This window comes from Punica granatum, chromosome 6 (assembly GCF_007655135.1).
Source record: "Punica granatum isolate Tunisia-2019 chromosome 6, ASM765513v2, whole genome shotgun sequence".
Classification (NCBI taxonomy): domain Eukaryota; kingdom Viridiplantae; phylum Streptophyta; class Magnoliopsida; order Myrtales; family Lythraceae; genus Punica; species Punica granatum.
Window position 1 is genome coordinate 15,136,378 of NC_045132.1, and position 71,698 is coordinate 15,208,075.

The 71,698-nt window shown below is 38.0% G+C and overlaps 4 protein-coding genes and 1 pseudogene across 9 annotated transcripts; 3 read left to right on the plus strand and 2 right to left on the minus strand.

The window, feature by feature from the left end:
- Positions 1 to 13,874: 13,874 nt before the first annotated feature.
- LOC116210424 (aldehyde oxidase GLOX1-like) lies at positions 13,875 to 17,088 on the plus strand. Its single transcript, XM_031544289.1, has 5 exons — positions 13,875 to 14,115; positions 14,571 to 14,953; positions 15,097 to 15,257; positions 15,364 to 15,941; positions 16,123 to 17,088. The coding sequence occupies exons 1-5, from the start codon at positions 13,995 to 13,997 to the stop codon at positions 16,722 to 16,724; spliced, it is 1,845 nt and encodes a 614-aa protein (XP_031400149.1). The 5' UTR covers positions 13,875 to 13,994; the 3' UTR covers positions 16,725 to 17,088.
- A 4,915-nt stretch (positions 17,089 to 22,003) lies between these two features.
- LOC116211863 lies at positions 22,004 to 24,223 on the minus strand. 3 transcript variants are annotated; one of them, XR_004157768.1, is made up of 6 exons: positions 23,748 to 24,223; positions 23,567 to 23,664; positions 23,067 to 23,195; positions 22,799 to 22,942; positions 22,231 to 22,476; positions 22,102 to 22,156 (listed from the first exon to the last, which is right to left on the minus strand). XR_004157768.1 is itself a non-coding variant. In XM_031546387.1 (5 exons), the coding sequence occupies exons 1-4, from the start codon at positions 23,837 to 23,839 to the stop codon at positions 22,920 to 22,922; spliced, it is 342 nt and encodes a 113-aa protein (XP_031402247.1). In that variant the 5' UTR covers positions 23,840 to 24,223; the 3' UTR covers positions 22,004 to 22,476; positions 22,799 to 22,919. The 3 variants fall into 3 exon arrangements, 1 of the variants encoding a protein (XP_031402247.1); XR_004157769.1 differs by having other exon boundaries at positions 23,462 to 23,664; XM_031546387.1 differs by having other exon boundaries at positions 22,004 to 22,476.
- Positions 24,224 to 25,114: 891 nt separating this feature from the next.
- On the plus strand, positions 25,115 to 31,252 carry LOC116210900 (annotated as a pseudogene).
- LOC116210898 (mediator of RNA polymerase II transcription subunit 33B-like) lies at positions 30,547 to 51,539 on the plus strand. Of its 4 annotated transcripts, none has more exons than XM_031545027.1 (12): positions 30,547 to 30,682; positions 39,989 to 40,099; positions 40,631 to 40,978; positions 41,761 to 42,080; positions 42,229 to 42,320; positions 43,032 to 43,392; positions 45,321 to 45,531; positions 46,219 to 46,333; positions 46,965 to 47,126; positions 48,026 to 48,701; positions 49,128 to 49,334; positions 50,141 to 51,539. In XM_031545027.1, exons 2-12 carry the CDS (start codon positions 40,035 to 40,037, stop codon positions 51,259 to 51,261), a joined length of 3,678 nt encoding a protein of 1,225 aa, XP_031400887.1. In that variant the 5' UTR covers positions 30,547 to 30,682; positions 39,989 to 40,034; the 3' UTR covers positions 51,262 to 51,539. The 4 variants fall into 4 exon arrangements, with proteins under 4 accessions (XP_031400887.1, XP_031400886.1, XP_031400885.1 ...); XM_031545026.1 differs by lacking the exon at positions 30,547 to 30,682 and adding an exon at positions 38,551 to 39,754 and having other exon boundaries at positions 50,144 to 51,539; XM_031545025.1 differs by lacking the exon at positions 30,547 to 30,682 and adding an exon at positions 38,571 to 39,754.
- Positions 51,540 to 60,694: 9,155 nt separating this feature from the next.
- Positions 60,695 to 62,197, minus strand: LOC116211879 (EID1-like F-box protein 3). The gene has a single exon (XM_031546410.1). The coding sequence runs from the start codon at positions 61,941 to 61,943 to the stop codon at positions 61,014 to 61,016; it is 930 nt and encodes a 309-aa protein (XP_031402270.1). The 5' UTR covers positions 61,944 to 62,197; the 3' UTR covers positions 60,695 to 61,013.
- Positions 62,198 to 71,698: the final 9,501 nt, after the last annotated feature.

The window sequence follows — 71,698 nt, forward strand, 5'->3', positions numbered from 1 at the left end:
TTATCCCACCATGGCCTTTTCATTTTAATTTTTTTTTGGAAGTGACTGCAGGAAAGCAGCCAAATAGAGATGGAAATTTGAGATGAATGCATGTCCATATCAAATTGAGATAGAATTTAAGATGGAAAATTCTGTCTCGGTGATAAAAAGGGAAATTTTCATCTCATAATTCGTCTAAAATTGTGAGATGTACATGGGGACAACTGCTTTCGTGTCGGCCCAAGGAGAGACAAAAGTATTCGTCTCAATGTGTGTCTCATGCTATCTGAGGACGAAAAAGACCGTCACCATTCCCATCTCTTGTTTGAGACGCATGAAGAGATGGATTTGTCTGTCTCGTTAGTCGGTGACACGAGTCTTTTCGTCTCAATATTGGGGATATGCAAATTTCCATCTCTCCGTCTCCGTCTATCTAATATAAATGGAATAGAATCAGGCAGCATCCAATTCTTTTCACAGAAATATACTTTCTGACTAAAGAAGAATAACGAGTGGGAACCCGAAAAATTATCTAGGTTTCAATCTTCTCCGATCCAAAGCTCTAGGAGGCCCCAAACTTTTCTGATTGAAGGATTACCCCAAATCATCAGTCTTAAGCATCATCCATCCACTAATCTCTCGTTCCGATGTTCTATTCTTTCTCCATTCATCATCTTCATATACATGTGGACATATAAAGTAATAATTTGAAATCTATATAGATGAATGTTACATTAAATATATAGGTATGCATGATTTGTGGTTCTCACATCAAGTTTTGGATGATATTGACACGCGTGGACGTATCACAGTTATATATATATATATATATATATATATATGAATCATGATGTTTGATGAAATATTATTTGATGTATTCAGTACAAGAAATTCGCCTCATAGGAACGGTTAATAGCTTAGACGTCAGTACTTTAAAGCACGTACCATCTACATATAATATATAATGCCAGTACGATAGAGTGAGGATAAATGTGATTTCGCCAAGAGTTACTCTTGGCTTTACCAGAATGTGCCATGTGTCGCTTTTATCTTCTCTAAATCCCGTCACGTGGCATCTTCTCAATGCAAACAAATTAATCTTTGTGTGGCATCTTCTCTGACCCGTTTAATGCATTAAATGGATGGATTTCAAAAATTATGCAATACATGAATAAATATAATTTTGTAGATTCAATTTATTGAAATTATTTCCATTTTTCAATATTCGATTTAACGAGTAAATTAAGAATATTCTCTATCCTCTTTCATGCATCATATCAAATGCCCTTAAAACATAAAAAATAATACAAGTAAACTAATCTGATAATTTTCAATTCCACAAGCTTACATATATTCTTGAAATCAAATTCAATTTTTCAGTTAAAATAAATATTCAAATATTTTTCGAAAATTTTCACACAAGTAATTTTACTTACATTATTAAAATCGTAAGGATCTTAGAAGAAAATAATACAAGTGAGTTAATCTAAGAATTCAACTGAATATTTTTTTTTCATTTTCCAATTCTACAAATGCTTAATTAGATTCTTGAATCGTAATTGGAATATTAAGGAAATTGATTGAAGAATTCCTATAATTTAGGAATAAATATAATCTTTTCACATTCAATTAATTAAATTATATTCTTGAAATTGTAATTATAATATTTAAAAGCTATTACAAATATTATGTTCATATTAAATCCACTCATAAATTAAATGTGATGTGGAAGAATTTATTTACTTATTTAAAAGTTCATAAACTGAATGGAATAAATTTAGGTTTTATTCTATTAAGTTTACTTAAATTTGAAATATTTGAATTCTATAAGTGATTCATTTTTGTATAAAAGATATAAATCAAAATATCTCCTACAATTTTGATATTTAAAATTAAGAATCTTCTCTACCTTCTTTAATGCATCATATTAAAGGCACTTAAAATAGAAAAAAAATAATACAAGTGAATTAATCTAATAATTTTCAACTCCACAAGCTTAAATATATTCTTGAAATCAAGTTCGATTTTTCAGTTTAAAAAGATATTGAAATATTTCTTGAAAATTTCCATACAAGTAATTTTAATTACATTATTGAAATTGCAAGGACCTTAGAAAAAATCATACAAGTAAGTTAATCTAATAATGCATACAATTTAGAAAGAAATATCTTTTCAAATTCAATTAACTAAAATTATTTTATTTTTTCATTTTTCAATTCTACAAATGCTTAATTATATTCTTGAAATCATAGTTGGATTATTTAGTCCAAAAAGGATGTTGAAATATATTTTGAATTTTTTTCACACAAGTAATTACTTAAAAAAATTAATTTGTAAGGAGTTTTGGAATATCCAATAATTATTACAAGTTCTGTGTTAATATTAATTACATTTACAAATAAAAAATGGTGCTAAAAGAATTTATTTCTTTAGAAGTTCATAAAACAAATGAAACAAATTTAGTTTCTATTTTTACTAAATTTACTTAAAGTTGAAACATTAAATTTTATGAGTGATTTACATTTTGGTGTGCTACGAGAGACTTATTTTTGTGCGAAAGATATATATCCATCTTCTACTATATCGATTTTGAATTTGTTTGGTAAACTAAAAGGTTTAATTATTACCTTAATTTTATTCAAAATAACAAAATAATGTTATTCATGTGTTTACTAATCTTATTTACAATCATTGTTATTTTGACAATTATCAAAGAATTAGTTCTATAAATATAAACTAATTAATATTTTCAAAGACACTTTATAATAAAAATATATAAGTTCATATTACGAAAAACAAATCGCATGCAACGTGCGGGTGAAATGGCTAGTATTAATTTAAATGGATTTGCCCAATGAAGTAAATGAGTTTGATTTATCACTGTTTATTTATTGAAATTTGTGGTTGTTCATAGGAAAGACTTTTTAGATATCCAATTGGAAGTTTCACTTGTGTGAGCCATAGCCATGGGCCCTAAAGCCAAATCTATCTTTGTAAGTGCAATTTTCCTTACTCTATGTATCATACATATAATTGCAGGATCAACCGAAAGGTGCTCCAAAGACGACCGTCGGCTCAGGCAAGAGAAGACCGGGGTAGGGTACAAGGAAAGCCGGAGTTCAAAGTGTGTCAGGCCCAATTCATATGGCCCAATCCAAGAATGGCCCAACTCCAGCCCATTGGTTTTGTAATTCAAATAGTTACATTTTTATATTTCTTTTTACTTATATGGGGGATTCTCTTTATATAAAGAGGAGCATACTGTATTGAAAGGAAAACTAATGAGAAACAGAAATGATCTTGTAGCCCAATTTCTCCCTAGTTTCTCTCTGCCTCGTCTTCTTCCTCTCTATCCTTCTTCTTCCTTCTCCGAATCTCTTCTTCTTCACTGTTATCTCCTTCGGGATATAATAGTGTGCAAGGACAAATTAGGCTTAACTGTGATGGGTTCCGAACGGAACAGTTAAGAAAATTGACCCAGTGCAACTGAAGAAGATACCAGGAAAGGAATGCCTCGTCGTAAATGGGTCTATCATTGCGCCATTTACTACGCTTGTGCCATTTTCTTATGCATGGGATGATGAATTCCAATTTAAGCTCATCTCCTCCGAGATCACCCGTTGAATTTAATTAGCTGAATGCCTATATATGCAAGGTTCGGTTAATCAATTATTCTACGAAAATCGCATTACCTGGCTTTATTTTAGAGAACACTGCATTTCTATTTTATGAATTTTGCATTTCTCCAAATCGAAGTTTTGAAGCAAACAATCATAATTATCAAAAATGCAAGTTTTGGGAGTCCCGGAAAACATTCTTAGTCAGTTAGTCTTGAATTGACAGATGATGCTCGGAAAAGTGACCTGCTTCCCCTTATGCGTTTTGTTCAACAAGGGAAGATGGCAATTTAATTAAAAAATGCTACAAAAAAAAAAGAAAAACAGTTGAAAAGAAAAATTAAGCAAACAAACTGAGGAGTACGAATCACTAGTGCATCAGTGTGAAGGAAAAAAAATCATATATTGTTAGGAAAAAAGAATAAAGATAGCGGATATTTTTCTTTATACAAGAAGTTTCAGATAAATAAGCAACCTCAAATTTGTTACCCAAAATTTTTTAGGAAAAAATATATTGTTGGAGATGTCTCGCATTAAGCCCGAAAGACCCAAAGAATTGAAGTCCCAGTAGGTGGCAACGAGATCGGTCAAAAAGAGGAAGGGACGATATATATTTCCTATTTTCTAGGGATTTCGATGTATCTTTTGAATATTTGAATAGTGAAATATTTTTAAGAGATATTAGGAATATTTTGATGATGTACTTATATTATTTAAAAGGGGAAATATTGGTGTATTTGGTTTTAGAGTTAAGTAGAGTTGAGTTTTGATTTTAATTGGGTTGTAATGATTGTATTGTTGAATTATGAGAAAAAGTGTGAAAAAGTAATGAATACTTAAGAGAATTTAGTATTAAAAATTGAATTGAATGGTTACAAAAATTGAAGAAAAAGGAAAAAATAATAATTGTTTTGTTGATCTTTGTTGTGCAGTGAATAGAGTTAAAGTTAGAGTTAAAATTTTAAAAATCGACCTTAAAACCAAATGGATTGTATATTTCAAAGGGAAGATTATTCTAGATGAATTTTAGGATATCTTTGAGATACGGGGAGTCTTGTATCTATATATAGGGAGTGAGTCTTGTACTCAAGTGTCTAACATTACAAGGGATGGTGAGTGTTGGGTGATATCTTTGAGAATTCTCTCGGGAATATTTTCTTTGTAACTCTAGAATTTTTGAGTGAGAAAGGTGGGAGAATTAAGAGGTCTGGAAAGACTCTTCTTGGTGAGATTTGGGTCGATAAGGGGGTTTGGAAAACACGAGTGATATCTCGGTTGCAATCTCCAGTTTTTCTATCTAGTAGATACTCTTACTTTGTCCGTGGATGTTTTCCTCCGTTTAAGGGTTTTACCACATACATTTGGCGTCGTTATTTTTTTATTTCTCATGATTCTAATATCGTTTGGACGTCTTTGGAACAACAAGCGGTATCAAAGCACAGGTCTCGAAGCTGATAAAGATGTTGGGCGCGAGATTCAAGGTGGAGAAATTTGATGGGAAGAAGGACTTCGGATTATGGTAGATAAAGATAAAGGTTTTACTGGTTTAACACGGCTTGGAGGGAGCATTAGGAGGTGAGGACAAGCTGGATCTGACCCTGACTACAGACTAGAAGAAGTCGGTCATGGCTAAGGCTCTTAGCATAGTCCAACTGAGCCTGTCAAATAAAGTCTTGCAAGAGGTGTGCGATTTGGGCTCAGTACGAGGAATGTGGAAAAAGATGGAATTGCTATATCTGCAGAAGTCCCTGACAAACAAGTTATACTTGAAGTAGCGATTGTTCAAGCTGAGATTGAGTTCGGGAAAGTCCGTAGGTGATCGCGTGGATCTATTCAACCGGATCGTAATGGATCTCGCTAGTGTTGATGTTAAGATAGAAGGTGTGGATCAAGCCTTGTTGCTGTTATGTTCTTTGTCGGAGTCCTATGAGAGTGTCGTCGACACCATACTCTATGGGAGGATAAGCATCACCTTGGAAGACGTCAAGGGATCGTTGAACTCGAAGGAGTTGCGGAAGAAGTGGACTGGTAACCGGGGTAGCGATGGTGAAGGACTTATCGCAACAAACAAATCGACTAAGAAGAGGTCTCGCAGCAGGTGCAAGTCAAGCGTCGGAAAAGGACTTGCTACAGTTGCAACGAAGAAAGCCATCTCAAGCGGGACTATCAAAGGCAAAAAGTCAATGCATCGACGAATATACGGGTAACGGAGCGAAGTGGTAAAGAAGAAGACATTCTCTCTTGCAGTAGATAGGGGGCAAGGTCTCTCACTACATCGGTTCGGTTAGGTACACCGTGGGTTCTCGATTCGGGTAGCTCTTACCATATTTGTCATGATAATAGAGTTGTTTACTACTTATCGGTCAACAGAGGGTGGTAGAATTCTTAGGGTGGATGGTTAGACATGTAATATTGTCGGGGTGGTTAGAGTTAGAATTAAGATGTATGATGGTAATAAGATAATATTGTCAGATGTTAGGTATGTCCTCGGTATAGGAAAAAAATTTATCTTGTTAGGAAGTCTTGATGCTCTTGGTTACAAGTACATGGGCCAATGTGGAGTTTTGAAAGTATCGAAGGGCGCTCTCATGGTGATGAAGGCGGTGTTACAGGACGGGTTATATGTTCTGCAAGGTAAAGCCAGTATTACGACAGCGGTCGAGAGGTCAACTCTGGAAGAAAAGTACTTGGGTGATCTCGGCCTTGACAATGTGGATTGGTGCAAGTCATTACACTTGATCGGTAAGTCTTCAAAATTCCTTATCAATCGAGTTATTGCTTTTGATAAAGCTGCTTTGGTAGAGCAGGAGCCGATGACAGGTGGAAAAACCTGTGAAGAAGGTGGAGTTCATGGTGGAAGACCTAGAGACTCAACCTGTGGTGGTGGACGATGTTTAGATGGGAAGGTTTGAGGGGAGACAACGTTCTTTATGAAACAGTTCGTCAGCCAAGACATAGGCAGAGGGAGCATTTGAGACTACAGGATTGCTTCGGGCTTACGGAGTTGGTGGTCTTAGGCGATGCTGAAGTCGATGATACGACTTGTAAACAAGTCAGCTTTGGAGTGTGCACAAAAGGAAAATTAAGGAAGCTCGGCACGTCGAAGAAGTCCAAGAGTGGCTTGGACTGGAGTGGCGCGCGTGCAAGGTGAGGTGGAGCCTGGTAAGGGCTTTGATAGAGCCGTCAAGCGGGAGGTTGATCATGCTTGGCTGAATGCAATCAAGATGGAGATTTTTTGGAGATGTCTCGCATTAAGCCCAAAAAGACCCAAAGAATCGAAGACTCGATAGCTGTGACGAGATCGGTTGAAAAGAGGTATTTTTTATTTTCTAGGAATTTCGATGTATCTTTTGAATATTTGAAAAGTGAAATAAACCTAAGAGATATTATGAATATTTCTAGGATATCTTTAGATTATTTAAAAGGAAAAATATCTATATCTCAAAGGGAAGATTATTGTAGAGGGATTTTAAGATATATTTGAGATATAAGGGGTCTCGTATCTATATATAGGGAGTGAATCTTGTATTCAAGTGTATGACGTTGCAAGGGACGATGAGCATTGGGAATTCTCTTGGGAATATTTTCTCTATAACCCTAGGATTTTACAGTGCGAAATTTGAGAAATTGAGAGGTTGGGAAAGACTCTTCTCAGTGAGGTTTAGGTCGGTAAGTGGGCTTGGGAACACGAGTGATATCTCGATTATAATCTTCGATTTTTCGATCTAGTTGATACTCCTGCTCCATCCGTGAATGTTTTTCTCCGTTTGAGGGATTTATCACGTATATTTGATATCTTTATTTTTCAATTTCTTGTGATTCTAATCTCGTTTGAACGTCTTTTGAACAATAAATATAGATATTTGTTTTGGTTATAAGAGATGCCATAGATCTAATACAAAAATATATATTTTTTAATCCCCCACTCCCTCCCATTAGGAGAGAAATGAAGCATTCAGATACCAGTTTCAAAATTTGTCGAAATGAACCAGGAGAATGTTAGTATCTGTGCAAAATAGAAATTGGGAAAAGAAATCGTGTCTTCCAGGAGACACACAACCCTCTTTATATATTATACGGTTAATTACACAAAGCATATAAACTCTAGACTATTTACATTTAAATCCCTAAACTATTTACATCTATATATTTAACATACCCCCTCAAGTTGGAGCATATATATTGTGTATGCCCAGCTTGTTACAAATATAAGATACTCGATGACCCCTAAGAGCTTTAGTGAAAATATCTGCCAATTGATCATTTGAGCTAACAAAGGCGGTCACAATATCCTGAGACTGCAACTTTTCTCTAACAAAGTGACAATCGACCTCGATATGTTTCGTTCTCTCATGAAAAACAGGGTTCGACGCAATGTGTAGTGCAGCCTGATTATCACAAAACAACTTCATAGGACAAGGTTGTTCTACTCCCAACTCTCCAAGCAATTGCTTCACCCACAACAACTCACAAGTGGTTAGAGCCATCGCCCTATATTCAGCTTCGGCACTCGATCGAGCAACAACATTTTGCTTCTTACTTTTCCAGGAAATTACGTTTCCTCCAAACAACACACAGTAACCTGTTGTGGATCTTCTATCTGATTTTGAGCCGGCCCAATCTGCATCAGTATATCCAACTACTTCATTATGACCTCGATCTTGATATAGCAATCCTCTACCAGGAGCACCCTTAAGGTACTTCATAATCCGAATTACAGCGTTCCAATGAGTTTCAGTTAGTGAATCTAGGAATTGACCGACAACACTCACTGGGAAAGAAATGTCTGGTCTAGTAACTGTGAGGTAGTTCAGCTTACCGACCAGTTTGCGATATCGCCCAACATCGAGAAAGGGTTCTCCGTCTCTTGGTGCCAACTTGACATTAGGATCCATCGGTGTATCGACTGGCTTACACTCGAGTAACTCTGTTTCCTCTAAGATGTCTAACACATACTTCCTTTGCGATATGTAAATACCACGCTTAGACTGAGCAACCTTAATCCCAAGAAAATACTTCAAGGCTCCCAAGTCTTTGGTCTGAAACTATGAGTGCAAATAAGCCTTCAGTTGAAACATGCCAACTACATCATCCCCTATAATTACGATATCATCAACATATACAACCAGGAAAATATGTCTTCCTTCATAATGTATGAAGAACACCGAATGATCGAATTGACTTCTCACAAGACCAAACTTCAGAACAGCCGAACTGAAGCGACCAAACCATGCCCGAGGAGACTGTTTCAGTCCATACAAAGACTTGCGGAGTTTACATACCTTGCCAAAGTACTCCCCCTGAGCAACAAACCCAGGTGGTTGCTCCATATAAACTTCATCCTCTAAGTCTCCATGTAGAAAAGCATTCTTGATGTCCAACTGATGTAGCGACCAATGATTAATGGCCTTCAATGACAACAGTAGACGCACAGAAGCCACCTTCGCTACAGGAGAGAAGGTGTCACCATAGTCTAGTCCAGGAATCTGTGTATAGCCCTTGGCAACTAGACGAGCCTTTAATCGATCAATATGACCATTTAGGGACATCTTCACTGTATACACCCATCGGCACCCCACAACAGTTTTTCCAAGTGGCAAAGATACAAGTTCCCAAGTGCCATTGGCATGCAAAGCAGACATCTCATCTTCCATTGCTTCCCGCCAACCAGGATGTGACAATGCCTCTCTAATAGATTTAGGAATAGAAACAGAATCCAAAGAAGAAAGAAATGCAGTATAGGGAGGAGACAGACGACTATAACTGAGAAAGTTATATAGAGGATAATGATTGACAGTGGAATGGGTACCTTTTCTTTGGGCAATAGGCAAATCTGGTTCTGAGGAAGACATCAATGGTGGATCGGAGATTGGAGGTGCGACTGGAACGGGGGTAGAGTCCTCTGGTCTCTCATGAGAGGTCACCTGTACCCTTTCTACCGGCTGTGATTCAGTTGGTCGGGATGGCAGCTCAGGTGTCTCAGACGGAGGAGTGTATGGAACACTAGATGGAGCAATTACATACGGAGAGGGGAGAAGCAATGATTCAGAGAGTAATTCAGACTGATTGGGAGACACTGAGAAAAAAGGAGTGGACTCAAAGAAGGTGACATCGGCAATCACAAAGTATCGACGGTGTTCTAGAGAATAACATTTATATCCTTTATTCCCACGAGGGTATCCCAAGAAAACACACTTCAAAGAGCGAGGAGACAGTTTTGATAAACCTGGGAGCAATTGGTGGACAAAACAGAGACACCCAAAAATACGTGGGGGCAATGAATAAATTGCATCACGAAGAAACAAGACTGAGAAAGGGATTTGACCATGGAGAACACTAGATGGCATTCTATTGACCAGATAACATGCAGTGAGAAGTGCATCACCCCAGAACTTGACAGGTACGTTCATATGTATTAAGAGAGTGCGTAGAGTCTCAACAAGATGTCTATTCTTTCGCTCAGCAACTCCATTTTGTTGTGGAGTATAGGCACAAGAGGACTGATGTACCATGCCTCTAGAAGACATATATGATTGAAAGGATGATGAGAAATATTCTCGAGCATTATCACTGCGAAGAGTACGAATTGAAATACCAAATTGTGTTTGGATTTCAGCACAAAAGGACACAAATGTGGAATATAGGTCGAAGCGATTTTTCAATAAGTATACCCATGTCATCTTGGAATAATCGTCAATGAAAGTTACAAAATAACGATAACCTTGATTTGAAGGAACTGGACAATGACCCCAAATGTCTGAATGGACTAAAACAAAAGGAGCACTAAAACGTTTGTTGGCTCTATCTGGAAATTGGGCCCTAGTGTGCTTTCCAAGATGACATGATTGACATTCTAATTGACTGACTTTGGACAAACTTGGAACCATTTGCTTCAGACTAGCTAGAGAAGGATGACCAAGACGACTATGAATCTGCTCTGGAGATGCAGCAGCAGTGCAGGCAATAGGTACCTCAGATGTTGTTGGAGCAGTTAGTCGGTAGAGACCTTGAAACTCACGCCTCGTTCCAATCGTTCCTCCTGTCCTCGAATCCTGAATTACGCAATTGAGGTCTTTGGTTAGTTTGCTAATAGATATTAAATTATAGGGAAACTTAGGAAGATATAGAACGGAAGACAAAGGAATGGAAGCAGTAGGTTGAGCCGTGCCAAAGCCACTCACCGAGGCGACAGAGCCATTAGCTAAAGTGACAGAAGGTAAAGAACTAGAATTATGGAAATGGGATAACAAACTAGAGTTACCAGACATATGATCAGAGGCACCTGAGTCGAGAACCCAGGGGCCTAGAAGAGAGGATTTGGTGAGACATGCCACTGGCGGACCGGATTGTGCGAAAGAGACAATAGGTTGATATGCTTGCTGAACTGCCTGATGCTGGAGGAAACGAGCAAACTGAGCATATTCCTCAACCGAAATAACAACAGAAGAAGACTGTCCAGTTGTTGTCCCCTTGTATGGCGCAGGGTTACCATCAGTATCAATCGATGCTTGCGTCTGTGCAGCATTAGCAAACTTAGGAGGAAACCCGTGGAGAGAATAACACTTATCGCGACTGTGACCACGTCGTCCACAGTAAGTGCAATTTGGAGAATTCCCTCGGCCCTTTCCACCTTTAGGTCTACGATTTCCCTTTTGGGTGTGAGCAACACCGACTGAACTACAGGCTGCAGTAGATGACTTGGACTCGGTGACAAGTGCCGCATTCTCCTCAGGTGCACTTGAAGTTTGAGAGACATCAGTCACCCGAATTAGACGAGCAATCACATTAGGAATTGGAGGGATAAACTCTCCACTAAGAATTTGATGTCGAACAGACTCGTACTCCGTCCCAAGACTTTACAAGCAGAGAATTGCTTTCATCTTGTCGCATTGTTCCTGTTGCTCCTTTAAATCAGCAGTGTAGGGCATGATCTCATCAAATTCGGTAAATAATCCTTGAAGTTTGGCCAAGTGTGTGTGCATATCCGTATCTAAAAGCTTCAGTTGAAATAGATTAGAAAGTACATCATACACCCGGGTGATACCGCGGGTATACACCTCCTTCACACGTGTCCACACTAATTTACATGTCCTATAAGGTCGGAACATGGACATTAAAGATGGATCAATGGATTGCCATAGGAGAGTACACAAATATGCATCAGTCTGAACCCAGCTTGCCTTTTTTGACTCTTCAATTTCTGAAGCTTCTTTGGTGAGATGCTCCTTGTGTCCTTGACCCAAAAACCACAACTCCACGGACGCTTTCCAATCAGCAAAATTTTTCCCATTCAACTTGACAGTGGAAATTACAAGGCTCCCATAGATTGGGGAAACACCTATATTACCATGAGAGGTTGACATAACTTTCCACAGCTAACTCAGGAAATAGAGCAACAGAGCAGCAGCTGAGACAACAGGGCTCCAATAGAGCAACAGAGCAGCACAAATGCAGATACTCAGCTGTACAGCTGAGCACAATCACAGATGCAGTAGCAAAACAGCAGAGAAGCAGCAGCACAGCGGAGACACAGCAGTACAGCACAACAGAGATGCAAAGCAACACAGCAGAGACTCAGCAGCAGAGACGCAGCAGCACAACACAACATAGTACAATACAGCACATACACAGTAGCAGAGGAGCACAGATAACCCCGAAGACCAAATCTGACCAAGAAGCAGCAGAGGAGCCCCAAGGCAACAGACTGGATAGAGTGGGCAGCAGCAGTACCAGACGGAGACGACTGGGCGACGACCACCTGAGACGAATGGGACCTCACGAACTGGCGACCAGAACCAGACGGAGACGACTGAGTAGAACCAGACAGAGACGACTGGGCGACGACCACCTGAGACGAGACGAGACCTCCAGCTCTCCAATCGGAAGATTCAGCTGGGACAATCAATTTTCCCAAGCCCTAGCTCTGATACCATGTGCAAAATAGAAATTGGGAAAAGAAATCGTGTCTTCCAGGAGACACACAACCCTCTTTATATATTATACGGTTAATTACACAAAGCATATAAACTCTAGACTATTTACATTTAAATCCCTAAACTATTTACATCTATATATTTAACAGTATCCTTATAAAGCACTTTACAGGGAAACAAAACCATTTCCGTTTTATGGAAGATGAAAATTCATTTATAATGACACTATAAATTCTACATATCAAGGTATTAAAAAAAAGCCTTAATGATTATTTCTCACAATGATATGATAAAACGAATTAGCACCATTGCAAAAAAATTAATGATTATTTCTCAAAATTATATCTTTTTTACTTAGCAAAAAAAAAAGAGTATTTTTGTCTATATCTCTCAAAATTATATCTTTTTTACTTAGCAAAAAAAAAGCGTATTTTTTGTCTATATCTCTGCATTAATCAATGATCCTTATTTACCTTTACCTTTTTACTTCCACATAGAATTCCTGGGAATCTATAGCTTTGATAAAATGGCTTCTTCCAAGAGCAAATGAATAATGTAATAGAGAATGAGGAAACTTTTTAAGGAAACAGATAAAAGGGACTTATAAAGATGGATGAAGCCAATATGGGTTGATTCATGCTTGTTCATTAAGATCGTCTCAACTTTGTTCCTTGTAGATGTAGAAAATTCACGAATGGGAGAGGTTTACTCTTTAATGGATCAATTAGAGTCTATTTGGTATTCGGATATCAGAATTTAAAAAAAAAATTGAATGAGCTTGGGAAAGATTAAAAATGGAAATTGGACAAGAAGAATTGCCAAGGGAACAAGTGTCAGCTTGGGGGTTCCAAGGTGCAAGGACAGACTTTCAGGTCCCGTGGAAAGATTTTTAGAAGGCTATTTTGTTTATAGAGTAGAACCGTTTGCTTGTATAAATACTTAACACACTTGCACTATTATTCTTCTCCATAATTGTGCTTATTTGCAAATTTTTTCCTAAAAATTTTAAGGAAAATTTTTTTTCGCTAGATAATCACGTGTCATCAGTCTATTGAGTGAGAATAATTTTCACTTGGAATCAACTTGACTTGAACCACAAGTCTCGTGCAATTCTTTTACACATCACAAGAATCAAACTTCTAGGTGGCAACATGCCCTTATTTTGAGTCCAGAAAAGCATAGATAACAAGAAGCGAAGACCATCACTACAACCGTTCGTTTATTCAAACTTGCCTGATCAACAAATGGTTAACTTATAGTAAACTCCCCTAAATTGAGAAATTAAAGATCCTCGTTGTCTTAAAATAAACAATTAATCTCCTAATCGAAATCAATATGAAGGGCTCAAGCGGGAGAGGAAGCTTTTGTGAAGGTTAAACACCAAAACAAAACAAAAAGAAAAAAAACAACAAAAACCAAAAGAAGGAAAAAAAAAAAAAGGGCAGTTGAAGATTAACGATCTTCAATGGCTGCTCCTTTCCCTCGAGCACTTCTTTTCCTTATACTAGTCCTTGCCCCCGGCTATTCGCATGCCGGCTTCTTCAGCGTTGAAATCGAAGGGTTCAACCCTGAGAAGCTCATCTCCGGTAAGTTCACCACGTACATATATCATTTAACCAAATGCTGATGATCAGATCCTTCATCAAGATAAAAGTGTCCTTTTACATGAATTGTCGGGAAATTATCATGAATCTGCAATCACTACAGTCTATACCTAATGAAGAGGAATTCTGTATTGTGATGACACGTCTTTATCTCATTTTTTTTTCTATCACCGGTATATGTGTGTAATAACAAATACGTGGAGACAAAATTTTTATGTAGTATATACCTTTGACGTGACAAAATATTTCTACTAACTAGTGGTGTACGTCCAATGAAAGCATCGTTTTCGAACTTATGATTGTCGAAGAGTATTGATTCGAGCTCGTATCTCTGCAAAAATTATATATTATGGTGTTACCACATAAAACTAAACTCTCATTAATAAAACCGTAACTAATATGACACGTGTCTCTATGGATAATCTATGACTGTGCAGATGCGAAAAAGTTCTTTGATGCAAACGATGGAGGCTTGAAAGGTGAAGCCGGGAAATACGCGGATGATGTCGACTCGCTGTCTGGAGAAGAAGCTGGGTTTGTTGATGTCGATCCTGCAAATCTACCGAAGGACAAGGATGAGTTTGACACAAAGTATGCCGGCAAATGGGAGTTGGTTTCTCAAAATTCAGGTGTCTCGGCGATGCACATGCAGCTGATGCCCAATAACAAGGCCCTGATCTTCGACTCCACGGTGTTCGGGCCGTCGCTTATCAACTTCCCTAAGGGTGATGTCTGTCCTCTGGACCCTACAAAAAAACCAGATTGCACGGCACACGCTGTGATTTATGATACTGAAAATGCAGCTTTGAGGCCACTCCATGTGAGTATTTAATTGTTTCTCATCTCAAAGATCCCATTTAAGCAATATAGAGAACATTGTTTAAGCATATTTCTATTAAGTAGTTCGATATACTTCGAGTAAACCAATAATACAGGTGAGATAAATTGATGATTTCTTGGCAGATCGTCACGAACCCGTGGTGCTCTTCTGGTAACTTAGCAGCTGACGGCTCAGTGTTGAGCACTGGAGGTTTTGAGGATGGAGCCAAATCCATCAGAACATTAGGCCCATGCGACACTTGCGATTGGCAGGACACGCCTAATGTACTTGGCGATCCTAGATGGTATAGGAACTTGCTTCTTTTTGTTGTTGTTTCCCTTGTTTTGTGTTGTGCAACTTAGATGATTGAGGTATACTGATATGATTTTGGTATATGTTTCGTACTTTAGGTATGCAACTCAGGTAACGTTGGAGGATGGAAGCTTCATCGTGGTAGGCGGCAGGAAAGCCTACAGTTACGAGTTAGTTCCTCCCACCGGGAAACCGAACGGCCAGGCAATCTACTTCCCATTCATCGATGAGACCACGGACCTTGACGAGAACAACCTATATCCCTTTGTCCACCTCCTCCCTGATGGGAACCTCTTCGTCTTTGCCAACAGCCGTTCAATCCTCTTCGACCCTAAGGGCAACAAGGTGATCAAGGAATTCCCCAGGCTGTTGGGCGGGTCCCGCAACTACCCTGCCTCGGGCATGTCCGCCCTCCTTCCCCTTAGATTGGATGATAAGACGAACAGCAAAGATGTCCAGGCTCAGGTGATCATTTGCGGTGGCGCAAGGCCCAAGGCTTTCCGGCTGGCAGAGAAGAACAAAACCTATGTGCCGGCCTTACAGGATTGCGGGCGGCTTGTGGTCTCCGACCCCAACCCTGCCTGGATGAGAGAGAACATGCCATCCCGAAGAGTGATGGGGGACATGTTGATCCTGCCAACCGGAGATCTCCTCATGCTTAACGGGGCCAAGAAAGGTATGCACGGATTTGATAGGGTCATGTCCAAATAGAATTCTTAGAATGGTTGTCTCGCGGTATGCTATGCTACATAAAGTCATATCCATAGCACTCTTAGAGCAGTGAAACGAATTTCCGACTGGCATTCCTCTTGCCTCCTTCCACACCATTGTATTGATTGTTAATGGCATCATGGCAGGTGCTTCTGCATGGGGCAATGCTAAGGAACCAAACTACAAGCCTGTCTTATTCAGGCCCAACAAGGTCGGTAAGGACCGATTCAAGGAGCTAAAGGCGGCCACGATCCCGAGGATGTACCACTCCACCTCCATTGTCCTCCCTGACGGCAAGATCCTAGTTGGAGGCAGCAACACAAACTCAAGGTACTTCTTCAAGGGTGTTGAGTTCCCGACCGAGATGCGGATGGAGAAGTTCTCTCCACCCTACCTCGCTCCAGCGCTCCAGAAGTACCGCCCCCAAATCCTGGTTGATGTGTCTGACAACACGATGACCTACGGTAATGACTTCCACATCAGGTTCTTGGTTGGGTATATCCGCAAGGAGGTCAGGATGCAGGACATCAAGGTCACCATGTACGCACCGCCCTTCACCACCCATGGGTACTCCATGAACCAGAGGCTCATCCAGCTAGGCATCCCCGAGCTCAGTGTAGAGGGTGGAGTCCACCATGCCCTTACCAGGGCACCACCCTCCGGCAGGATCGCTCCCCCTGGGTACTACCTCGTGTTCGTGGTGTACCGCGGTGTCCCGAGCATCGGAACCTGGGTTCGCATCCAGTAATACAATTCATCTCCGAGAAGTTCTGGAGCTTACCCACATTGGGGGAGGGATGGAGACTTCTGATGTCTCATCCAACCGATTAGGGTAGTCAAAACAATTGATTCTTTGGTGGGAGGGGGGAGGATGTCATTCTCTCTATAATTTTATTGAGATCCAAATTCCTTGTATACTCGCACTTTTGCTTTTAATGAACACAACAAAAATTTTGCGTTTTTAATTTTCTTTTTTTATTCAATTAGGGCAGAAGTCAGAATGTATTAGGTTTGGTTCAATGTAATGGAATTAACCATGATGGAATGAGTAGGCAATGGAATTAGTATGTAATAGAATTATGTTTACATATAAGCTTAATTGTTTGGTTGAATGTAATGGTGGATTTGAGAATTATAATTCTGAAATTTGATATAAGTGAATAGAGAGATATGATTAAGATAAAAATATGGAATTACCCTTCCCATACAAAGATCAAAATTCCCATTTCCTACAAATGTAAAAATGTATTAAATATAAAAAAAAACTATTACAAGAGTATAAAATTTCGGCCAAAATATAATAATTTAAAAAAAATTATTAAAAAATATTTTATTAATAAAAAAAGAGGAAGAAGACGGACTATTGTTCTCCTTCCTCTATGGTTCAAGCTTCGGCGAATCAGTGGCCACCCCAAGCCACTCAAGGCTCGAGAAAACCATTGTTGGGCTCCTGCAAGGCTCGCGAACCCAACCATGGTGCTCACAAGCCCTGGACTAGGCGAACCCAGGGCTTGCAACCCACATAGCTAGGTTCGCGGCCCTCATGCAAGCCTAGTCATGGTGCTCCCAAGCCTTGGATGGCTTAGGGCTCGATGAAGGGCTCAACTCGAGATCTATCCTTGGCTGGGTCTGTGCCGGCAAGGTCGAATCTGGTCACTGAGTGGCAAAATCGGGCTTCTGCGGCTCGAGAGGAATTGGGAGAGGTAGGTTGGGTCGCCAAAAGAGGATGCTCGACTATGGTGACAGCGAAGGGTGGCGGCAACCACGACAGGGCAGAGGTGGCGATGGCGGCGAAGGTATGACAGAGGAGGAGGATGCTAAAGGGCTAATTTCATAAATACGATGAATAGATGAGGGTGTATTGGTAATTTGGGTTCTATTGCATATGTGTAATAGCAATTATATAGAGAAGAGAGAATGACATTTACATGTTTATTACACAGTGGACCCCCAATCCATACTTCGAATTTCAATTACGGACACAACCAAATAAAATAATTCGTATTACGTACATAATAGAACCAAAAATATCATTTGAGACGGAATGGAAATGACATAGCTAACTAGACAAAAATGATAGCACTAATATAGGATGCAATTATTTTACGTGAGTAAAAAGTTCCCACTCTAGGCTAATTGCTTCAATAGAAAAATAATGGGAAAAAGACACTCTTAACCTTGCACCTTTGGCATTTTCGCAACTTTAATTATAAATCATTTTTTACCATTTATACTTTGAATTTGCCATTATAATCCTACAGGGGAGTTGGACTGGTTCAAGTGCAACCCTGCAAGGAAGAGCCGCAAAGGGAGGGAGGTGGGGTCGAGGCCACTAGACGACGCCCCCAACCCTTAAATTAGCTTAAGTTGGGATTTCGGCCGATTTGAGGGCTGGGGGCGTTGAACAGAAACCCCGCCCCACCTCTGAGGTCGTCGATGTCCTTAGAGGGTGTCGGTGACCTCTAAGGTGGGGTTCGAGCTGCCATTTGAGCCCCCCAGCCCCTAAATCGTCCAAGATCTTAACTTTGAAATCTCGATTAATTCGGGGGCAGGGGATGTCTTTTGGAAGCCCCAACCCCACCTTCGAGGTTGCCAGCATCCTTGGCCATCCCTTCAGCAACACCTCACCCTAGTCCTTGGGTGCAGCTGTGCAAGGAAGGGCTGCAGAAGGAGGGAGGTGGGTTTGGGGCCTCAAGATGACGCCCCAACCCTCAAATTAGCCTAAGTTGAGATCTCGGTCGATTTGAGGGTTGAGGGCATTGAACAACAACCCCCACCCCACCTTTGAGGTCGTCAATGTCCTTAGAGGGTGCCGGTGACCTCTAAGGTGGGGTTCAGGCTTCCATTTGACGTCCCCAGCCCCCAAAATCGTCCAAGATCTTATCTTTGAAATCTTGATTAATTTGGGAGCTGGGGATGTCGTTTGGTAGCCCCGACCCCACCTTCGAGGTTGCCGATGTCCTTGGCCATCTCCCCAGCAACACCCCACCCCATTCCCGCTCCCCACACACACTCTTTCATTGCCAGCGGCAGTCCTTTCCTTTAAAAGCCTCAAAATTCCCTTTTTTAAAAAAAAAAAAAGAAAAAAAAACTTAATTTTTATTATTTTTCCATAAAAATGAATATTGGAAGTCTCAAAATGAAAAAAGGACACAAGTTTTTCTGTTTCGAAATAAAAATTAGTATAGCTATACCGAATCCCTTTCTCATCACCTCCATTTTTTTTTATTCTTTTTACATTTTCAGTGGATCGCGTCTAATTTAATTTACTAATAGGAACAATCGGTTGAAAACCATTCATTGCCCCGAGATTTGAAGTCATTGGACAAAAGCCGGACCCAACAAAGCCCAATTCAGATCAATGCAGTCTGAAGAGAGGTCCTGTGGCGCTTATACATCATACATTGATGATAATCCTCGATTACCATAGGCATTGTCATCATACCAAACAAATTGTGTAAGACTAATTGTAGTTTAGTATGATCATCCGATAAATTGGGCATGACGTACGAACTTATGCAATGAAACAAGTAAATCCAATTGAAGATACAATTAAATGAACAATAAATCATTTCATTGCTCAATAGAAGGGGGAGTGGACATAAACGTACACTCCCTAGTTACTGCTTGAGCACTCCAATAGAAGGGAGAACAATCCGTACATAGACGAAAGAGATCTGCGCGTCAATCCTACCAGGATGAACTTCCCAATTAATTATCTATAAAAGGGTACCACTCGTACCTCATTTTACAGTCATTTCGTACCACTTCGGCACCGATGCGCATAGGACATACGTTTAGCACTTGGTCCCTGGCGGACATGACGCAAGTGACACAGTCAGAGTAGAATAGACCCTGATAACAAGCAGCATGCCCGTACACCACCGAGCTTGGATAGGGCGAGCTGGTATAGTAGTTGTAGCCTTGGTGATTTGGAGTTACAGTGACCATATCGTTGAGAACATAGGCCAGGCTATATGCAAACGGGTCACCCGACGCGTACAACTTGGTGTTACACCTCATGGAGATCATGCTTGTGCTTGGCCCGGCTTTCGCAGTATCAATTCCGCAGGTAGAGATTAGTAGTACCACGGGCAAGGGCAAACACTTTTAGGTTAGCCATTAATCACTATGTAACTGTTCGCTGTTTTCGCTCTCACACTAATTTTTCTAATTTTGTGTTTTATTTATAGAGCTGGTAGCTTAGTCCTTATTGGTATCTCCGGAAGCAATATTGGATGAAAAATTACATTATAAAATTCTCAATTACCTGCCTGCTGCCTTTCACTTTGTTGATGGTCGAGGTTCTCCTGATTGTTTCTTTCTTAAGTTGTCTATATATATATGTGTGTGCTCGCGCGCATGAAATAATAAAATTAATTATATTTGCATTTGATTTGTTGTCATTGTCTGTATCGTTAAATTTTTTTGTACAAGACTAATTTCTCCTATGAATCGTCCAAACGCTTTTACAATCCATGCTAAAAATCAAAAGATTGCCGGGCAAGGTCAAACAATCTAAAACAATGGAAAATAGAAGATATTTAAACACAAGTTTTTTGTTTTTGTGGATAACCATATTCAAACGCTAGTTATGCGTGACTAAAAACAAATACATTTCATAATCGAATTTACATATAATAATATGAGAATAGGAAGAGAGATGATGGGGGATCAACAAAAATAAAAAAAGCAAGTAAAACTGTAAAATTGACAAAAAAAAAAAAGAAAAAGAAAAAGGAATGCAGTGTCGACTAGATAGATATGCATATATGATATTTCATCATATATAGCTCTTAAAGTAACTTATCAAAAAAAAATCACTAGGATTCACACCAGAAAAAAAAATCATAGATGTTAAAGTTAGATTCTTAAGGAAGATCATTCAGAGAAGAATGAGCAATGCCCAAACAAAGTCATATTGCAAGTTATCTGTAAAATTGAAAAAGGATATGCTATGCCAACTGCACACCTATAAGTGTGTTAAATTTAAACATAAATATTGTAAAATAAAACATAAAACATATAGTTATTTGCTTATCTTAAATATTATCAAAACAAAAGATTACCTTTATATATTGTAACATAAATGTCGCAAAATAAAATTTATTTCTTTTAATATAATAAAAAATAGTTATTTATTTACTGTAAAATAAAGTCATTAGACATTATGTCAAAGTTCAGAAAAATAAAATAGGATAATTTTTAGAAAAAAGATGCACATACTCGAAGAAGAAGATGGGGGAGGGGACAAACAAGGTCCCTGGTGCTAGCCACCACCACCACAGACGAGGTTTCTGGCGCAATCAAAGGCTTTTGAACTAACTTAACATGCAGTTCGGACCATATAATATTGTGAAAAAGACAAACAACATACGCGATATAACAACTTGTACATAATCATTAAAGATAGGTTCTTTTTGTTTGGGAACATATTTTGAGTTTTTGAGGGTTAAACCCTCCAAAAAAAAAGCCCAAAAACAAGAAAAGAATTGGTGGAGATCTCCCACTTCCCTTTCCCTCTCCTCCAAATCCAACTCGGGTCTAATATAGGCCTTTTTTTTTTCAAAAAGGAAAAGAAAGTTTAATATTTAAAATAGCATGATCTATGATATAGGAATTAATCTCATATTATTGAAAGTCCCACAAATTTAGTTACTTTGCAAGAGAAAACGAAATAAAACTATTGCAGTAATCTTATTAATGGAATTTGATAAAACACGTGTGTAGAGTGGGCATTATTATAGTTTTATTTATTACAAAATTGTTTTTAGAAGTATTGTAAAATTAGTATTTTATTATTGTAAAATAGATATTGTTTAATAAAAAGAAATAACTCTTCATTTATTGTGAAAATAAATAATTTAAAATAAATAAGAATTTTTATTATAATAAAGATTTTAAAATTATTATTTTTAAACAATACTTATCTTTTTGTAATTTTATAATTTGAAAATAAAATTGAAATATAAAGTTGAAAAACAATTTTAATTTTTTTTAAAAAAAAATGGAGCAGCAGACTGCTCGAAGAAGGAGGAGGAGAAGATCAGGGGTGGGGGGTGGCTGCCTCCGGCGCCGGCCAAGGAGGTAGTCAGAAAGGCAATGTTGGTCCCACACGATCGGTATGGAGATAGAATTTTCTCCCTAGTTGAACTCAAAAGTACATCATTATCCTCCTCTCTGACAAATTAAACAGAAAAAAACTAAGTTAATTCCTAAAATAATCAATTTCCAAAAGGAATATTCAGCTTTACCTGAGAGTACCGTGAGAAGAAAAGATATGCTGCCTTGTCACAGACTGTGAAGTGTAGACAGAGAAAATAACTGATTTTATGAGAGCAGCCCGCAATATATAGTAAACACAACTGGAGGGAAGGGAGTTTGCTGCACGACTGCAGAAAATGAAAATAGTACATCGATCCCGTGATTGTGAATGGCGCAAACGCATCTCCGCACTGCTATCTTCACGGAATCCCCAGAAGAATTGGTATCGTTGAGACCTGAATACCCATAATTGAAAAGAATATCAAAAGTTTACTCCGGGGACTCCGGTTTGGGTGTGTATGTCCAGAAGAGAACACGAATATGATCTTAATTGCGCAAAGGAGTTTAGTTTTATTACAAATTGATTGGTGTACACAGTATACCGATGCTACGCATTCCTACAAGCTTAAGCTTTTCCGAAAAATAGATCTAGTAACCTCTATAACATTTTATTCAATTTATTCCTAATTCTATTGAGATGATGCGAATTTGTACAGGCTATAGCATAAGGAAGGCACTCTCCTGAAAATGAGATGAGATTCGGTGTTCGGTGTTTACCTAGCAGTCGAAAATTTCTGCAGCAACTGAGTCCTCACAGTCCAAAAATTTGGAAATTAGGTGAAGACTAAGGATGCAGAAGTGCGAAATGTGACAGGCACAAGACAATCAAGGATCGGCATTACCCTCTTGCTGATTCTGTGGCTTAATAGGTACACCAAGAAGAATATCACTGTTATGGAAACCAAAATAGCAACAACAAGCAGAAAAGTACAACAGCTTTTGTTATGAAACATCAAAGTACTGGACAATCTCCTAATAAACTTACTGTAGGCTGCATGGAGGAACCCGGGTTTGGTTGCCAAGAGATATATTAAACAGAGGACTGTGGCACGATAAATTTTCCGGCATAGCCATGCTACTGTGTAGCAACAAGTATGACTTTCATCTCCTCGTTCTGAAATGAGGCCAACACCAAAAAGGAGACCCAAGTGAGCAAGTACATGGAAAGTAGAGGTTGATCGACATAAAAATTGACCATTTTACAAATTTGACCTTGACGAGGTGATTTATTTCAAAAGCTTTGTTTTCATTTCCAAAATCGAAAGCCATATACAGAAACGGAAGGGGCAAGTACAAGAGATCATTAACACTAATAATACTGTTCAATCTCTACATTGGGTCAAAACAGGTTTTCGTGTACCAGCAGAAAAAGCTCATTACTCGATTCCTTTCTTTTGGAGAGCAACAAGCAGAATCTGTTATTTCTTCACTCTGCCTTGGTCCAACAGACAAGCAATGGAAAACAAAGCTGTTCACTAGATTTACCCATGGCAACAAGACTTCCCAGACAGCATTGTGCTGGAAGATACAAGCCCGGGATACTATAATAGCACAGGCCCGATAGTTTCCCAAACTTCCATGTTCTGCAGACAATTATGAAGTCTCAGTAAAAGTTAAAGAAAATGTTATTAAGAGTAAGACCCCAAATAAGAAGCTTACGTCGTACCTTGCACAATCTTCTATTCTGAACAGAGAATGCCAAATTGAAGACATATGTGCCAGCTGCCCAGAAGAGGATGAATACGAGAGGCAGGCCATTTAACCGATGCCAGTGAAACATGGAAGGGAAAGCATAGATTATGTAGCCAACATATGCAAGGAGCCCAAACGAACATAAACTTGCAAAGTGTCGTTGCATTCGTAGATAAATGGGCTAACAAGTATTTTATCATTACTGGGTCATCAATGAAGTGCACATAATTTATGGGAACGTACTGGAAAGCCGTAAGTGAAAAAGTTGATGCTAAAAGACTGAAAAAACTCCCTCCATGATAGGATGCTACTCTGGCTCGAGTCAGATCTGCAATTCCACAGAGCAACGAGAAAGGGAAAGACAATGACCTTTGAGACAACAGCAATCAGCAGCTGCAATTTGCAGATCCGGATAAAGTAAAAGATGTAGTCAGACTGTGTTAGGGTAAAGCTTTTCATGGTCCCTTACAAATGCACATATCCTGGTTTTGAGAAATTATAAAAGGATAAGGAGGAATATACTTTGAGAAATTATGGATTTCAAAATTCTTGACACCTTGTTTGGAATTAGAGTTGAGCTTTAACTCAACTTTATTCTAACTTTATATGTATATTTAATTGGGTTGTAATGATTGTGTTGTTGAATTATGAGAAAAAGTGTGAAAAAATAATAAATAGTTAAGAGAAAGTAATGACCGTGTTATTGAATTGTGAAAAATGTAATGAATAGTTGAAAGAATTTAATATTAAAAATTAAATTGAATTGTTAAAAAATTAAAGAAAAAGGAAAAAATAATTAACAATTGTATTATTGAATTGAATATAAGTAAAGATAAGTGGAATATAATTAAAAATAAACTCTAAAGCTAAAAAAGCATTTTAGTTTTGGAGGATTTTAATTAGATTCATTTTGTTATTTTGAATTTATTTTGGGATCAAATTGATAATCTTATTTTTTAATAAGAAGGTGCACTAAAACCTCATAAAACTCTTAATTTGGAGAATTTAAAATTATGACATTTAGAAGGATTTAGAATATTTCTGATCTCTTCAATACCTTTGTAAATTTTTCTCAAACGAGGTCCTTGAAGGTATTTATAACACCTCAGACCCCTCAATCAAAACATCGCATATCACATCGTTTATGAAGTCATCTATTATACATGGGGCGACACGTCAACTCGTGGCCTCACCCCTACACCCAAATACCGAAAGGTTAACATAATTCGGCCAGTCTACTAAGATTTAAAACTTTTTCGATTATGAATTTTCTCAAACCTTCGATTATGAATTTTCTCAAACCTCGCGGCTCGAGAACAAGCGCCTAACAAGCCGTATTATTTTTACTTGTAGAAAGATCCCAGTAATTCACTTGGTTTAAAATTTGCCCCATTTCCCTCTCTGTGACTCTTTCTCCTCCCTTTGCAAATGCCCTCAAATCCTCAGCTTCCATGCCGGCTCGTGCCTCCTCTCACATCGGCCTTTTGTCCGACGACCTTGTAGCTGCAACTTCGTTAGTGGGCAGTGGGCAGCGTGTCTCCGATTTTCAGAGGGTTTTAGGTGATCCCAGCGAGAGATAGGGACAAATTCCAAATCTGTCGAGCCTTCTCATCGGAAACATCGAAAATTTTCTCCGGAAATCATGTGTTAGGAAATGTTGGGTGATGACCTTAGGATTCAGTTCGGCCTCTGGGTCTAGCATTTGAACGCTGATCGGAGAAGTTGCCCGGAGACTGATAGGTGAGCAGGCCGCTTGCAAATTTCTCAGATTGCAAACTATTTTCATGGCAATTTTCTGTTCCATGGATGTTACAAATCCGAAAATTTGAAGAATTTCCAACAGGTTCTGAGGTTGTTGATCGGTCTGATTTGGCGGAATTCAGGTCATGGTCTTATATGTGATTTGTCTCGTATTAGAAGGCTCAATATCTTGTCGATCATTTGAGTGTCGGAGCGATTGCTCACAACCTTTAATATCTGTTGTCGGGACGTTTTCTTCCCCGTCCTGATCTGAGCTTTCAGTAAGCTTTTGTTTTGTTTAGGAGGATTATGGGTTGGATAAATGTTGGATCTTTTCTCCTTTGAAAGCACAAACAGGCCGCGTGAGATGACCCAAGTATGGTTTTTTTCCTGTCGGTGAATCTCTGAGTCTGCTGAAATTGTTTGCATCAAGGGGACATTTTCGTGTAACCGGAGCGCGGGCTCGGCATAGCAGTGCAGAACCTTAAATTCATAAATCATGTATCGATGATCATATGTTCAACGGCGTCCTACACTTTTAATGGCTGGTATATGGTACATTTGATTTCCTCTTGAAAATGGTTGCGTTATGTTTCTACAGGTTGTGTCTTGGTTTCTGGAGTTCTGTGCTTCTGGATATATATATATTAAGATGGTTTGTGGATTGCTGGTTCCTTGTACAAGAATACGCCCTCTCTGGTTCGTCCTTTCCGCAGAAGAACAGAGTGAGAGTCAAACAATTATACGAGCACAGGAGAGATTATCGCCAGCGAACTAGTGAACTTGGACAGAGGATTGGAGTCGGAGAGAAGACAGTCCCACCCTGTCAGATTCCGAACTGAACCCCCCAAACTCTTGGCTGTCCTCAACGCTGCTTTTAAGGAAGGTGAACATTAATTGATCCCCGTCCATTGCTTTAAGGAGTTTCAGTTTGAATCTGAACTGGTTTTGGTCTGGGATTGCATTACTAGAGAGTTTGAGAGGTGCATGGACTATGACGGAGGAGCCGACAGCTGGAGAAGATAGCTGGAGCAGGTTATGGCAAGGCATTTTTCCTGTCACCGGCATCATGACTACTCTTGTCACCTACGGTATTCTGCAGGTCGCTACTCTACGCCTCCCTCAGCCTTTGATTCCATTTCTTGTTTTTGGTTGACCTCCACGGCTAGATTTTGGAATCATATCTACTAAATTAGTTCACGATTTGGTGGGTGATGCCAATGGGAAGGTTAGATGATTGTGCCATCGTAAGTGGAGATGGCCATTCATTGTATTGAGTGTTGTAGCATGAAACTTTTAGTTACTTCAGAAGACGATCTACTTCTTATGCTTTGTATTATTGCCTTCGCTATTGCCTTTTGCATTTCAAGGGGCTGATTGTGCTGCAGAAAAAGACCTGGTGAGGAAGCTTAAGCAAGTAAGCAAGCTTCACCAAAGCTACTGCTTGCCGAAGCTGCATGGCTGTGATTGGAATTATCGGATGTTACCAGACTTGATTAAGTTATTTGTTGGGTTCTGAATTTTGATGCCGAGAATCTATGCTGTTTGCGTGGATGATTAAACTGTCTGAGAAGATCCTCCTCCCTATTTCATGACTCCATCCATCAGAATACAAACCGTGCGGTGCCATATTAATGTTGAGATAATGACAGTCTATGGAGAACTATGACATTATTATCTTTTCACTTATGTAAAGGATAAGATGCAGAGCATTTGCAGCCTAGTTTTGTCGTCGGGCTGATTGAGGTCTATCGATTATGTTTACCCCAAGTCAACTCCGTTTGGTTTCGAAATCGAATTTTAAGATTTTAACTCTAACTTTAATTCTACTCACTACACAATAAAAATTAACTCTTTAAAGTTAAAAAGGTGGGCCACATACATAAACCCACAACAACTTTATTATACTCAATTCAATTTTTAATATTAAATTCTCTCAACTATTCATTATATTTTCACACTTTTTTTTATAATTCAACGACACAATCATTACAACTCAATTAAAATAAAAAATCAACTCTACTCAACTGTAAAACCAAACACACAGAATTCCAATATTATCTATGATACACTAAGCTTAAGGGTCTTTTTTGGCTTTAGAGTTGATTAAAATTCATTCGTGCAGGAAAAGATCGTGAGAGTACCTTATGGTCCAAACAAGGAACCTTTCCAATATTCACTGTTCCTTGTTTTCTGCAACCGCATCACGACATCTACAGTTTCTGCAGCTGTTTTACTGGTAAATTGCCACTATGACATCTCTTCTCGTGCATTTTCATGAGTAGAACGTAAATCTCCACAATATGCATAGTTTCATGCAAAACGTTAAATAAACTCCTGATTTGTCAATGCTGGTAACATGCAATACTTTTTTCTTTGCATCCGATAATTGTTACGTTGGTGAGTAATATTAATCTTTTCTCTAGGCAAGCAAGAAGGCCTTGGACCCCGTTGCTCCTTTATAAGTACTGCCTTGTATCAGTATCAAATATACTAACCACGACATGCCAATATGAGGTAATCCTTCTTATCTATCATTTGCCAAAGTTCTACATTGTTGAATACTCTGCCAAGTAAGCAGCCATTCTCTCTGTCGAAAGTTGTACAAAGACTGTGCTTGTGCCTTGTTTTATTGTGGGTTCTTTCTGACTGTCTGTGCTTACTGCAGGCCCTAAAATATGTCAGTTTCCCTGTTCAGACGCTAGCAAAGTGTGCGAAAATGATTCCTGTTATGGTAAGCTAAGTCATGCAACTCTTTCTCTTTTTTCTTTTATATGTGAAATTACTTTACTATCTTAGCTTCAAGATGAGGCTGTGTTTACTAGATTATGGACCTGCCCTACACTTGGTAAACATAATACAGAGTAAGGCAAATAAAATGTATAATTGCCGAATCCATGTATATCATCTTTTTCGTAATAGTTTGTAATTTGAAAATGAAAATGCGAGAAAAAAAATGGACGGATGGAAGTTATTGAAGGAGGAGGGAGAGAGAGGAGAGAGCAGGTGAGTGAAGTAGGAGAGGGAGAGAAAAAATGTGGCAAAAACCATTATTTGATAGTACTTATTATCAGAACCTTCATTACGTAGCTATTATCAATTATATTCATTTCACTATTGAGGTTTTTCGGAAACTGAAAGCTAGACGAAACCTTCCTTCTGGCTTTATAATAGTATAGGTGTATATATGTCTTCGATCTTTGCAATATTTGATTTTCATGGACTTCCTAGTATCAAACTTAGCACTTGCTCTCCCTCGTGGAGGCTGCTCTGATATATTTATTTAAGAGAAAAGGAACTCTAGTTAACATCCTTTTTCTATGATCTACCTTATTCCCTATATTTGTGTCTGGTATCTCTTAACTCTTGCATGTTCAATCCGTTCGTTAGCTTGACAATTCTGCTCTATAATAGTGATTTTTAACTGTACCTTCTAGGGTGTACTTCCTCTGACAGGTCTGGGGAACTGTTATCATGTGAAAGAAATACAAGGGACCTGACTATTTGTTAGCTTTTCTGGTGACAGTGGGTTGCTCAATATTCATTTTATATCCGGTAATGCCCAGGACCTTGTGTTTAATTTTCTTTTTCCTGGTTTTTGATCCCATGAATGATACTAAGCTCATATTAGTGGTCCTAGTCTAAACTTCACAACCACAACTCCAACACCACCACCCTCCCTCGGGGAATTAATGGTGCGTTTGGTTTCAGAGTTAAAGTAATTTTGATTTTGATCGTAGAAAATGACAAATGATTGTGTAGTGTGTTGAGTTAAAGTTAAAGTTAAAATTTTTGACTTGGAAAATGTGTATTTTTGTTGTGTAGTGTGTTGAGTTGAAGATAAAGTTAAAATTTTTGTGATTTTAACTGCAAAAACCAAACGGAGCATAAGTTTTCCTGGTCTAAATAGTTAATGACAGATGATCTAGTGCAAAAATCCTGGTTTTGGTGATGGATGAGAACCTGCACCTTTTCTAATGTAACAATTGCTGAAATGATTAATCATATATTTATTTCATTGTTAGGCTGGATCAGATTTTAGTCCATACAGTAGAGGAAGGGAGAACACCGTTTGGGGCGTCTCCTTGATGATTGGTTATCTCGGGTATCATTCGCAGACCTGTCCTCATCTTTATTAATTTCGTTGTGCTACTGTTAAGTTTTTGGTGGCCTTGAATGCCTTGATTGCTCTGAGATTATGCCCTTCTACTTCTTTGCTACTAAATTTTTGAGTCCCGGATTAACTAGTCATACACATATCCTTACAGGTTTGATGGCTTTACCAGGACGTTTCAAGATAAATTATTTAAGGGCTATGACATGGAGATTCACAATCAGATTTTCTGCACGACTTTATGTTCTTGTTTTTCTCAGTTTCACAGGTCTGTTCCTGCTACTATGCGAACACTTTCGAATATTCAATATTTGATTCCTAAGTTACTGCATTGGCTTTATTATGTTGGATATACAGGTCTTATATTACAAGGACATCAGGTTCTCGCCATTGATTTCGTATATCGCCATCATGATTGTTTATGGGACATTGTCATGCTCTCAACAGTAAGTGGAATAATAGTTAACCTATTATTCTTCAGCGTCCTTTTTCTCCTCTCTCCGTTTCACATGACTGGACAGAAAGAGTATTTGTACCAAAATCCTTATACTAGTGAACCTATTGGCCATCTCAGGTAGCAACTGCTAGTCAATTTTTCATCTCTTACACGATTCGCACATTCGGTTCTTTTACCTTTGCCACCATAATGACAACGAGACAGGTAAAAACTGAACTAGCCAAAAGAAAAGTATATCCTTTTAACAATTCCCCTTAATTTAAATCTGTTTTGTTTCAGCTGGTGAGCATCTTCTTGTCGTGTCTCTGGTTTGGTCATCCCCTAAGCTACGAACAGATGCTTGGAGCTGTAAGCCTCAAACGAAGATTCCTTGAACATAGATTTAGGAAAATTCTTTTTTAGTCCCGGATGACAATTTGATTACATTTGTTTATCAGGTAATTGTCTTTGGTGACCTGTATTCGAAAAGCTTCTTGAGAAAGCCACCTCAAAAAGTTCTGCCCTCAGTTCAAATAGACAATTTTCAAAGGGAAACTGGAGCTGCAGCGAAGTGAATATCTCCTCCAAAACCTCGCACCTTGTTATGCTCTCTAACCAGGTAAATTTTTGGAAGCTAATTCACTATTCAAGCTACCCATGTAGTCTGTGACAAGACTGGGACAAGACTATAATTTGAACTGGGTTCGATATGGTTATTTAGGTCTCAACAACTTAGGGTCAGGGACTATGAGATTAAGTTATAGATCGACTGAGGTACACAGGAATTGTGCTTTATTTTCTTTCTATGTCGGTGTTTTGCTCAAGGTTGGCATGAAAAGTATTTCTTCTTTATCATTAACATTGAGGTCTTGTACTCCAGTAGACTAGTCTTCCACAATTTCTGGCTGATAGGGCTTTTAGGGTGCAATTTCTGGGCTGCCCAAAACCTAAGTTGCTTCTTCTTGATCAAATGGACTTCAAATTTCTTGAGAGTGGGGTGGAAAGGAAGGGAATTGATGGGTCCAGATTAGGGTGGTTCTCTTTTCTGCTTTGGGCCCGGTCCATCGCCCCCTTGATGTATTATTATTAAGTCCCAGTCGGCCTCAGTTTTGACCTCTTCATACAATTATCAACAAGTGATGGTTTCATCTGTTCGAAAGAAGTCGACATCGTGGATATATTAATTCAAGATGTCTGCAGTACTTTATTTGTTGGTTGAGAACAACAAATAAGTAGGCTCGGCCCACAAATTAACCCTATTCCGTCCTCCCGTCACTGCCCAGGAGGTACGTTCTTCAACCGAACTAGGGCCCTGATTGATGATTGCTTGCTTGTTTTATTTTGACCTGGACACTTAGAATCGGGTGGATGCTTAAGAAACCCGCCACATACGAGCCGGATTGATCTTGAATCGGCCTAAAATTGGTTGTGTCAAGAACAAGTCTACATGAACTTGCATTGCGGGTAGGGCATTTTAGGACATATATTCTCGAAGGAATGGCACTTGCAAATTTTTTCAAAATCACGACATGTAAACTTGAAAGATAATACTTCACTAATTTTCAGTTTTACATTTGATTCTTGATGGAGATAGAGAAATAAATACAACAAAAGGCCTCATCCGATGTACACAAGAAATCAAATTTACAGCCAGGACAATAAAATTGAACTATTGTGAGTTGAAGGCATCGCACATGCAGGGTTTTTATAATAATTAGTTTTTAAGCTATTGTTAGAATAGATTTGTCACTTACATTAATTAAGTATAGTAATTATAATAAAAATTCATCGTCCTCTTTCTAAGATAGTGTTTTCTCATCTTAAATTTAAAGTTTTATTTTATTTTATTTATGATGTTAAGTGTTATAATTTTTTTTCATAGAACCACAATTGATTTAAAAATTCTATATACGATGAATTAAATTTTTTCGTGCTGTTTATATTAGTTGTTTTGTACATGTTTGTTCGTGCATATTTACATAACATTTTTATAATAATTATTCTAATTCATTCTTAATAAAATAAAGGGAAAAAGACAAACTCTCATTATGGTTTGGGGTAGGGACAAATCGCACCATGTTCTTTTATTTGGGATAATTAGCCCCTCGTGGTTTACTCCGTTAGATATTGGGTGTTACAGCGTTAATTTTTTTCATTTTCAGTCCTCAATCTTTAACTTTTTAATCATTTTGATCCTAAATCTTTTTTCTTTTATCATCCTATCCTCAACTTTTCATTTTGTTTCATTTTAGTCTTATAATGAAAAATCGAAGGGGGAGGGGGTCGGGGTCGCCGATTGGCGGCCTCGACCTCGAATCTACCGGGGACCCGACCCCAATCGGCGACCTCGACCACTACACCGAGGGCGCCGATGTCCTCTGTGGGTGCCAGCGCCCTCGGTGGAGGGTTCGAGGTCGCCGATTGGCGGCCCCGACCCCCTCCCCCTTCGATTATAAGCGTGTTTGATTTCCTATTGTTTGGAATTTGCTTGATTGAGTCTAATTAGTCTTAATTATCTCTAAATTGACTTCTTAAGCATGCTAATTTTTTTTTGCTGAATTGATCCTAGTCCTAATTGATTGAATTAGCGATTGATTAGGCCCAATTAGGTGGTAATTATGTTGAGTATTCATTCCTCTTGTGTAATAAGTCCTAATTGTGGCCAATCCTTTCAATTTATGTTTCGATTAATGTATGGAGATCATGATTGTATAAATGATGTGTAGGGCCAAGTGGATTAGGATCCAATTGAGTTCGATTTTGCTTAATTAAAGTCTAATGAGGAGTAATTAGATCAATTTAAGTGAAATCAACTTAATTAGTGTTTTGGCCTTAGGAATTGGAATCCAATAGAGTCTAATTGAATATCTCTAGACTTGATTAATGTGGATAGCCACCTTTATAAGTGTTGGCCGACCTTATATGTGTTTAATTGAGTTAAAATCAGTCAAATTGTGTAATTGACATGTTAATTTGTAATTATCATATATATTTGGCTTAATTACACGGGCCTAGGCTAATTAGATACAATTGGGGTGTCTTAGACCCTTAGGAAGGTCTTTGTGACCTTGAGGGCGGGCCATTTGGACCCGGGGTCCTCTAAACAAGATTAGTGAACCACTTGACTTAATTGGGGATTTAATTGGCTAATTCACATAAATATGACCATGAGTAATAAAATCAAAAAACCGTTAATAAAATGTATAAATATAGGGGATTCACTTAGAATTTTTCTAGGATAGGGACCCTAGGCTCATTTTACATTCTTCGAGGGTTAAGCCGGTTTGTAGGCCCACTCGGCCCACTTTGTAATGTATGTTGGCCTAAATATATCGCATGTGATGTATGTTGGCCTGAATGTATGGTTCATTTATCTTTCTTGGCCTGAATGTGTGGCCCATTATTCGATAGTCGGACTGTATAATTATATAAGCACGTGTATTGTGCGGAGTCCATAATTCGTTTTTTAATTTCTTTGTATATTCACGACTATAGACTCGACCCTAGAACTAAATAATTCGACTTTAATGAATAAAAGTGTTAGAACTATTAGGAGCCTAGGAGGGTACCGAAAGGGCGAGTTACTGGCTTGTGGGTCTCTAATCTCATAACGAAGCCCTCAAACTTATTTCTCTGGTTAAAAAGACCAATAAAACTTTAAATTCTTAGGTGCTTAGTCTTTGTTTGGTGAGTTCAACTCTATTAACTCCACTACATTTAACTCCACTTATATTCAATTTAACAACACAATTATTACTTCCAATTTTTCTTCATTTTTTTAATATTTTAACTACTATTCAATTCAATTTTTAAAAGTAAATTCTCTCAACTATTCATTACTTTTTTCACAATTCAACAATACAATTATTACTTTCTCTCAACTATTCATTACTTTTTCTCATAATTCAAAAACACAATCATTACTTTTTTTATTTTCTCTCTCCACCTTATTATTACAACCTAATTAAATATACATATATATACATAGTTCAAATGGAGTTGAGTTAAACTCAACTACATTTTCAAACAACACCTTTAGTATCCTGACCTCGTAGGTGATTTAGGTGGCTCACCGACCAAATAAATGGTGTAGTGGTGACTCCAATCCAATTGGGTCCCATGCCACGTGTTTGATAGAACATCCTGAAGTCGGCAGTGGATGCCTAAAAACCAAGCCACTCGACAATGATTCCAAGTAAGTTCTATTTATGAGCAATCCCAAATAAGATGACTTTAATGAAAGCGACAAATGATATTAATTATAGTCACGCTCTGGTTCATTGATAAAGTTTCGAGGACATGTTTGTGCACGGCAAGGTCCTTTTCGAGTTGCATTTTGACTAGTAATTTCAGCGATTGTATGAAAACAAGACGCTTGAGAGTCAAGACTTGCAAAATATTTGATTAGTCTAAGATAGATTTACAAGCATAACCCTCGATTATGAAAAAAAAAGGGAAAAAAATCAGGCGTCTGCATGAGGCTCTTCAGTTGCCTCAGCATTGATGCAGCCTCCTCCAGTAGTCGCGATGTGAGGAACAACCTCTGGAGTCCCTTCACTTGGGGGGGGGGGGGGGGGGGGGGGGGGGGGGGGGGGGGGATTCAATAGTTGGAGCAAATGAGGGCATGGCCAAACGCGTCTCGGGCCAAAGGGACTTCTTTGATGGGATTTTGAAACGCTTTTCTAGCTGAGGGATGGCCTTGAATAAACCCATGTCCCACAAGATATAGTCATGTCCATACTTCTCCAGCAATCTCTCAAAGCAGTAAGGCTCTAGTAAAGAGATTCGGCAGCTTACAGACGCAACTCGCGTCTATATTCACACTTAAGCGTGTTGATTTCCTCTGCCTTATGCTCTTCAGTCTTTTTCAGCGTGACAAGCCGGTCCCTTTCCTTGTCGCTCAAGGCTTTCTCCAGTCGATCCACTTCTTTTTGGAGATTGTCGCGCTGCATTTCAAGCAAGGCTAGGTCATTAATGCATTTCTTGAGTTTGTATTTCTCAATGATTAGAGCTTCGCCGAGTTCTTTTTTGTTAAGCGATTGTTCATAGCCCATTTCTCCCCTTCCTTATTCTTCACCTGCTTCTCGAGCAACTAGATATTACCCTGGATGACCAGGCCATCAATCCCATACTGCTGTACGATCTGGAAGATGGCAGAGCTTTGCTACAACAGAAGTTGGAATACCGTGTTATTCGAGTTACAAGTGAACATAATCTCAAAGGGAGATGAAGGAAGAAGAGTATATACTTAGGCGTTTACAATCAACGGTGAGAATGCGCACAACCTCCTCGCGATCTGTGTGCTCGATCCTATCGATAATGTCGTTAGGGAGGATGGTGAAGCGTAACAGCTGAGAAGCGACTTCAGGATCCCTAGAGTCGCTCTTGTTAGTGACGTTCCTGTTCGAGGAGAGCTCAAAGCGCTTCCCCGCCTCAACACTATCTATGGCGACATTTTTCTCCGTCGCGCGTCTTGAGCTGCTTGGAACAATAGCTTTGGTTGGTCGAGGACTTCCAGGGGTCTTATCACCCTCGAGGTCAACCCCCTCCTTAATCGTGCACGACTTAGGGGTAGTATGGGTAGTTGTTCTACTTGGGGCAGTTACAACGACTTCTCCTCCAGTTTAAAGGTTGGGCTCCTCAAATAAAAGAAAAAAATTGGTTTCCTCGGTGCCCACATCCTTATCGTCGACTTTGTCTTCAGCATCATCGAGTTATCGCTTCTTCTTGCGCGCCTCCTTCATCAAAACCCCTTGGTTAGGGGAAAATGTCACCTTGTTCTGATCATCATCTTCATTAGAATCAACCAATAAGTTACCGAATCCATAGTTATCGAGGTGCTCTAAAAGTAAAAAATTTGAAAGCATTAGCACATACCCAATAACATCGTCACGACTTGCAGGAATAAGTTTAGCTGCGTTTGAATTAGCCTCGTTAACCTAAGTCGTTGGATTCAGAGGGTGGAACCTTTTTGGGAACCGCTTCCCTTATTCCGCGACTTCGTGAGCTAGAAGACGCAGTGGTTTGTTAGGAAATGACCATCTTCTCCAAGGTCAATCCTTTTGCGAGATAAATAAGTAACTCTTTTTGTAGTCGGACTTTGATTTCTTATCTATCGCGATAATGGGGGAGCCTGACACATTTGTATGCGCCTTGAAGAAGTACATAGTGTCTTTGTGGACTTCTACGTTAGTTAATCTAAAGTAGCGTCTGAACGCGACTAGTGAGTACTTATAGCTGTGAGCGTAAGGGTGTCAACTGAGTAAGGGCATTCTTATAATGCCTTACGATTTCGAGAATAGAGTCGTGAATGGGCCATCGCAGCCCCGCGTTGATCTGATCGGGATATACAACGATCTGGTTGTCTCAAGCACTGGTGGAGGCTGTATATAGGCTGGGCAGTTCGAGCCTATCGTCATGATGGAGCATTCCCTTCGTCACAACATTGAAAAATGTCAGCCTTCGGAAGCGGTTCACAGGGTTTGAGTGGCAGACGAGGTGGCAGCCTTACCTTTAGCTGGGGAAGATGATCCTTTTGCCATGGCGACGATGGTGCTTGCAGTAAGAATAGCGGCAACGAGATCAGAGAATTCACACATAGGGAGGACGAAATCTTAGAGATTGAAAGAGAGCTTGGATTTACAGAGGAAAGTGGCGGAAGAGTAAGGAAGATGGCTTAAAAATGTTTGGAGCGGGAAAGTAAAACGACAGGACGTGATATGGGTGATGATAGTATCCTAGACCCTGTGGAGTGGTTTTAGAATCGAGGTAATGGCTGTTGATGTCATGCGTTAGAAGTTGAGATGACGCGACTATCTAATGGTCAAGGGGCATGTCTATTGTGCTTCATGTGGAGTCGATCCATGGGTCAAAAAGTGTCACGTCAATGTCCACGTTAGTGATCCATGTGTTCACACGTGAACCAATCGCATGTTAACGAGTGTCAATGTGTTTGCTCCCCGGACAAGCCATGAACCAAACAAGGGGCTAATGATGGACTTCAGGCCCAACAATTGAGTCTAGGCCCATCCGAAAAGTCTTCTACATTGCGCCATCAGGCCAAGAGCAAGTGACGAGGCCCAACAGGCCTAAGCCTGCGACTAAGTCGAGCCAAGTCGTGTGTCCACAGAACAAGTGATGTGATATTTCCTATTCCCCTAATTAGAGTAATTCATATCATCAAATATTCACAAAATATATCTCCATCCTAATATCTTGGGAACATCCCGATATATCCTTTCTCCTATATAAACATATCGGGCACGTTATTTTATGGTTAATATAAAATTGAAATAAACCCTAGACTGACTTAAGTATCGGAGAGGGAAATCGAGGAACACCCTCGACGTCCCTTCATGCAAGTTAGCTTGGAGTGATGTTCGTGTGGATTGGATTGTGAAGACCACCAAGACTTGAAGCTCGAATCCAGACTCCATTAGATGCCAATGTACGAAATTCAAGACACACCCATGCCCGATTCGCATAAAGATTGGGTACCTAAATTAAATGTAGAAGCGTAATAATTAAACCACTAACCTCACGGGATTAACGATCCCCAAGATGCCCATGTGAATGAATCACGTGCTATGGGCTCCGAGACTCGAGCCATGATCCAACCTCGATTTGCTTGGACCTAGCCATCATCATGCATACCTTGATTGACCACAATCACTTGCACGAAGGGAGAATCAATGAGGAAAAATGGTTTGGGCGTATATTAATAAAAGAAAATCGAGTAATTTTCTTTTAGCATTCTGAAGAACAATAAACGGATGATCGAAAAAGGTTCTCTGGAAATTTCTTCAGATTTTGAAAAGAAAGACTAAAATCCATCAGTTTTAACTCTTGAGTCATGATATGAAATGAGTCAACAAAGCATAGGATAAATACAATTTTTCAAATAAAATAAAAATAAGAGATAAATGGGAGGGAATCCCAATTTTCCCTTCGATGCTTAAATCAATTATCGAAAAAAGGAAGAGCGTAATTCACGAAAAGAAACTTGAATTACCTTAACCTGTTAGACAAAAGAAAAATAGGAAATGACCCTACAGTGGATCATTGCTATATGATCGAGCAAAGACCGACAATGTCCACAACACATGAACTTCACATATTCTCACACTCTAATGGAAGCCACTTACCATATGTCACGATCTTTTGATCCATCTATTAGTGGTATCTATATCTATACATAAAGTGATTACATACCTAGTTAATGGGTTTCACAAATATTTTTTGAGAACTATCTTTTATGGGAAGAAGACACTTTTAGTCCTTAACCTTTAACTATTTTTTCGTTTTCGTTCTCGTCCCTAATCTTGAATTATTTTTTACCAAAACTAACGAATTTTGGATTTTATTTAATAAAATTATATTTTGAAAATGAAAAAAAAAAAGGCTGATCGACACTGCTGGATAGGAGAGCGGGGAGGAGATGGTCACCGGGGGTGGTCACCCCTCATCCGAGGTGTGCCAGCAAAGTTGGTGGATGCTGGCCGCAGGCTACTCACCCACCCCCTGAATTGACGAAGAGTTGACAAGGGGGAATCAGGATCGCACGCCTGCAATGTGCAAAGCAAACACAACAGAAACCTGGAGAGAGAGAGAGAGAGAGAGAGAGTGAGTGAGGATTAAGGGGACGAGGGAAGCCACGATGCACGAGTTGACACGAAGCTGACTCGGACCTGCAACCGATAAAAACACATAAAGATAGCGAAACAAAGAGTGTACTATGTCGGAACCGAATGGAAGAAGAATTGGGGGAGTTGACTTGACATGCAAAACGCACACACATAAAGAGAGGTCAGAGGGAATTGACCGGCAAATTAAACGCATAAGGAGAGAGAGAGAGAGAGAGAGATTGAAGTTGCCGACGAGTCTAAGCCCTCTAGTGACCCGAGGTGGTGGTGATGAATGAACCAGCGGAGGAAGATAGAGAGATCTTCGTCCATTCGGCGGGGTGGTGGTTGTTTCGCCGGCAACCTCCACTGTCCCGGTGATATCAAATATCCCTTTTAAATATTTGAGTCGGGTCGGATACCACATGGGCGGATTTCCAACGGTTTCAAACATCCGCCCTCCAAGGCTGACTTTTTTGGTCAGCATTTTTCTCTTTCCTCTGCTCTTCATTGCTCTTCTTCTTCGTACATGACATTCACACCGTCCCAGCCAGTCAGACCCCTGCGACCGCTTTCACTTCACTCTCCCTCCTCCCTTGTCCTGAGAAAAAAGTTAACCCTCGGCATAATCAAAAAGCAAAAAGCCAAACAGAGACAGAGGGAGGAAGGAAGGAACGAAGAACCCAGTTCCGATTCCGTCCTCTCCTCCCCTCAGATCTCGCGGGTGACCCAGAAAGAGAGAGACTGAGTCGGGTCGTGCTGAATCGCCCCATGGCGGCGGCTGTCTCCGTGCAGGGCGGCGGAGGAGGAGGAGGGGGGCTGTGGGAGGCGGTAATAGAGCTGACTAGGGCCGCCCAGGACAAGAACGTTGACCCCATGGTCTGGGCGGTCCAGCTGAGCTCCAGCCTCAACTCGGCCAGGGTCGCCTTGCCTTCCCCCGATCTCGCCCACCTGCTCGTCTCCCACATCTGCTGGTCCAATCACGTGCCCATCACTTGGAAGTTCCTCGACAAGGCCCTCTCCCTCAATCTCGTGCCTCCTCTCCTCCTCCTCGCCCACCTCTCTTCAAGGTCCCTCCTTGATCTCACTTTGTCTCGTCCTTTTCGATTTTCCTATGTGATTAGAAAGTATTGGTTTTTATGCATATATATTTGTGTATATATACGTGTAAAGATGTGTATAGCCTTGTAATTTTGAGTTATGTGCAGTTGTAGTATTGATGCATCCTCGCATATGATAAACGCGAGATAATGTGCCGGCAAATATTACTCTGAAATTTACATTAATTTATGTTTCCATTTCAGGGTGATTCCATGTAGATTGGTCTATCCGACAGCCTATAGGCTATACATGGGGCTCCTCAAAAGACAGGCCTTTTCATTCACTGCTTTGATTAATACGCCGGATTATGCAAAGTAAGTATTTAACTGTTGTGCTGTTTCTGTTGTATTCAACTTTAATCAATTAAAGTATTGTGCAAGCAAGAAATGCTTGTTATGGAACGGAGAGGGAAGAATTTTCTACATCTTCTAGTTGTTTTTGGTTTGTCTTCTCTGGTGGCCTTATAAATAAAAATTCTTTATATCAAGCTATGAAAAAAGATTACTCTATTTAGGGAATTGTAAACAAAAAAAAAAAAAAAGAGGAAAGAAATTCCTTTGTTAGCACATAATGGATTAGGTTGGCAAATTATGGTGCCTCTATGTTGCTGCAAAATTTTTATCTTAACTTGAATTACCTAAAATGAATATCGAGACTTCTGAGGGATCAACATCGTAATATCCATTCAAGCAGAAAAAGTTGTTTCTCTCTATATTTTGTTTTCTGGATTGAAATGCACCTGGCAGTAATGCGAAATCTGACTTGCAGTATCACTTGCCGTAATTTATTTTGTCTCTCTATATCTATTACTTGACATCTCTTTTCCTTTCTATCTGTAATTTCAGGATCATGAAATCCATTGATGATGTTCTTAATCTTTCCCAGATATTTGGCCTCGAAGAATGTGAACCTGGAATTCTTTTGGTGGAATTTGTTTTTTCAATTGTTTGGCAATTACTTGATGCATCACTAGATGATGAAGGTCTGCTTAAACTTACTTCTGAGAAGAAATCTAGATGGCCCACCCAACCACAAGACATGGAAATAGATGGCCAAGATAGTTTCAGTATGAAGGAAACAGAGCAACAGGAGATTCTGCAAAAGGCAAACACCGCAATGGCTATTGAGATGATTGTGGAATTTCTACAAAATACAGTAACTGCAAGGATTCTTTACTTGGCACGTCGGAACATGTATGGTTATTTTCCTTTTTGTGAATGAAAATGCTAGGAGTAAATACCATGCACCTTGGTGTTTTAATATAGACTCAACGGACTAGCTCATTAATGGGAAGCTTTCATGACATATATTTCCCTTTTTTGATATATATTTCCCTTTTTTTCTTAAGCTTCTAATGTGCTTATTTGCATGCCATTATACTGCAGTACGTGCTTTGGAAACTGTTGATAATTGAACTGATAAATTTAAAAAATCTAATATGAAAGAAAAGGAAACAAAGGGATGCAGGCGTATCCTTACTAAATTGGAAGTAGTGTACACAGGATTTTCCCAGTGTAACTAAAAATTGTAATAGCCAAAGCATGCTCCCTCAAGCTTCTTGGAAAATTAGTCACTTCACATGTCATCCCGATGTGGTCTTTGCTTAAAAATCGTGATTGCCAAAGCATGCTCCCTCAAGCTTCTAGGAAAATTAGTCACTTCACATGCCATCCCAATTTGGTCTTTGCTTTTTAGTTTTGATTGATATGCTCCTATTTCGACGACTTTGTTTTGTTTGCTTCATTATCTTACCTTGCTTTTCTGTGCGTATGTCGTGTCTAGTTTATATGCAGAAGGAGTTTAAAGTGCTCAACCTGTAATGCTTGTTCATTTTATTTTCTTAGTGAGCTTTTAGGAAAATCAATACTTAACAGTTGTGGCTATGTTTAGATAGTTAATAATCTGAGTGGCTACCCGAGAATTTATATGAGGTTCTTATTGAAGCACTCCAGTCACAATTTTTTCCACTTTGTAGGCCAATACATTGGGGAGGTTTCCTTCAGCGATTGCGAATACTTGCTGCAAATTCAGCAGCGCTGAGGAACTTAAAACATATGTCTCCAGAAGCCTTTCTGCAACTTACTTCTGATAAACGCAATGTTCTCACTAGAGAAGGCAAGACAGTGTCACAGCAAGAATTTCATGCAGTCTTGGCTTCTGGTTCTTTGATATCTTCTGCTGGGCAGAGTTATGGGGCCAGTCAATCTGCTTTGTGGCTTCCGATTGATCTTTTTCTGGAAGATGCAATGGATGGATCTCAAGTTGCAGCGACTAGCTCTGTTGAAACACTTACTGGTACATGTCCATTGACTTGTCTTGACTTACTAATGCATTCTGAGTATCATTATAAAAAAAAAAAAAGAATGAAGAGAGTAGTGGATGAGATTGAATTTGTCTGCAGATTATTTTCGGTGGTTTATTGAGTCAATGTTACCACTTTCAGGTTTAGTAAAGGCTCTTCAGGCAGTCAATGGTACCACATGGCATGACACGTTTTTGGGCTTATGGATTTCTGCTCTACGCCTTGTCCAGAGGGTATGATGTTCATAGATATTCCTATTTTGAAAGTATGCGCCTTATTGTGGGACCTAGGGATGGTCTTCTATTCAATTTATGTGCTTTAACTTTGCAGGAGTATGTGATGTGGATTATTTTTGAGCTATTAAGCTAAATTTATAGAAATACTGCAGCAAATTTTGCGTTGTAATCCTTAAAAAGTTTTTACAGAAAATATTTGGATGAATAATGTACTCAAGAATAAATTATGTCTCTTGGTCAACAAGGGATCAAGATGGTAAGATTCCAACTTCTTTTGGGGACTTCTAACAGCAAACAGCCAAGATGAATAAAAAAAGTACGTAGTCTTCCAGGGCAGGTGGTAGGACATAGACCTGTCTTACATGGCTGAGCAATGCATTCGTAACTGACTATGAAATGCTTGTTTAAAAAAACTGAAAATGTTTAGGCTTTGCTTTTTCCAATTCATTGGCATGAGAGAGCTGAAATCGTCAGTTGCAGCCGTTGATCAATTACATCTCTACTATATCTAGACTCTCAAATTTGTCTCATAATTCGGCAAATTCAAGTTAAAGCTGATTCTTGATATTGTACAATTGCTCAGGCTCTTCAAGCATATATAATCTGAAAACAACTGCTAAAAAATTGTGGTAAAATTGCAGGCATACGTACTAAGCATTCAGTAAGTTTCTCTTTATGTATACTTATGGTGTGGAGTTTCTCTATCAGGAGAGAGATCCCAGTGAAGGTCCTGTACCTCTTCTTGACACCTGCTTGTGTATGTTATTGTCCATTACAACATTGGCAATTGCCAACATCATTGATGAGGAAGAAAGCTTACTAATTGAAGAAGCTGAACAGGCCGTAACCTACCAAAGGAAAGATAAACAGGGTCGGGGAAACCGCCGCAAGGATTTGATCTCAAGCTTACAGCAGTTAGGTGTCTACGAAGGTTTGCTGGCTCCACCTCAGTCTGTTAGCTGTGTGGCTAATCAGGCTGCTGCGAAGGCCATCTTGTACATTTCGGGCCTTACTGCTGGTAATGGGTATATCGAGTGCCTGAGCATGAACGACATGCCAATGAATTGCTGTAAGTTTTTGAAAATTGTTCTGTCCTTGTAGAGGTACAGTTCTGCTATTAATAATAAGAAAGTGGTGCATTTTTTTATGGAGAAGGGGAAGGTCTATATACTTCGAGAATAGGATTTTCAGAAGGTTTCTTAATAAAGTTATTTCTTCTAATGATTAGTGTTGATTTTATTAAACAATATATGAAGCAACTTCTTCACTGCATCAATCAGTTTTTTGGGCAAGAGTTAGTCCGACAGATATATATTGCATAAATTTAGAGAGTTGCAAGGTTTCCGTTTAATTATGCCATGATTTTGGACATTGTTTCTAGTTTTTTAAAATAACTTAGCATAAATGGAAAACTGTTTTTGCAATTGTTTATGAAAAAATGAATTTCAGTTTAATCTTTTTTAAGATGCATTCTCGCTGTTTTTAGAAACTGCCATGACTTCCTCTCCCATTGCCAATGGTCATTTCGAACACCTTCAGCCTCCAGGTTGATTACATAGACTCTTATGGCCATCATTGATTGCTTGCTTTTCTATTAGGTAGTCTAAAAAGTAAAAAATATTTCTAATTTCTTGTTGGCAAATGATACTTGAAACTATTTGTGGAATTGATGTGAGAATAACTTTTGAAAGTTCCAAATGACCTCTTTATTTTCTTATAAAGTTTGTTTCAACTACAGTCGTGATTCAGTTTCCTTGTTCTAGAAAAAAAGAAAATTAAAAATTGTATGAATAAATTGGCTTAAACCACTATTATTTAATTTCCTGTAGTTGGGAGCTTTTGTCAATGGACTTATTGATGTGACTAAATCTTGTGCATGTTGCATCATAGTTTGTGGAAAGATCCTATTGTTCATCATTATTCTCGATTACCAATATCTTGTCATTGGCAATTAGGTGGCACAAAAAAAAAAAAAACTAGTGTGAAATAGAATTTGGGGGGGTAAGGATTTGATAAGATTAGTGGTGATATAGAGTACTTGGATCGGAAGAGAAATGTTAGACTGCCCTCCACCTTTTAAAAAAGAAACATACTAAACTAACCTCCACATAATAGCTAAAATTTGTTACACATTATTTTGTTATTTTACTTCTAAAATTAAACTTAAAATCCTCCGGAGGTGTTGGAGACCTGAATTCACACTTTGATTCTATATGGAAGTTTGAAATAAACATTGCCTTCTGTTTTAAGAATTAAGGTGTTAGTTGTTTTTTCTTTTCCCTTTTTTTTTTGAAGTTAATGGGCACTAGGTGTTAGTTGAAGGTGTGATAAAAATAACTTGATGTTTATTACTTAACCAAAGTAGGAAGTCCCTTATTCATCTTCTCTAATGAAAAAAGTAGAGAAGATGAATAAGGGACTTCCTACTTTGGTTAAGTAATAAACATCAAGCTCGAGGATTGGCCAAAGTGAGGCTGTCTAGTGAGATCAGGTTTGACAACATGTTTGTACTGATGCTGACTCGGTTTTTGGGGGCATCAGGAGCTCCAGTAGACGTCGCTTGGCCTTGGCAGTCTGTGCGCGGCATCAAGGCCAACTGAAAGTAGTGGTCTTGCTAGCAATCAGCAGTTGCTGCCAGGTGGTTGTTTGGTGTATCCAAGGCTTCCAATGTGTATAGTGGCAGAAAGAAGATTGGGCATCAATCTTACAATTAGGACAAGTGTTGCAGGAAAATCTATCCTATCCCTGGGAAATTACCACAACCCTCAGCACATATAATTTGTGTTTGTTTCCAATAAAAAAAATCAGAGAAATTGTGGAGTGAAAATTAACCAGGATGAACACCGTACATGAGCTTTTGCTCCTCCCATTACTGTAGACTAATCACTGGCAGACCCTTTGTCCTTTTCTATTCATCTATCATTTTTATTCTATTTAAGATATTAATGTATGTAATTTCCAGAAGTTTTGGTCCTGATACTATGGGTTTCCTTGCAGCTGGGAACATGCGGCATCTGATCGTGGAGGCTTGCATAGCTAGAAATCTGCTAGACACATCATCTTATCTATGGCCAGGCTATGTTAATGCGCGTACCCATCAAATACCTCGTAACATCCCGAATCAAGTCCCTGGGTGGTCTTCATTGCTAAAGGGGTCTCCTCTGACTCCCTCATTGATAAACACACTGGTTGCAATCCCAGCTTCAAGGTATGCTGCTGCTGAATTGCATATAGCTTGTGAAATCTTTCCTTTGTCTTTGAATTGTTGAAGGGTTTGGTTCTATGAGAAAAAGCTCCAAAAGCATGCACAATCATGTAAAATACATAATAATTTATATGAAAAGAAATAAAAATCATTAAGAGTTGGACCAAATGCATTGCTAGTATACCAATACTAACATGAAAATAACTTAACTTCGGGCATCTTACAAAAGGAAACATTGAGATGAATATGTGTTTGCATCTTATCTAACTTTCTTGGCCTTTCCCTTTGCTTGTGAGATGAATATGTGTGACATATGCTATAGAGGATATACAGCTGTCTAGTTTGTCTAGTTTCCCTTTGCTTACTTATGTTCAGAAAATCTAGTTTGTCTAATATGATAAAAAATGCTTGAATATGCCAGTCCACCAATATCGCAAAGGATAACGACAAATGTGGGAGATGTGTCTGAATTTGCTTTTGCATTATTATTTTCTCTCATATTTATTCGGTGAAAGCTCTGTTGTGAAAACAACTGGAAATAGTATGAAAATATTTTTGCGAGACGACTGTGGAAATAAAAGGGTCACAGGCATCTGATTTGCCTATGACAACTATTTCCTGTAGTCAGATGCTCTATTTTGTATTATATGGGCAAGCCAAACTGAATTTAGCTTATGTATTTGATGGAAGCTTAGCAGAGATCGAGAAAATTTATGAGATTGCACTCAATGGTTCGGATGAAGAGAAGATATCAGCAGCGACCATACTATGCGGAGCGTCGCTTTTTCGTGGTTGGAATGTACAAGTAAGATCTTTTTTATGTTCTCCGGATGATGTTAATGCTTGTAACAGCATGAGCCCATCAACTAGAAGTGCTGGCTGAGATTATCTGTTAGATGCCTTACAAATATGCCTAAGATCTCTTCTTTAATGGTTCCAAATAATTCATTCAGTATTCTTGGATAATTGTGCATTAGGGTTAGTCTCTAAAACCATAACACCATGGACCCATTACCTAAAACTGGTAGTTGAAATGGCTTTTAAGTTTTTTAGACCATATAAAAGTTCCTGACATCTCCATTTTCCACAATTATCTGGAGTTAAAGTATCGCCGTGGTGCTTGTGTTGTATTTGGTTCTGCAAATCTGGAAAAACTTTTCCATTCCAGTTTTCCTTTAAAAAGTAGAATAAGAGACACAAATTGGGTTAACTAATACGAGTTGGATCAATTTTGAAGTGCTAGATTTATTTTATAATATCTGAAAGCATCTATTATGGTGCAAGATAAATGTATTGTTTTCCTTAATTCTCTGGGATATCCCAAAAATGAAAAACTAGAAACTACTTTCTTCCCCCAAAACCTGACGACGTCTTGTGCTTGTACTCTTGCTTTTGGCACTTATAAAATATTTTAACTCAACTTTTCATGCATGCAGGAACACACAGTTCTTTTTATTACCAGATTGCTGTCACCTCCAGTTCCAACAGATTATTCAGGAAGTGAGAGCCACTTGATCGGTTATGCCCCATTCCTTAATGTTCTTCTTGTTGGAGTATCATCCATAGATTGCGTTCAGATTTTCTCTCTACATGGCCTGGTAGGTTGAGCTACTTGTAACTCTCTCTCTCTCTCTTTTCTTTTTCTTTTGGGGTTGGTTTGGGTTGGTAGTGGTTCTCTTGAAGCTTGAAATTACTTGAACAGAGTGTGGACTTGTCCACATATTATCTTCCTTGCTAATTGCAGCCATCTTTTATCTCATGAAGACAGATGGAAAATCCACACCATTTGTGCTTGGATAATAAATTTCATATTAAAATTTGAAGGAGCATTAGCCTATTGTTGGAAAAGTTAAAAGTTTGCTACATAGAATCATAAAATTTACATCTATGCATTCATTTTAGATATTTTGATGAAGCATTAGCCTACTGAGCTGAAAGTTTAAAGCTTGACAGATAAAATCATAAAACTTTCACAGTATTGAACCCAAGGCTCGATTTCCCAACCCTGATCATGTTCCTTCCATTTACTTATTTCAATCATGGCCTTTAACTGCAAGCCTAAGATTTATATGTAGTCTTGAATAAGAAATATATTACCTGTTCTCAAACAATAGCTTTTATCAGTTGATAGCTATTCAAAATTTCATAAACCCAAATGGCACAATGATTTCGTTGAGCTTTACAAGCATACTTTCTTTCTCGTGAGATGAAAATTATGTCTACACTAAAAGGATCTCCAGAGAGTTAATATTTTATACATGGCCTGTGATGTATATAGATTCCCTTTGCTTTCTAGGAATTATATAGAGCTCTAAGAGCGCCACCAAGTTGGTGCTTTTTAGTGTATAGTGATTTGCACCATAATCACTGATGGCAGTTCATTATACTTGAATAGAGATGCATCAGTTCCATCAGAGAGTGTGATGCCACCTGATACTTCGAAGTATCCAATCCAATAACTTTTTGCTGCAGTTAAGATCTTGCAATTGTTATGCAGGTCCCCCAGCTTGCGGGCTCGTTGATGCCCATCTGTGAGTTATTTGGTTCAGCCGTTCCCAATGTTTCATGGACCCTCATAACTGGTGAGGAGCTCACATCACACATGGTTTTCTCCAATGCTTTTACTCTCCTGTTGAGACTCTGGAGATTCGATCACCCGCCACTTGAGCATGTTAAGGGAGATGTCCCACCAGTGGGAACCCAGTTAAGTCCAGAGTTTCTCTTACTTGTGCGAAACTCCCAGCTAGCAAGCTCTGGAAATTCTCATAATGACCGACTCAAAAGTTCTCGCCTTTTAAAACACCTTGCCCCATCCCTCGTGGAGCCTATGTTCATGGATTCTTTTCCAAAGCTTAAGCTTTGGTACAGGCAACACCAGAAGTGTATTGCGTCCACCCTCTCCGGATTGGTCAATGGGACTTCTGTGCATCAGATTGGGGATACCCTAATTAGTATGATGTTTAGGAAGATAAACCGGGGAGGAGGAGGCGGTGGTGCGCCTGTGACCCCGGCAACATCAGCAAGCAGCTGCTCATCGGGGGCCACTGCAGAGGATATTGCTATGAGGCTGAAAGTTCCAGCCTGGGATATTTTAGAGGCAACTCCATTTGCCCTAGACGCAGCGTTAACGGCATGTGCCCACGGGAAGCTCTCCCCTCGTGAGCTTGCCACAGGTATGCTTGTTATTTTTTACCTGCTCAGTCATGAAGATCCTTAATTTGATATCTTAGAGAAAAATTGTATGTTTTTACTGACAGTAGTCATTGATAGTTATGAGAATGAACGACCACTTGCTCATTCATTTTAGAGTCTTAACTTAAAAATGAGGTTAGGTGGATATATTTAATATTTAAAACTTTGTGCTTGGTAAATCTAGTAAAGCCTAGTGCATGAAATCAGTAAGATGGAAGGCATGAGTAGAAATGTGAATTCTAGCTAAGACTCTGATACCATGTCCATGTTAAGTGTTTTAGAAGTTTCAATAACTTCATAGATGATAATTTTTTTGGTTCTGGACTCTTGGCTACCAATACTTGTCACTGTTTTCATACAAATACTCGTCACTGTTTTCATGTTGGGCTCTTTCTTTTCTGCTTCAGGACTGAAGGATCTCGCCGATTTCTTACCAGCAACCTTGGCAACGATTGTCAGCTACTTATCTGCTGAGGTGACAAGGGGCATTTGGAAACCTGCTTTCATGAATGGAACCGATTGGCCTAGTCCTGCTGCAAATCTGTCCACAGTTGAGCAGCAGATTAAGAAAATTCTTGCTGCAATTGGTGTCGATGTCCCAAGTATTACTACAGGTATATACTATAATTTCGCATTCTCACACCCTAAGTGAAAGTTCTGTTGTATATGCGGTGCCTGTTGAATCCTATCCTGGTCTCCAAGTCTATGGGGAAAGCTGCCATTGCTGTCTTTTCATGAGGAATGAGGCTAAATAGTTTAATTCTTAAGATTCATTTTTTCTTTCAGATTTTTGAAAAAGTGTATCGATTTTTTCTTTTTAATTCTTAATTATTATTTTCAATCCATTTTTCATTAGGCCTGAGAAAAAAAAGAAAAATAAGAACCTTAGGACGCCATTTAGCTTTACTGCTTTCAAGAGCTTTTTATTTTTCCTTTTTTCTTTTTGACGAATTACTGTTTTCAAGAGTTATTCTGTAAAAATGATCTATTTTTTTGTAAAGGTGAAGATCTTCACTGTATTTTATGGTTCTGATGGCTGAAATATCCTGGGTCTTAATTGAATGATGTAAACTTCGGTTTTTATAGCAAAAGATTATTATTATTTTTTCCAGAAAACCTCACATTTTTTGTTGCATTTTTCTCATCATGAAAAATGAAGGAAATAATCTGCGAATGTTTTATAATCCAACAAGTCGTCTGGAATGCAGTTTTAACACATTTTCCCTCATTGGTTTAGTTTGGAAGAAAACAAATACAAATTAGATACTAGTATTTCCTTTTTGGAACCGAAATGCTGAAACTCTAGTTCAAAAAAATAGAGTATGTGTCCCAAAATATGATGATGTTGCTGATGAAGATAATTGATTGTGTGTTGAGCAAATTCACTTTGTTAATTTAAAATTCAACTAATCTATTGCAGCAGGGAGCTCTCCAGCTACTTTGCCTCTGCCCCTGGCTGCGCTGGTGAGCCTGACAATCACCTACAAACTCGACAAGGCCTCTGAACGTTTCCTCACGTTGATTGGGCCTGCCTTGAATTCTCTTGCGGCGGGTTGCCCATGGCCATGCATGCCCATCATTACCTCTCTGTGGGCCCAGAAGGTCAAGCGTTGGAGCGACTTCCTCTTTTTTCGAGCCTCCCAGACTGTCTTCCACCACAACAGCGATGCAGTGGTTCATCTCCTCCAGAATTGCTTCACATCAGCTCTAGGGCTGAATTCCTCCCAGATCTCAGCCAATGGTGGGGTTGGAGATCTGCTGGGTCACGGGATTGGCTCCCATTTCTCAGGTGGGTTAACTCCTGTGGCCCCTGGGATCCTCTACCTGAGGGTCCATCGGTATGTGAGAGACGTCATGTTTATGAGCGAGGTGATCGTGTCCCTTCTGATGCAGTCGGTGAGGCAGATTGCTAGCAGTGGTCTTCCGAAGGATAGAATTGAGCGGCTCAGGAAGACAAAATATGGGATGAGATATGGACAAGTATCTCTCGCTGCAGCGATGACGCGTGTCAAGCTTGCTGCCTCTCTGGGGGCCTCGTTTGTGTGGATCTCGGGTGGGTTTAATTTAGTCCAGTCCCTGATAAAGGAGACCTTGCCGTCTTGGTTCATATCAGCCCAAAAGTTGGAGCGAGAGGAGGGAGGTGAGGTCGGTGGGATGGTCGCAATGCTTGGAGGCTATTGCCTGGCCTACTTCACCCTGCTGTGTGGGATGTTTGCTTGGGGGATTGACTCCGCCTCCTCTGCATCGAAGCGGAGGCCCAAGGCCCTCGGGGCCCACCTGGAGTTCCTCGCAAGCGCGCTCGATGGGAAGATATCCCTAGGGTGCGATCGTGCCACATGGCGGGCCTATGTATCGGGGTTCGTGGGTCTAATGGTGGCATGCGCACCCACATGGGTGCTCGAGGTTGATGTGGACGTGCTCAAGAGGCTCAGCATCGGCTTGAGGCACTGGAACGAGGAGGAACTGGCCGTGGCTCTTTTGGGGAAAGGGGGTATCAATGCAATGAGTACAGCTGCTGAGCTTATTGTCGAGATCGGGTAGCTTCTGCTATCGAAGTGGGAGATAACATCAAATTATTTTAGTGATTAGAGGTAGCTTAATGGTCGTCTTTTTTTTTCTTTCTTTTCTTTTTTCTCCCACAGCACCGTTGAAAGTGTAGCCATTTTTGATTCTGTTTTGTTTGTAAAGTTGATGTAGATTACTCCATCCAAAAAAAAAAAAAGGCAGTTTTGTTGTATAGGTGTGTAGGGGTAGAAAGAACAATAAGCATTGTAAGTTCATGGTTTTTATGATATACAATATTAAGGGCATTCATCCTATTTTTACCCTTTTAATATATTTTTGTTTATAACTTTTGGCTGGAAAGAGTGGACGGAAAGGTTAAAATTGGGTTAAGTCATCGGAGCGCTAATAATCATGAATTTTGCATATTATTTAGAATTTAGTATGAAATTTTTTACACACAAAGATGAGCTATCATTTTTATTCCAGATCTTTTATTTGTTAATTTCTGTTATTATTGCCGATCTATAATACTGTCTGGTGATATAGCACTAGCGAAATTCAAAAACTAATATAAAACCTACAGAACAAATTCAAGAAAGAATTAGAAATATTCAGCATATTAAGACTCAGTAAAATATAAATAAAATACAATATTTAGAAAATTATAAAGAATGAATTGGAACAAACAAAACTAAAAGTATCAATGAGAAAAAGAATTTAAAAATAAAGTTCAAAAATAATAAAATCTCCAAAATAAATAAAAACTCACAAAAATATTAAAGGAAAAAAAGAGGAAAATTCACAGAAGTTCAAGAATAATAGAATAAAAATAAGAAAAAATAAAATTTGGAAACGTAAACAAAATAAAAGATAAATAAAAACTAAGAATCAATAGAAAAAATCAAAAATAAACTTAGAAGTTTATAACAATTTTCAAAAATATCAATAAATTTTAAAAACAAAATATTTTACGAAACTTTAAACTTTAAAGACAAAAAGAGGGAAAAAAAATATCTACGACGGTAAACTATTAAATTGGTTATTTCTATAGGGCAGCCGGGTCGCTCCAATTGGCCTTAGTGAAACTAAACAAATTTGTTTCACCCAAAAAAACTAAACAAATTTGAATTGCAAGTTAGAGAGGCAAGCTTGGCTCCATCATTGTGCAATTATTGAGAACTAGACCCGCGCGTTGCGCAGTTGTATGAATGATCAATCGTGTCATTTATCGAGAAAACTCTTTATTTTCAAGAAATTCTCTCTCGACTTGAAAAACTCTTCATTTCTTGATTGTAAGACAGGCTTGTAAACTTAAAATTGGAACCACATGCTAACGTTTAATTTGGTTGCATTTGAAGACATGAGGTGATCGAGAAAAACATTTGTAGACTCGAATAGAAATGAAGAAATTTCAAATGCAATTCCAACTAACAAAACTACATGGCATCCCCTTGGAGTCCTGCAACGTCTCGACCTCCGAGTCCTGCGCTGTGAGCAGAGAGCTGACTTGCCTGGACAATTTCGAGTGGGAGGGAGATGAGAAGAGGAAGAGGGAGAATGGCCTATCCTGGGAGTGAATAGGGAGAAGGCGATGCATGTAAGTATATATATAGGTGCATCCATGAAGATATTTTGCCGGTTATATGCTTCTCGAAAAATGTGTTGAAGTATTTTCGGTATTCTGAACATATAAAATATAAGATCGACTTAATATCATATATGGTGGGACTACAATGGCCGTAGAGGGGAAATTAATAGCCGTTGATGGTTTAATATGATGTTTCGAGCAAGAATTAATAGTCGAAGATAGTTTGATATGATGTTTCGAGCCGACTTTGAGCTGAACAATCACGAGCTAAGAGTTTTCAAATGAAAACGTCTCGGAAGCTTTTTGGTTTAATATATATATATATATATACTAGATTTGGGATTGAATCAGGAACCAGCCTTATAAGTTAAGGCTAACTTAGAAATGCACCATCTCAGCTTGATCTCGGAAGCCAGGGGTAGTTGATGTGAAGAGTATTGAGTAAGCGGCGTAGCAGAAAAACCCTTGATATTTCGAAAAATTAATTAAATCAATCATTGATTTGGACTACCTTTATAACAGAAAAAAAGTGACTACTAATCATCTCATCTTTGATTGCCGTAGTATTATCAGTCAAACTCGTCCAAGGTGCCGACAAATATTGTTAATAACTATTTATTCCTGTACCTTCATCTTCTCTGCATTATCTTGGTTTAGAAGGAGGAAATTAAAGGATGAAAAAGATAATGGTAGGTAATGAGGTGTTATTTACCTTCTCATTTCGAGTATAACCGAGCAATTATTAATTAAAGAATTTTAATGTTTTGAAATTATTTTTGGCATAGACCTTTGGTTAGCTTCTTTTTTATAAGTAAAACGGAAAATAGCCTAAAAGATTAATTATTGTCACAAAATTCATCGATCTACTAATTTTTTAAATTTTGGCCTAAAAAAATCACAACGTTTACTTCCATTTTTCTGATCTACCAATCCATTAGTTGGACCGTTAAAACTGCCGATATAGCCATTAACGGCGCTGATGTGGCAGACGGTTGCCTACATGGATGGCATGCCACAAACTTTTTTTTAACATAAAAACTCACATAGTTTACTTTTTTCCTTCATCTACCAAAATATTAATAATTTTGAAAAATCACATTGTTTGTTTATGTTTCATCATCTACCAAAATATGACTTCTTTCAAAAATCACATCTACCAAAATATGACTTATTTGAATGATTATAAGTCTAAATTAGGGATCTATATATATGTTGATTTGAATGTTAAAAGAGTTTTTAATAGAAAAGAAATGTTAGATTAGTTATAAGTTTGTCATTTACAAATAAAAAGAATATGCACGTATGTTATCACATTAAGTAGTATAGGAATTTAGACATATTATTGTGTAAAGACTAACCATGCCAAAATAACCATTCCAATAGAACTTGTATACACTAATTTATGTAAAATTTTAGCATGGTTAATCTTGTTGGAAATGGGGACCGATTATTTTACCATGGTTCAACTTATTTTGGCATGACTCATGTAGATATAGATTTATGTGACCGATTGTTATTAAATTTTGATAATACAGATATGATGAAAATGCTGAATATAGAAATTTATTATATCTGCATCATTAAAATTTATCATTTAAACTACAAACACAAAATTGTAAAATCCTAAAATTCTAAAAAAGTTTATGTGCGAGAAAAAAATAAATAGTTGAAGAACTCACATCCAAAAATCTACCTGTGGATGTACATAAAATTAAACTACCTATATCCGAGAAAATAACAATATATCCTAGATATCTATATCTATATGCTTTAAAAATAAAAGTAAAATTCATTTTTCTAAAAAATTAAAAAATTTGAGAAAATAATGACCGGTTCCACAAATCTATATTTATTTATTTTTAAAATTAAAAATTTAAAAATAAAGAAAAATAAAATAATCAATAAAATAATGAACAGTTCTACAAATCTATATCTATATATTTTTAAAAGTCATTTATTATTTAGGAAAAAAAAGCTCAAAAGGCCAAGAAAATTTCATTTGGAAATGAAGTTTTCTGGGATCATCTAGCCCGATCCACTTTTATCATGCTTTCGTATAGAACTTGGACATTATTCTATAAAGACAATAACCATACTAAAATAACTATTTTAATAGAACTTGTGTCTAACAATGAACTATTCTAAAAGTTCATAGATATTGGTCTGCACAAATTATGTTGGAATTGTTACTTGGCATGATTATTGTCTTTGTAGTATAATATGTCTAAGTTTTTATATTACTTAATGTGATAACATGTATGAATATTTTTTTTAATATGCAAATGACAAACTTGTAACTGTTCTAATATTTTTTTCTATTAAAAATTATTTTAACATCGTAATCAACATACATATATATATATATATGTCTTTAATTCAAACTTAAAATCATTCAACGAAGTCATATTTTGGGATATGTGATTTTTTAAAGAAACTATAGTTTGATAGATGAGGGAACATAAGCAGACTATATGATTTTTTAAATTTCTTGATATTTTTGTAGATGAGGGAAAATTTATTAATATTTTGGTAGATGAAGGAAAAAAAAGTAAACTATGTGATTTTTTAGGTTAAAAAGTTTGTAGAATGCTATTCACGTAGGCAATCGTCTGCCATATCAGTGTCGTTAACGGACACATCAGTAGTTTTGATAACTCAATTAACGGACTGGTAGATCAAAGAAACGAATGTAAACGTTGCGATTTTTCAGACTAAAATTTAAAAAATTGGTAGATCGAGGAATTTCATGAAAGTAATTGATTTTTCATGCTATTTTCCCCAAGTAAAAGAGAGTTTTATCGACTTCCCTTGGCTTCCCTCAAGTGTTCACGTCTATCAAAATAAACAGTAATAGAAGCCATATTTTAAACGGAGAAAACAAATGGGTTAATTATCTAGGAAAGTACGACTTTTGAACCTTTTTTTTAAATATAGCACGACTTTTAGAAAGACATTACATTTTCATTTTTTCTTAAATATAGCACGATATTTGCACAGTAGCACAAAAATGTACGACCTTTGCATTTTTTTCTAGATATAGCACAGCCTTTAAAAAATAATATAAAAAGCACGACCTTTAGGTTTAGTTGCGCAACGACGTTAATTCTTCCGTCATATTGTAACGATAAGGGCTAATGTTGAGCTAGCAATGCTACATGACACAACATGATTGGACGAGTAGATCTCATACATTTTAATTAAAAATAATTTAAAAAATAAAAGAAATGTAAGGGGTATTCAACTTAATAAGATGAAAGGAGGAGAGGTCGACGGTGGTGGCTACACCAGTGGCTACCATTTCCCAATTGGGGTCGCCGACCGCAACAAGACCCCAATTATGTGGGTGGTGGCCATAATCAGGGCACACACCACTAGAATCGAAGCCTAGAAATTGGGGGCATTTTCATTTCTATAGTGGGGGTCCCAATTGCGCCTCTACAATCTACAATCCGCTCATTTTTTTAAGAAAAGATCTTCTACTTTAATTTTTTTAATGTCTAGAATTATTTTTTTAATTAAATAAAAATATGTGGGATCCACTCGTCCAATCATGTTGTGCAACTATGCGCTATTAACGAATAATTGACATCGTGCCAAAATCAAAGCTAAATCTGAAGGTTGTGCTTTTTTTGTATTATTTTTTAAAGATCGAGCTATATTTAGAGAAAAAAAAAGACTAATATCCCTTTTTGTACTACTATCAAAAGGTCGTGCAATATTTAAAAAACATTATAAAAATAGTGCTATATTTTCAAAAATACAAATGCCATACTTTTTAGGTAATTAGCCCAAAAATAAATATAGCAGAATAAAAAACGATCCATTTTCATTCCAACACCCAGGAAGGAAAGGCACCGTAAAAAAAGAGAAGGGGAAGAGGCGTCGACCAAGAAGGGGTAGGGCCGTCGACTAGAGAAGAGGACGAGGCGATCGAAGTGATCCAGCAGCTCAATATGATAGATGCGGCGCAATTTTGAGCCTCGGTCCGAGCCTCAACGTTGCTTTTCACAACAGTTCGGCAACGGCTGGTGAGTACCGTTTCCGCGATTCTTTTTCTTCGACTTTTGAGGGAAGAGCTGATCCAATCGGTCAATTCCTAGGGACTGTTTTCGGAGGAAATCGAATGATGCAATTCAACGGGGGAGGAAGAAAAAGAGTTGATCGAATTGAGTGGATCGGTTAATGGTGAGGTTGATTCAACAAAGGAAGACGAGGGAGAGAGAACTGATTGTTTATTATTAAGGGATGTCAACAGAATTATTAGAGGTAATAATTATTAAGGCTGGTTCAGTCTCAATCAAGTCCAATAAGCTCACAGTGACTAACTCCCAATGTTTCTCATCAATTGTTTCCCCATAGGCAGTAACGATAGTGTCGCTAAGACAAAAACTTCTTTTCCCCCTCTTTTATCTTTAAATTCATTGAATTATTTAAATTTTGCATTTTATTGGTATTTTTTAAAATTATTATAAATTTCATTTATGTTCACACTTTATTTTGAATTTTTACTTATTTAAAATTTTATTTTCTTTTTTATTCTTCTTAGTTTTTTGAAACCTTTTTTAATTTAACTTACATTGTTATTGTTTCATAATTTCATTTTATTTTTTATTTTTCTTGAAGCTTTCGTGAAAATTTCTGAATTGTTTTTTTCTGTTTTTTTATGTATTCTATTCTGTTCCCCTTCTATTTTTGAATTTTCTAACTATTCTTAATTTTGTTTGGTTCTTCTTATTTTTTCTGAAACTTTGATATTTATTTTTATTTATTTATTTTATTCTTGAAAATTTTTGAATTTTCTTATTACTTGAATTTTTCTGAATTTTTGTTATTTTTTATTTTCTTGAATTTTATGCACTCCCTATTGTATTTCTAGCACGGTGTGGCCAAACCGTTTACCGTATCATTAAAAATAACAAACAAATTGACAAATTGGCAATTTGTGAGAAGAATTTGCTTCGTCACCATTTCGACAGTTTTAAAAGCTTCTGGTTTATTGAACTTTCGATTACTTCCTGTAATTTGTCATTAATTTCACAATTCTATTACATACAATATAAACGATACATATTGTCATGACAAAGTTTTTTTTGTTTAAATTATTTTACAAGAAATTACTATAGAAGAATACCTACACAATGCGTTATCTTCTGGACTTGTTTTTTTTTTCAAGTGCTTAATAAATAAAGGTTTATGAGATAAGTCGATCTTGTTTGGTGAGAAAAATGTGTAAGCACTTGTTACTTTTACTCGATGGCCCCAAATCTTTACCCTTTTCAACTTTAACCTGATGATTTTTATATTACACTTTTTTTATATAAAAATCATTCAACCGTATCATTTAACTCTTGAATCAACCTCATTATTGATACTCTCATTATCAGATTTTCCTTCAAAAAGTTGCGTCCACATATTGACCAAAAAAAATTCTTCTCCTTTACATTATTATCTTTTAAACGATTTGTCATTATTAGTAGACTAAGCCACCTAAAAGCTAGTGATCTTCATTATTGATAACATTAGTTTAGTATTTATTTTCAAATCAGGAAAATGCTATATATAATATATAAAATAAATAAATATTCATGCAGAAGAAATTTTCAAAAAAATTATTTGTTATATTCATTACTAAAATAATTTATTAAAAGATAACCCTAGAAGATTTACGTCAATGAAATAATGATGAAAAATATAGGTTTGCCTTGGCGAAGCAAGGCTTCTACCCTAGTGATTAATAATACGAAGTCTCTAATAAATATGAGTAGAAATTTCTTACAATTTATTACTCAACCACATAGGCAAATTACTTCTCACATGAATTCATATAATTCTCATATTGTGGTTACAAAATGTAAAATTTTGTGCTCCTGCTATTTTTCGTACATGATTCGACTTAATGAGATGCAAGGCTTAATGGCCTCCTAGGTCAATCTCATATCAGATGGCCTTTTTTGTTTTTAACTTATTTGTTTAGTTAAAAAATAAACTTATTTCTTTAGAGAATTCTTTTCAACTCCATTTTTTTCTCTTTTTTAAATTTATTTCTTCATAGAAAAATATAAAAATATGTTTACTAATCTAAAAGTTAGAAAAAAGTTTAGTTCATAGTAAATCAATTACTGATTTTGTATTGGTGCTCAAATCTTGTGGAAATAAATGATGATTTATAAATAAGAAAAGGAAAGTCATAAATTAAAAATTAGGAAAGAAAAGAATTGACTAATGAAATATTAGGAGAGCTGAAAAAAAAAGAGCTTTACTTCACCAAAAAAAAGGAGCTAATTTCATTTTCGGTGTAATTTTGAATAGTGGAAAAGAAAATTCTTCTAAAAATCTCATTTTATTTCTATACAAGAAAATATATCTTTGGCAGTTCTATGACTTTTAGAAATTTTTTCTGGAAAATTTAAAAACTTTTCAAAAGTAAACCGGCCCCGCCATCATACCAATCTATACACGCAATCGTTGTCTTAGAATAAAGATGGCATGCCCAGTATAGCTGTCAAGTTATATTAGCCAAATCAGGTCAATATACTCTATTATATATATATATTGCTTCACTGAGAAGGAAAGCAATCACCCAAATTGGGAAACTGAATTCTAGACCATGAACTAGATTAGCCATTATCTAGCCATCCATTTGGTTTCGTTCAAGATTCAATCACTTAGATACATCATTCTCGCACAATTATGATTCAAGAAACGCACCTAATTCAAAATATGGATTATAAAGGCCTAATATTAAATAGATCATATGGTAAAATCATTCATTCTACAAACATAAAGTTTTAACCAGTGTTGATCCATGCAAAAAATGGAAAAATCGCTAAGACGAAACTATATTGGACATGCTTATCAATGCTATTAGTATCAACGGATCTGGATCCATAAATAATAATCTTGACACCGTATGAACAGAAATATCATAATAAGATGGCACACTAGGAACACAAAAACTGTAGATACAGAACAAGACTATTGAATGCACCATTTTGAGTGGTCAGAATTGTTATGGAACTATGAAAAGAACCGGGAAAAATCATTATTAATGAATCGACTGTACTAGGAACTTCCTCAACTTGTACCTAGTGAGGCAGCCTTCATCGATAAGCATAGCAAGGGATCAACGCTGAGGGAGGGTCTTAGCTCACAATATCTTAAAAGTATTATTAACCACAATCATTGGTAGATTTAAATAGTTTGACATCTATTCTCCTTAGATAAGATCTCATATTTGAAGTCTTTATATATCGAAAAAAAAGACCTCATATTTGAAAATTATCTAAAAGACCTCATATTTTAAGTCTTATGAATGAAGAAAATTCATATTATAAGAGCTTTATCCTTAGCTGGGCAATTTGCCTTCAAATTTGAATTAGCGGGGAAAATTAGATTAAGGAAATCTTAGTGGTGCAAATAATAATAATGGTAGTAACTATAATAACAATAATAACAATCACACATTTGTGTCTATCTTAACCTTTTAATGAAGTAAACGTGTCTATCTTAACCTGCAAATGGAGGAGTATTATATTAAGGTTACTGTTTGCAAGTCTTAAAGTGGCATAAATTTGAACTTATCAAATGATGGTGTAATGCAATAATATAAGTCTCTGTTTGTTAATAAAAAAAAATCTAAATTCGATGGGCTATCCATGTTTCTTTTTTTGTTAGTACAGTTCTATTTTATTGTAAAATGCATTAACCTTTCGTAACCGAAAAAGAGAGTGAATTTGCCTTTGTATCGTAAGTACAACCCATGATCGCTGGCAACACATATGAATTGGAACTAAATCCGCTGGCCGACCTTTGAGACAGAGCGCATCCGTGGCCTTTTGCATTAGTCCACTGATTAGGAAATTGGAATTAATGGAAGGAAAATACAAGAAAGGGAAAAGGAGATCATCAATTATTAAATCAAATCTATGTACAGCATATCCCCTGCATTAGTCCCAAATCATTCAAATCCCTTTCCATTCCATTCAATATTCAATTAGCAACCAAAATTAGATCCAACAATCTTTACGACCCCTGGCCACACATGACATTCCATAATAATCCCATAGCAGCCATAACTTCGGGACGTCGAAAATTCCCGGACGAAGCTATCCATCACGTAATTACTGCCGAAGAATGACGATGCTCCATTAAAGGAAGAATCACCATGTTAGTACTATCCCCTCTGATCCCGTTGCTGATGCTAATGGCGGTCCGTCCCGGAAGCCGATTGGTAATTCTGCGGTGACCCATATCCAACAATCTCCTCCCCTGTCGAGCTAGTGCTCCCATCTGTTGCAGTCCGCTGAATACCATTGATATGGCTGCAGTTGCCACTTTCGTCGTCGTCGTCATCCTCTTCATCGTCCTCCTCCTCGTCGTGCCGATCGCCCTCATCCGAAGACAAGGGAATGAGCCAGCAAGTGCCATGGAGATGCCCGTTCACGCACACGAAGTACTCGAGCCGTCCATCCCCTGACCCGAGCCTCCTGGCCGCGCTCCTCGGGACGAGTCGTGCCGTGGTCATGCTCCACACGCGGGCTCCACAGTAGGGGCACGGCCTGTCCTCGAGCGCCACCTGTCGCCAAATCAGGCACGCGCGAGTTCTCGAGTTCATGAACCCCTTGAACACTCCCCTGTACACGCCCAAGTCCTCCTCCTCGCTGCCCATCTGGTGCTCGCACGGATCGCACACGTAGAGGAGGTCGCCGCGGCATCGCCTCGGGAGGAAGCTCTGCCCCGAGGTCTTGGAGAACCGGGAGGTCTCTACGAAATGTCCGGGCAGCCGCTGGTCTAGCCGCAAATGGCGGCTGGAATCAGATCCACAGCAGTAAAACATGAGCTTGGCCAAGGCGGGCCAACCGCCCGCGATCCTCCCACCGGAACCAGCCGCTGCGGTGCCGCCCATCAGCGAAGCCACCATACGCGGCGCGCGGTGCATGCAGAGCTGCCGCCAGAGCACCCGCTTCGCTATGGCCCGGATCTTCCGGTTCACCGCCGACGCCACGCACAGCAATTGAAGGTCCCAGCTGATCGACTCGAATACAAGAACTAGAACCCGCTCGTCGACCAGGCCCGGTTCGGCCGAATCAGCCACGTCGCCGCTCCGTCTGAGCCGTTGATTGGGGGTCATCTTCGGCGAGGACTGTCTGTCCTGGCTCGTGGGGGGAACTGGCAGTTGAGATGTAGGGAATTATATAGGGGACGCACTGTAGACACGACACGTGTTGCGAAATGAATGGGCAAGGAGCGACCTTAGATTCGGGGGACACGTGTCGTATCTTGATAGGGGGAGTCGACACGTGTTCTGCGGTCTGACGGTCTGCCGTGAGGGGGGATCAACCGAGGCGACACGTGTCCCATGTCAGGGGGCAGTGGTAAACATCTTTTTTCGTGGCTTTAAAATATCTTAGGAGAGTGTGGGCCCACACCTCCGACACGAAGGAGTTCCCCCCTCTAAATATCTCAGGTTTTTTTTACTTTCTTTATTAATAGGATGGGAAAAAAATTATTAAATCATGACAGAAATTGATGGACGCGTGGGAGTCCAGGAGGTCTCCACGTGTCCTGATGGCTGTCTTATTGGCAGTCACGTGGTACGGAGTCAATAGAGACAACGATGCTTCTGGATGTTATCATTTAAGCCTACTGCTACTGGTGCCAAGTGAATTTGACTTACGATTAGCGTCATGTTTGGTCGGAAGCTTAACCCGATCTTATCCACTTATTTCGACAATTCAAGTTCGACTCGTCGATTAATTAAGAGGTAAAATTCTTTTAATAATAAATTTTATTATTTATTAAGATTCGAATTTGATATTTTATTTTAAAAAAATAAGTGTTGTGCCGATTGAACCAACCGACATTAATTAGCTTACCTCAATCTCTTCAATGTCAAAGTACAACAAACTCTCGTATGAACTATTGATTCAAGAGTTGTGAGGTGGGGCTCCTGATGACAAAATTAAAAGGTTATAAGAGACCGGTCTCTGATGAGGAGGCCCATCAATTATGAATACGACTGATATGATCTGTTAAATTACAAGTCATGTTACAACGTAATTTTTCTAGAAAATCGTGGATCCAGAGTGACATCTTAAATTGTTCAATTCTCGTAACAATGTGATAAAAAAGTAATAAAATTTTATTTATGAAAATTCTATGGTAATTGGTCTAAAATAACAACTATGATAACTGATAGCGCTTCTGCCATTTGATTATAATACTTGACGATATTTATATAGAATGACAACATAATCTCATGTCCATATTTTTTTTAAAAAAATTATTCATAAATATTTCCGACGATATTTGGTCGTAGTTGAGTCCAAGTCGAGGAACTTTTTATCTAGTAATAAATATGGACTTGGAGGACGTGTTTTAATAGGATAATTGATGGGGGAGGAAGATTTGGACAGAGATTCCGACTTGCCCCTTTTAGGGTGTTTGTGACACATAAGGCCGAATTTCTTTGTTTCTATAAATTGGTGGGGACGGAAATTAACTCAACTGACAATAACATCATGCTATTATTGCTTTATTTTATTTTTATTTCGATACTTTTTTATTTTTATTTTTTGATAAAATTAGATTATATAGTTTGTGCCCACAGATTCTTAGCTTAACTAACTCCGCGAGTCTGCGTAAAGACAAAGTGAGCAGACCTATAACGCAGGTAAAATATTTGTATTTCAGCATCAAATCACTTGTCAATTCATATAAATATTTGTATTTCAGCTCCAAATCACTTGTCTCTGCCTTTTTTTTCCCCCCCTTTACAATCCGTCTGATTGGGTGGAAAATTAACTTGAAATGGCCTCAAGACCATGCTGTACGAAATGGAAAATAGGTGGAAATGGGTTGATTTGATGTGGTTTGAGGCCAAAATTGCGTTAAGTACGTAAACACGGCTTAAAAGATTGGGATAAATCGGAAATACAACTTGTCATGAGCTTGGATTTATCTCTATTTGGATCTAATGGCTAAAATCTGTCTTAACACACGATTATGACTCGAATTTGGCAAAGGGAGGTCTCAGCCTCCCCTAAATCCACTTGGCCGAATGTGAAAGTGAAGGGAAAATGGGTTGATTTGATAGATTTACGGTTTAATCGATGTTATTAAGGATGGAATGCTTCATATGAAACCGGAATTCACACGAAATTGATTAAGTCATGTAATCCAGCTTTAATCACCCTAAACTGAAATTGATTAAGTCATGTAGATTCAGCTTTAATTCAAACGAGATTTATGGTTTAAAAGATGTTATTAGGGATCAAAAATGTTTTAACCTCAATCAAAACTCCTTTTGATACGTTTTCGGTAATTGAAAATTTTATTTTCATGTCACGGTGAGTCGGAGCCGAATATTTGGTCCACACGTGCGAAATTCGATATTCAATTTACTTTCCGTATGTTTGACAATTTTTAAACACCGCAAGTGTACGGCCCGTAACAAGTAATATAAGGTGAGCAGAGTATAGTTCCCACGAGGACTTGACCTAAAATTCTACTAACGATCAAAATTCACAATCTAATTGAGGTCAAGCAAATTAAAATCGGTTTCATGAAAAACAAATAAAAACAACCGATTATGAATTGGTGAGACGACCTAGAATTACAATTTCCCCCACACTTGAATAATTCGATCTACTCCCTCTTTCCCTAATTCGATTACTAGCCAATTTACTAACCTCAATTTCAAAAGTATTTTCTAGGTATCTTCCGAATTACTTAGGAAAAATCTCTAACTCAATCAATCCCCTATATTCATATGAGAATTGCAATTAAGCTAAACTTATTAAGTTCTAACTTGAATCGGCTACCTAGAGCGTGTAAGTATATTCCTATCTTACCCACTAAACTTGATTCCTCGAGATTAAACTTAAGTTATTCTATCCCTCTTCTAAACCTAAAACCAGTCTTCCAAGTTTACTCAGATTAACGGATAATATTAATTGTTGATTAGGCAATTGCAGGCATTAAGCATGAGATAAAATAAATAGAATAAGATCAAAAACTAATTTTTTTCGGCTACAAGAGAAGCTCATAGGCTTAGTACATTGAAATAGAAATCTTAAATATCTAATAAAAGGGCACGGGTAGTCCCACTGGGTATTCAACCTGAGACCCCTTGGTCACTAGGCGAGAGGTGCACTACTGTGCTATTTCCTATCTTGATATATCAAAAACTAATTAGATCAAGAGAAAATAAATAAATTAATTACATGTGAGTTCAATTGTAATCCTAGTATATGAAATTAGCCCATAAGAATTAGAAAACACATAGACGAATTCAACATCGACATTAAATTCAAAGGATATCAACAAAGTACTAAGAAAACTCCCTAGAACCCAAATCAATTTTTTTCTTATGGTGTCTTCCTCTCCTCGGCCGTCTACACTTTGAATTCACACCCCCTATGTGCTTTAATAGGGAGAAAGCTCAAAACTACAAATGGAATCCTAAAATCCATTATAAATCTAATTTCCTAGTAATCAAGAATCAATTTCCTAATTTATGCCTCAAGGATTATCTTTCCTAAAATTCAAAAACAATATCCCAAATAGATCAAAATATATATCGCTTAATTTTCTTCTCCTATGCTTTGGACCCACGCACAGTATCAGAAAAATCAAACATTGGGCGAGTGGGCTGAGCAGACATGGCCTAGGCCTTTGAAGTCGTGGCTTGGGCCCTCTCGGGTCTGTAAAATAACACTGCGCACCTAATTTTAACTTGGCATATCTTCCTCATCCAAGCTCCAAATCACAAACCGTCTGAGCCGTTGCGCTCTTAACTTGATAAGCTTTATAACTATATACAACTTGCACCAATTACTTGATTTTAACCTGTCCAAAAATATCAAGAATTTCGAGACTGCAAAAGACCAATTAATGAACTAACTTTGAAAATCACCTAAAAACAAATAAAAAACTAATAGAAACTCCTAAACTCGTTAAGAGTGCAAATGAATGAAAAATAAATTAAAAACCTACTCAAACTAACCTATACTCGATAAACTAGCTACAAATATGCCCATAAAAAGTGTCGAATAACTCTATTTTCATAGAGTTATCACCGTACTTAGGATTTTATGGGAATGAAAAGAATCAGGTGTTTCGTTTTAATTTGGGATCGGGAAGCGAGAGAGAGGAAAAGGAATCAAAATCAATTGTAAGAATCTGGACTTGAACTCGTGTGAGATCCGAGAGCATTTATGGCCCATTGATTGGATCGGGTCGGCTAAATTGCACGAAGTGGATAGAGAGCATTATAGTCCATGTCATGTAAAATCAAAAGAGAAGCATATAGAATGGATAGGAACATGGATTAATTGGACTAAAAAAGAATAAATGTGTTGGCCCTATATAAGGTCCAATCCAAATCATTTAGGCCCATGCAGACACGTAGGCCCATTTAGGACCCAACCCAATTGCATTTTAGAATATCATAAGATCATTTGCATATAGGAGTCCAACTAGAGCACAATCCATTTGCATTTAGTATATAGACCCATTCATAGATTTCCGGCCCATGTCAGGTCCGTTCCATTGGCATTTAGTATCTAGTAGGCCCATTTGCATGTTTGGGCCCACTTCATATAAATTGGTAGGAAATCGAGTTTGCTTAGCGTTCGGGTCAAGACAAGATCCTAAATCAAGTGTTCATGCATCCATTGACTTAATTTCACTACATATCCTAGGCCCACTTCATGTGATCTAGCTTACTCAAACCGATCGATTTGTTTTTTCAAAAATGTTGAAATCGAGTGAGATTGTGCCGAGACCTAATAACTCGGTAAATGAACTAAAATATGGCAACCATAGAAAAGTGGAGTGCCAAACATCGGGCTCATGGTATGTAAATTTTAAATTGGGCTTATGGTATGTAAAAATGATACTAAAAGTTCATTATGTTTGCTTCCCTTTTCTCTGAAACATATAGGTTCTGGGAAAAAATCTATATAAAAGGGGATTCGCATGTTTTATTAATCCGATGTGGTTTTTTCAGGTACCCCTTTGTTCTGACTGCAATGTACAACGTTTGGGACCCGATATCAAGGTACATTCCCCAAGTGGACTGCCTGAAGCTCAAGTCCCAGAACGGCCTCATGATCGCGATCCTAGGGAGGTTCTTGCTCATTCCTGCGTTCTACTTCACAGCTAAATATGGTGATCAAGGGTGGATGATCCTGCTGGTCTCGTTTTTGGGACTAACAAACAGTTAACCGTATGTGCCATGACAGTCGCACCGAAGGGTTACAATGTCCATGAAGTCTGGGCGTCTAATTAATGGTTTTCGGGTCTACTTTTGTGGATTTGTTTATTGGTTATTAACGATGCTGTTGTATTGCTTGCTCGGTTTTTCTGCAGGGGCTTGGGCATATTGTGCTGGGGAACTTGTTCGTGTTGTTCCTCCTGGTAGGAATCTTCTCAGGAGTCGCTCTTTATTGGTTGTGGATCAATGGTAACGGAAGTTTCTAAGAAACGAATTTGATTTAATTCAGTAGATGGAAGTGTTTATATTGGCAAAATGATTAGAATTCAAATTTTTTTTTTCTCGCCTGCCTGCAGAGGTAGTTTTCTTCTTACATTTTTGGACAAAGGAAATACACGTTTGCTAAGCTGGCTTGTGTTCTCTATCTTGTGTTTTGGTTGAATATATATGTTCTTCCCTGACCTTCTTATATGAGCTAAGTTGGAAAAAAAAAGTTATTTGTTTATGACAAGGCGTCTCTATGTTATATGTCTGTCTAAGCAGTAATCGTTGTGCACGATTTATGAATAGCGTGACAGTCTCTATGTTATATGTCTGTCTAAGCAAAGACTCGCAGACCGCTATAGCTTCATCATGGAGCTCAAGAATGGAAAGGAGGAAGCAGTAACTGTTATAATGAAGCTTGCTTTTACAGCCTTTATCTATTTTATTTGGAGGGAGATATATTCTCTTTTATGAGGGAGAGATAATTCTCGTCTCTTCTTCCGAGGAAAGTTTTTTTTTTTTTTTTTTTTTCGGTATGTACCTTGTTATATAGAATTTCAGTGGGTTCTAACTAATCCAATCGGGAAATCGAGTATTAAAGGTTATTCTCCCTCCCAACAAGTGCGCTTCCCGGGGTTCGAATTTGTGTTCTTCTCCTTACGGGGGTGAGCTGCTTACCACTCAATCAACACTTTTGTTGATCTCTTCAAAAGAAAGTTATTAACTAGTTTGGGCACAAGTTAATAACTTATTTGAATTTTTGGATATCATTCTCAAAGTTTTATAGTGTATATATGTATATGTGCAACCTCCCCATGCCTCATTATTAATTTTGAAGACTCATGCCACCATGTTTATTTTGCGTACATGGATTCAAACTGCATGTTTGTGGTTTTATTTTAGTGGAAAATTAATTGCATCTTTTAAAAGGTACAAGTATTTATAAAGGATCAGGATTCTGAGAAAATTGCACTTGCCTTCAACCTGGAAAAGGGTATACTCCTTATCATTCTAAAACATACGATAGTTGCACGTGGAACGCACGTGACATGTCACTAGTAAATATAAATGGAAAGAGTTGTTTAGGACCAAGCAAATCAAATCTCGAAACTCTCGAGTCTAAATCCTTGTATTAGTGCCCTGATCCATAACCACACATAAATGTGGTCCTTCGGCAGCACTGTCTCTCTTTTCGTTGCATTTCCTACTGTTGTTCACCTTCAGCGAAGACGAAGATTCATCTGCTTCAGTCATTTGCTCGCTTGCATTGATCTGAGTCTGAAGCAGCTCAGGTGGTTCACAAAGTTGCCACATCGTGCAGATCTTTTTCACCGGTTAGTTTCTGACTCCACTCCTGATCTCGATCTTCATGTGCGCCACGTCCACCGATTTTAGCACTAATGGGCAGGCTGCAGAGCTTTCTAGCTCGATTAATAATTGCTGCATAAAAATATTAAGTATTGTTGCACAGCGGGGTCTTTGGGCCTCCGCCCTGATTTAAAATATTTTTTTAGTCCGTGTTATCTATGACCCAGTTAGATTGAAGTCACCACTGCACCGTTCATTTGACCGATGAACCACCTAAATCACTTAAGGGGTCAAGTTGAGGACTTAAATTTGACTCGGTTTTCGAACAAAAAAACTAAATCCGAAAGTTTTGTTACGAGATTAGAAGAATAACTCATCATTTTGGTATCTTCCTGGGCTCCCATTAGTTTCAAACACCTTTTGTTTTGGAGTCCAATTGTTTGTCCTAGGGTCTAGGCCTTATTCACGTATAAGTATGTACAAGTATAAGAAAACTCCAAATTACAGACTCCGCATGTGTTCACATGCCTATATACATATTATACATGCCGACTCTGAAAATGGGCCACACATTCGGACCGAAAATAAAATGGGTGTTGCAATAAAAAAAGGATAAACGCAAGTGCATGTTATCGAACAAGTAATATAAAGTGAATAAGAGTATCGTCCCTCACTAAGTACCAAAACTGTCACAACTAGCTTTTATCCAGATGATCAATTTTTGACAAGTGGGATAAACTAAATCTAAAAACTAAACTTAAGTGATTATATAAACACAAATAAAATCGATGGATAGGAATCTAGGACTATCGATTTCCTCTAATTCCTTATGTAGAATCAATTTTTATCTCTATATTCTATCAAATTTATGGATTACTAACCTGAGATTCTATAATCTTTCTACGTCTCTTCCGAAAACTGCAGAAACGTAATCCCTATATCGAATTAACTACTATATTCCTAGGCAATTAATAAGCGTGAACCCATTAATCATCAACCATAATTGGCTATCTAAGGCATTCAGGGATATTCCTATCCCTCACACGAATTAGTCGGTTTTCCAACTCAAACTAAACTTAGGCTATCCTATCCGTGACTCAATCTAGAATCCTCTCCCGAGCTGATCTAGATTTCCTAATCAAATTAATTGGTGAACAGGAAATTAATCGCATTAAGAACAGGATAGAATAAGCAATTCAATCGAATTCAATACATATAGAGAAAATAATTCACAATTTTATATAAAAGTACTAGGTTCCATTGAAGCCATAGGTAAGGGAGTTTAGCTAATGATTTTAATGATAAAGGTCGAATCTCTAGAAGAAAATATAAACATGATTGGAAGAGAAACGAGAAACACTGATGTAGCCAGTTCTCCAACTCGAGCCACGGTCACCACGATCTCGATCTCTACCTCTTCTTGCTCCCAAAGGTCACATTCTCTTCCTCTCTTTTTGTGTTTTACCGTTTCTTTTCCAGCCCTATTCTCCTCTATATTCCCATCCAAAATCCTCCCCGTTATCCAAGTAAAATTTCCTAATTTAAATCATTTGGAATATAATCCCTCATCTCCAAAGATATCCACTACGTATTAGAGAAACCAAAGCATCTTTCTGTTGACTTCCTCTTCTAAAAATTCTCAGGGCCCACGTAGGACTTCAAAGTGAAGCAAATCTGGTCAGATCAACTGATCTGAAGGGCTGTCTCTCTTTGTTTCGTGGCTACAGCTGCGGTTCTTTGTTTTCTACACTACGCTACAAACTTCGTCGGGTCATATCTTCTTTGTTTGAGCTCCGATTGATGAACCGCTAGAATCGCTATGCTCCTGACTCGATGAGCTTTCCATTGATATGCAACTTGCACTGTTTAGCTTCAATATAACCTGTTCAAAATACAGAATAGAGGCTACAAAATCTCAATTCATGAACTAACTCCCATAATACCTAAAAACACTAAAAAGCACTTAAAACTCTAAATTAGCTTAAAATCGGTCTGGTAAGGCATGCTGAAAATTTTTTGCTGAGTTGATCCAAGAGTCAATCAGGTGATTTAGGGGTTAATTAGGCTTAATTATAGGCTAATTATGTTGATTAGTCAATACCCTTATGTAATAAGGTCTAATGGTGGCCAATTGTTGTGGGACTAAGGGTAATTAAATACTAATTAGAGTATCTTTGGCCCTTAGAAAGGTCTTTGTGGCCTTGAGGGTGGGTCATTATGACCCAGGATTCCTTAAACCGGTAAAGTCCATCTCTTGACTTAATTTTAGAACTAATAGGATCGAGAATCCCACTCTGTGTGTAAATGGATTAAAAAATGGTTAATCAGGTATAGCGACACCAATAATGAGAGTTAAAGGAATAAAACCCACAAATTTGAGTCGTAGAATCCAGATTGAAGGTCATATCGACCTTGAGGGAATTAGGACTAGTTTTTGTAGAATTTTAGGATTAAATGGCTAAGCCATGTAAATATGGCCATGATAAAAAGAGAATTTAAAAGAAAATTGGACAAAATGTTAATAAAATGCGTAGACATTTGAAAGTAAACTTAGAATTTTTCTAGGTTATGAGCCTTATGGCCATTTTCCTCTATTCGGGCCTTAAGCCCACTTCTAAGCCCGCCTGGACCTTCATGTATGAAAGTGTTGGCTTAAATATATGGCTTATTTATATTTTGGCATGAATGTATGTCTCATTATTAACTCCTTGAAAACAAAGTTATTCGATACCTTTTGTGCGTTTATTTGGAGTTAGATTCTCGAGTTTAGGTTAATTTTAGTAGGTTTTAGATTAATTAGTATTCATTAGCATTTTGGTAGAATTTTATGTTGTGTTTAGTTTTAGAGTTAAGTAGAGTTGAGTTTTGATTTTAATTGGGTTGTTGAAATCATGAGAAAAAGTGTAACAAAAAGTAATGAATAGTTGAGAGAAAATAATGATTGTGTTGTTGAATTTTGAAAAAAATAATGAATAGTTTAGAGAAAATAATAATTGTATTGTTGAATTGTGAAAAAAAGTAATGAATAGTTGAGAGAAAGTAATGATTGTGTTGTTGAATTGAAGATAAGTGAAGTTAAGTGTAGTAGAGTTAAA

Bases quoted from the DNA above. Each gene is read 5' to 3' on its own strand.
- LOC116210424 (XM_031544289.1), top strand. From the start codon at position 13,995: ATGGCTGCTCCTTTCCCTCGAGCACTTCTTTTCCTTATACTAGTCCTT. The intron at 14,116-14,570 runs GTAAGTTCACCA...ATGACTGTGCAG, and splicing joins CCCTGAGAAGCTCATCTCCG to ATGCGAAAAAGTTCTTTGAT. The intron at 14,954-15,096 runs GTGAGTATTTAA...ATTTCTTGGCAG, and splicing joins CAGCTTTGAGGCCACTCCAT to ATCGTCACGAACCCGTGGTG.
- LOC116211863 (XM_031546387.1), bottom strand. From the start codon at position 23,839: ATGGCCTGCCTCTCGTATTCATCCTCTTCTGGGCAGCTGGCACATATG. The intron at 23,665-23,747 runs GTACGACGTAAG...AATTGTCTGCAG, and splicing joins AGAATAGAAGATTGTGCAAG to AACATGGAAGTTTGGGAAAC. The intron at 23,196-23,566 runs GTAAATCTAGTG...GCCTCATTTCAG, and splicing joins GGGAAGTCTTGTTGCCATGG to AACGAGGAGATGAAAGTCAT.
- LOC116210898 (XM_031545025.1), top strand. From the start codon at position 39,456: ATGGCGGCGGCTGTCTCCGTGCAGGGCGGCGGAGGAGGAGGAGGGGGG. The intron at 40,979-41,760 runs GTATGGTTATTT...TCCACTTTGTAG, and splicing joins TACTTGGCACGTCGGAACAT to GCCAATACATTGGGGAGGTT. The intron at 42,081-42,228 runs GTACATGTCCAT...TACCACTTTCAG, and splicing joins CTCTGTTGAAACACTTACTG to GTTTAGTAAAGGCTCTTCAG.
- LOC116211879 (XM_031546410.1), bottom strand. From the start codon at position 61,943: ATGACCCCCAATCAACGGCTCAGACGGAGCGGCGACGTGGCTGATTCG.